The sequence below is a fragment of the Narcine bancroftii genome, chromosome 7 (assembly GCF_036971445.1).
Source record: "Narcine bancroftii isolate sNarBan1 chromosome 7, sNarBan1.hap1, whole genome shotgun sequence".
Taxonomy (NCBI): Eukaryota; Metazoa; Chordata; class Chondrichthyes; order Torpediniformes; family Narcinidae; genus Narcine; species Narcine bancroftii.
The window spans coordinates 190,173,413-190,245,501 of record NC_091475.1 but is presented as its reverse complement, the minus strand read 5'-3'; the positions used below and the strand labels follow the sequence as shown (position 1 = coordinate 190,245,501).

The window sequence follows — 72,089 nt, the reverse complement described above, 5'->3', positions numbered from 1 at the left end:
ATTGATTATTGGCTCAGTTCTAACGGCCTCCTGTTGTCATGACTAAGTGATTGAAAGAAAAGCAAATTGCTGCACAGGTTGCAAATGTGCTGACGGACAACAAACACGGTGAACCTGCTCAGTCTGATAAGACTAATGTCGTAAACCTTGTATGTTAACTCTGCCCCTCTCGGCAGATGCTGCCTGTGATGTTGAGAACATCAGAGAAATGTGCTGAGTTGTTTAAACATCCTGGATGATAATACAAGCAGAGTTTCAATGTTTCCAATACATGGCGCATGATGAGTGAAGCAATATGTTTTCTTTGGGCTCCTGGTAGAATGAACATCAAGGAGTAGATTACAGATCCACCTAATGGGGTTGAGCACCATTCTCCTTGGCTTTGAGACTTGCAATTTCTTCCATACTGCTGGATAAATGACATTTTTTTTGTATCCAGTTAATTGTACAAACCACGTAGTATCCTCAGGGGGAAGATTCTCCTGCATGGAAATTACAAGGATGGATGGTCTATAATTGAGAAAATGTGGCCAAAGTTTTCTTTTTTTTTGTTTGCCTCTTCATCAAAGGATCAGAAAAAGAAATTGTGTTTCAAAAGAATTAGGTTGAATCATTTACTCCACTGTTGGACTATTCATAGACATTAGCCTTTCTTTGAAACAAACAGGTTATTTTTAATTATATAAGTGGGCAGTTGATTATTAGTTAATCAAAAACATGTTATTGGGATTCCATGTCTCATATTACATAAAGAAAAACAAATGTTAAAGTCTTCAGTCTCATGGTAAGAATTTAAAACCAAGAAATTAAAACAGAACACAATAATTTACAGAAACATTTTGGTTTAATAGATACGTCTACAGTGCAGGGATAGGTAGTTAAATCATTTTCATGCATTTTTACAAATCGATTAGTCAAAGAGCATATCATTTAATCATGGATTCTATTCGACAGCAGAAAACATAGACAATAAAGAAAATAATCTTCAAATTTTTCTTAACTGAAAGCAAATTGTGTCAATGATTTCTGCCGGTATGTTTTGGTCTTATTTCTGTTAGTTGATAAAGTTGGTTGATGAGAAAATATTCTGCATCAAAACTAGTGAATGTTCATGATACATAGAAATCTTAATATAAATATTAATATCTGCTTTCCCTGTTTCTATCCTTTGGAAAAAAACTTCAGTCTATAAACCAATACCCCAAGACAGTAAGTTAATCTTAGCTGTCTCAAAGGCAGTCGAGGAACCACTCTCTGCTTATTACATCAAGCACGGTTCATAAATGTAGCTCTGCAAATCTTCATACTCAGCTCTGCCAGAGTGCAAATGGCAGGACATTTTATTCTTTGCCCATTTCTCCCAGGGGACAGACATCCTGGTCATAATGCAGCATTGGCAAACAGAAAGATAGGCTAATTTCAGTGATTTTTGCCCTGAGACTTTCAAAATCAAGGGAAGATATCTGGTGGCATGGATAGACTGCATTTTGTAAATTAAATTCCACTGTCCCCCTTTTTTTGGATAGAATAGTAAACCTGAATCTGAAATTCATTACTTTTTTTCTAGTAAAAGTTAATAATGTTTTGCACACGGGTATGTGAAATCAGACGAGATTATTAGGCAAGGTTGAAATCCATGATGATTGATGGGAAATATAGAATATCAGACGTACAAAGGTGTAATCAAGGGAAAGATGTCCATCCCAGTCTCTTCCCTGGAACTGGTGGAGATATCTAGTTGGAATCTTCTTGGGTTCCCCTCAATCAGATGCAATACCTATGGCTTATCCAGAGTTTCAGGGAAGGAAAAGCCCCAGCTCCAAGAGAGTCATCAAATGTGCAGATGACACGATATAAATATGATCAGCAGCAATGATGAGTCGCACTTCAGATAAGAGGTGGAAAATCTTGTGAATGAGTCTCAATGTGGCCGATGAAGGAGACGATTGTAGACTTCAGAAGGACCAGGGATAACCACTACTCGTTAGTAGCTTGGCAGTGAGAGAGTGGAGAGCAGCAAGTTCCTCAGAGTCCACTTAAGAAGTGTCCTATCCTGAACACACAACATCTCCTCACTTGTCAGGAAGGTGCAACAGTGACTGCACTTCCTTAGAAAGCTGACGTTGACATGGTTATCAGCCACCATTCCGCTAACCTTCTGCAGGAGCTTTACTGAATATAACAATCTGGTGTGGATGCTGTAGAGCATCGGGTTGGAGGTCATAGGACATAAAAGCAGCAGATAGAATCACTGAGGGTCTCCATTCTTTCTGCCCCCCCCCACCACATCCCATTGATGTGATTCACCAGGATAATTGTAAAATCAGGGAGGAACCCTACCGTGCCAGATGCAGCATCTTCCAGCTACTCTTGTTGGGAAAGAGATATAGAAGTATTAGAGACATATCCACCAGGCTGAGGAACAGCTTCTTCCCACAGGTAGTTGGCTTGCCTAATGACTGTTGAATCAACTTTCTGAGACCCTAGTATTTTCAATAATATTTATTTTATGCATATATTTAGTGTGTATATCTGCATGTATATTATGTCTGTTTGTGTGTTTGCACCATGGACCAGAAACCGTTATTTTATCAGGTTGTACTAACTACAACCTATAGGGTTTGTCACTGGGCAAAGTTAGCAGAAGTGCTCAAGGGGATGCCTCACTGAAGTTATAGAGCTGAATTGTGGATTGTTTGCGGGGCCGGGACATCTCTGCGCTGGTGGGACATTCCTGAGGGGCCGCGTTGTGGGGGCTGGTGGTAATGTGGGGCACGGAGGTGCCTATTCTATAACTTCAGGCCCCAGAGAATGTGAACGGGGAGACTCCTTACTTAAGTTATCGAGGGCAGCTGCAGTCTTTCAACCCTTATGGAGCTAGTGTTGGTTTCTAGCCGAAGTATTGGTGGTACAGATTTTTTTTAATATAATTCTAACATTTAGTTTTGCTTGTAAGGTTTTGAGCCTAAAGTCTAAATTGTGTTTAGTTTAAAGTGTCTTGCGTTTTACCCTAATGATGCATCAGTCTCTAAGAGTGTTATTTCATTTTTTTTACTGCTGTTCATTATAGTGGCCGCAGTTTTAAGAAATGATGATAAGCTTTGAATTTGTATTGATTCCCCTGACCTCAGATAAAAATCTTGGCCTTGCTTTTGTCATGGTTGTCTTGGGAGCTGCAGCGCCCGCCCAGATTGTTTGGATTTGTAGAGCACAGGGCTGAGTTGGCCGTGACATTGTATTTAAGTAGCCTGTCTCCGCCCATGTGTTTCTCCAACCCATTACTCTCTTGTCCAATGTCTAGTCTTTTGTGCTTCTTGATTTTGTGCTTTGTGTATTTTTTGATTAATTAATGTGAAGCACTTTGGAGCAATATTCCGTTGTGTTTAAAATGTGTTATATAAATATTCAATTCAATTCAATTCAATGGGTTGACAGTAAACTTGAATTTGAACTTGATATCTTTAGCACTGTGGTTCTCAACCTTTTTCTTTCCACCCTATACCATTGGTAATACCTATGCCATTGGTGCTCTGTGAGCGCCTATGGCATAGGTATTACTTAAAGTTGTATGTAAATAGAAAGAGAAAGGTTGAGAACCACTGCTTTAGCACTAACCTAAACATCCACTGAAGATTTACAACAGCCCAAAAAATATTACTGGATGAAAATATTGCCAAAAAGTGGATTTTAATTTAAAAAAAATAGTCTATAAATGTCACAAGTGAACTTCCCTTGATTTTGGCAGCCCCAGGGTATCTTTACACAGAGAACTGCAGACATCTTTCCTTAATACTGAGTTTTAAAATTAATATGCTCTAATTTGACCCCCATTGCCCCTAACAGGAGGTGCATCCAATGTGGGTTGGACAAACAGAGAGGCATGAAAAGTAATAGACCTCATATCCCTCAAGCTTGCCCCACCATTTAACATGACTCTTCTCATCAGAAGTACTTCACTCTGTTGGACATGCTCCAATTTGAATTTCAGTGGAACAAAGAGAGAAAAAGCAGTCAGTTTCTATAAAGTTAATTTTGATTGACTTCATAATCTTATCTTTAATTCCAGTCTTTAAGAGCGTACCTGCCAATGAATGATTAGCCAAAGCCTTGAAAAGTTGAGAGTGGTCCAGAACTCTGAAGATATTACCAACCTTGGTACATTTATTCTTTCAAATACAGGCATACCCTGTATAACATGGTTAATACGTTCCAAACAAGTTCAGTGCTATGAAAAACCACACTGTTCAAAGTATTATTACAATGCACTTTAATGTAATATGCTCCAGTCCTATAAAAGAGATATATAAAACTGATCTTTATTGGCAATAGATCTTTATTGAAAATAAATGAACATCGTTTATTTAAGAAAATATTTGTCAATGTAGATTTGTGTCAAATCATTCAATGAGACTTTCACCCAAGTTAGATTGGTACCACCGCAGGATAGTGCAGGGAGCCTAATCACAGCGGGGACAGCAATAATTTTCAACACGGCCATTTAACTCTCTCTATTCCACAGCAAATTCCATGGGTTCCCCTCCTTACAAACTAGCATTGTTCGGTGGTTGGAAACTCACTGGTCTGCCACATCAGAACAGAGACGATAAAACCCCCGATTCCCATCAGTGTAAGGCAGAGTGCTGTGGGATAGTGCAGGGAGCCTGATCACAGCATGGACAGCAGTTACTTTCAACACAGCCACTTAACTCCCTCTATTCCACAACTCAGCATCTATAATTCAAATATTTTAAACTAGGGTCTAGACACTGGACAAGAGAGTAATGGGTTGGAGAAACACATTGGCGGAGACAGGCTACTTAAATACACTGGCACGGCCAACTCAGCCCAAACAATCTGGGCGGGCGCTGCAGCTCCCAAGACAATCAAATTCAAAGTATTATGAGGTGATTTAAAAAGCAACAAAAATAAAACTTTAATGTTGCAAATTTAAAACTGCGGGTCAGAAATTTCAACCACGTTGTATCAAAACCCACGCTTTTCCAAACCATATTATACAGAGTAGGCCTGTATGTGTTTGTGCCTTGGGATAATGACTGTGGAACTCATCTTATTTTTTTGGTTGAACTCCGACAATTTTCCTGACTACTGGACTCTGTATTCAGGACATTTGGCAGTTTTGACAAATGACTGAACCGGCAATAGTGGCTATTGATTTTTTTTTCAACCATTGTATTGCTTGTCCTGTTGCAACCTTGTCCCCCCCCAGTATGTTGTGAGGTTCTGTTGCCACATTGTACCCCACTTAATGGATACTGGATATGTTTGCTCAACAAGTTCTGGATAGGAATCATGTAAGTGTGAACCTGAATTGTGAGATGCTTTAAGTAACCATCTGGTGATATATAAATGTGAAATAGTGTTTTATCACCCAGGAGTCCCACCAGTATACTTTGGATCTACTCTTCTTCATTATTTTTGAATGTTTATCTTGCTTAACTATACTTTAAATCACAACAAGATACAGTGAAAAACTTTGTTTTGTGTGCTTCCTGGTTTTCTAATGTATTATCTGCCTGACCAATAAGTTTTTACAGCATTTTTTTATGTTGATTGTCAACCCAAATAATGTATATATGAACATGGAAATTTATGGAACATGATTTCCATGGAAAGATTATTACAATATTAGTTCTGTTACTACCTCAGATTTTGATTTGTTTGTCCCACATTTTTGCAAAGTCAAAATAATAATTATTTTTAAGAGTGAGACCCAAATAAAAATGGTACCATTACTATTGAAACTGTTGAGCTCTAAACACTCTCACTCTGCAATCTTTCATCTCTCATGTAACTATCCCATTCCCTTTTGAAAGAGTCCATTCACTATGTTTCCACCATCCATTCGTGCAGTACACTCCAGATCGCGAATGTAAAACTTTTTATATGATCACAGCTTTTTCCCACTCACTTTATTTCCTTGTTCCTTTATTCTTGACCCTTAGCTGATGGGAACACTTTATAGGCTTTGCTTAGATTAAGCTGTTATGATATTTGAACACCTTTCATCTAATTACCTCTTATCTGCTCTGCTTTAGAGAGATTAAAGCCAGCATCTCTATATTCCTGAAGACTCACTCCCAAGACTATGCTATCAAATCTTTTCCAAAACCCTTTTACAAACTGCATTTTATACATTCTTTTATGCAGTCTCTAAAAATGGGTGCATTAAATAATTAAATTATTGGCAATTTTGTGTAACTTGGAATCTTACTGCTGAGTGGCTTGCATGCTTTTTCACTGATGTTACAAGGAAATATTTTTATTCCTTCAGGGTCTACACTGTTAAAATGATTGTGTCATTTCCATCTAGAGTGTAAAATGGGAATGTGGATGATATTGTGAAATATAAGCACTTCCAAAAAAATTCTTAGAAAATATTTTTATTGAGTTTAACATATAAACGTACATAAAAAAATTTAAGGAAAACACAAAACAAGTCATCTCATATACATACAACTACAAAAGAATTGATGGAACCACATTAGACAGTTCCTTAATCCACATGAGAAATAAGTTATTGGAATTAATCTGTGATAACCATGTTGAAACCCATATTCATCAAATTAATCCAAATAAAAATTGATAAAAAGAAAAAAAGAAAACAAACAAAAAAAAACCCCTAAAAATCTAAATCTAATCTACCCCCTCCCTCTAATCAAAGTAACCTTTGTAAAAGAAAAGGGAAATTATGGATCGGATAGCAACCTCCAGACATCGGACAGAGAATCTCTGGAACATTCAAAATTCTTAATTCTTTCAATCATGATTGTATTCTATGAATTGGCCCCACATCTTTACAAATTGAAACTTTCTATCGTTAATCTTGTATCTAATTTTCTCCAAGCTTAAATAGGACATTACATCATACAACAAAAAAAAACATTTAATGGGCACTTCTGCAATGTAACTCTGTTAGATGTGTAGAAAATTCAAATAAGATAATTTTATTGTAGATGCACAATGAAGAATTTCATTTTATACTATCAATCTATAATTGAAATATTTGTTTAATCATTTAAGACTATTAACAATCTTTGTATATACTTGGCTCCACTACCTTCAAACCCACTATTAATATTTATCTAAAGGAATTAACCAAATCATTTCATTGAGAGCAAAAAAATGCTCTTTAAGGTTCAAGTGGGGTATTTTCTTTTTGCACAATGGTGTAAACCACAAACATAACACATTTGGTTCCAATTATGTGTCTGTAATGTTCTGTGCTGTAATGTTCTATTTGGTTCCAATTATGTGGCTGTCATTGATCTTGCTTGCATGTAACTGCACTCCCCTCATACCAGCTGTTATCACATTATTTTCTAATCTCATCAGTAACTTGTTTGAAGAAAGGGGACCATCTTCATAAAGAAATACTCCTCTGAGATTTCTGTAGAAAGATCTGATATACTATATGTGATGATAGAATACCTTTGAAGCTTGGTCACTAAATAAGTTGTGAATAGAGGTGGATGTTCACATTGAAAAATGTGAACACATTCACAGACAAACATAAGGGTTTTTGAAAAAGTTTAGTCTTCAGTTGGTGCTAAGAGATAATTGCTTAATACACTGCTCTCTGTCATTTAAAATAGTAGTCTTGAATTTCTTTCCAGAGACTCTTGCTTGCCTGCAACCCATTTATGGAGCTGAATAATTATTGTGTTTTGGGAATGTTTTACGAGCAGACATGATGAACCCAAGTTTTCCTTTGATTAATCCCTCTACCTGAATGCATTGCTGTCTGAAGGACCAGCCAAATCATAGAACTTCCTGCAGCTGAATTTGCACAAAACAATCTCTTAAAAATCAAATGAGATTTTAAGACACCAGGAAACAATCATTCCGCAGGTTCCTGGTTGGAATTTCTGTGCATTAAAAATAGTATCCTCACTGGAATCATCTCTGCACTTGTTATTTCTTTCAATTAAGTCTTTACTCAGGTTCATCGATGCGGATAAGATCATTCAAAAAGTCTCAAATGTGATTTCTGTATTTATGTTTAAATGCCTTCAGAAGTTCCTTAACTCACTTACATTATGTATTCATTTCCTTTCTGTTTGAAGAATAGTCTAACACTGGGTTTAGACAACAGTTAAAATCCCTGCCTAAAATTAGTGAATATTTAGATAAATCCAATAATAAAGCAAAAAGAATTTCAAAGAACACTGGTTCGTCCACATTCGGAGTGTAAATATTAGCTAATGCAACTAATTTACTCTGTAATGTCCCAGTCAGAATAACATAGTGCCTCATTTTATCTATGGTACTATTATGGAGTAGAAATGGGACATTTTGTTGGATTAGAATGGAGACCTGATTTTAGCTTCTGAAGATGAGTGAGAGCATTGTCCTCCCCATTTGAACATTGGTCTATATTTATCTGGCTTTTTCATGTGTATTTCTTGAAAGAAAGTAATATCTGTCTTTAAATGTTTGATGTGATCAAATACCCTTCTTCATTTTATGGGTCCATTAAGCACCTTCACATTCCATGATATGATTTTAATAAGTGGCATCAATCAAATAATTTCTAGCATAGAGCAAACGTAAATGGATGCATTTGGATATGTTTCATCTTTACTCTGGAGGCCACAGCTTTGAATCATTGCTGCAAAACAAACCATGAAGAAGTAAATTGTTAATAACAACCTTGTACCTTGCTATCTCCCTTCCCACCCTCCCCTACTTGAAGGAAACTAAAAGAAAATGTGACCAGCTCAAAATATCTGTTTCAACCCCCATTGTCTCCACTGTTGTTGTTACAGTTCTGAATTGAACATATAGTATATTTTATTTCTTCCTGTAATAAGACCAAACCAAATCATCAAAACACTAATAAGACCCTGCAAGTGCCTGAAAAATATTCCAAATCCTCTTCTATGCATATCCACTCACTTAACAACAGTTAGTCTGTAAATTATAAATTTTAGCTAAATGCTAAAATATATAAATATTTTAAGAAAACTTTTTAAGCAATTAGTCTATAGCTTTTAAGCAACTATTTCTCCTTACTTTAAAGAAGTATTGGGAGCATGCACTCAGAGAAATTAGTGATTGCTACAACCAACAGAGATAATAACATTTAAACCTCCAAAAGATATCCTCTACTGTTATTAGCGTATAATTGATTAAATATATAAATCGAAAACATTTCCCACATTTAGTGATTTCCATTATACAAACTTCAGAAGACCAAAGAATGAGACAAAAAAAATCCTCCCCTCTTTTAAATTTAAATCATCCAGTTTCAAATAGAAAAAAGTGAATTCCTCCTGAAATTGAGGGTGATGACACCACGACAGTCTCTCTTCCAAGCCTCTTCAGGTGACTGTAGAAATATCTTCTGATCTTTGTTGGTGATTCTCAATCTTGGTGGGTAGAGAAACGTAGGTTTGAAACCATTTTTATGCAACTCTGCTATTATCTCACTGTAGACTCTATGAAGAGTGAGTACTTCTGGGCAGTAATTAATCCTCCACAAGTCTGATACATAGACCTTGAAAAAGTAGACCTTTAATTGAATGAGCTGTTCTCAAAATTAACTCCTTTTTTGAAAGTGATAAAACTGAGTAGCTGATCTAGGCTATTGTGAAGTGTTCTTTGAAGATAAAGAGTGGCGTGCTCTCTTTAGCACCAAATCCTTTCCAACACCGAACAATTAGTTAAGTAATTCTGTAAAAAAATTTTATCGGAAACCACTGATACGTTTTTTTTTAAATGTATTCATTTTCATTATCGGTACATAGCCATTATATCTTCATCTATGCCTTTTGACCAAAACTCTGTCATGTTACTTTATTGGAGGTATTCTGCAGAAATTAAATGCAGGCTACCTCCAGCCTCTGATGCTTCTTTTATTGTAATGAAGAAACTTGGGTTCTTTTAAAACAACTTTCCTTTATTAACTATAGACTCTAGACCTAGTGGAACCATCCATCTTGAATCCTATCCGAAGTTGCCAACAAACTAGTCTCCGACTCCCTCTAGTGGTTAGGAGGATCACTAGCACTCGATCACTTCATCCCTTTTTCTTGAGATGTTTAATCTAACAACATGATACGCTAATACAATATTCATTTCAATTTAAAGTTCAACACAAATGTAAACACAACATCAGCAGCACAAACTTTTTAATCGTGCAGTTCTTTTTCTTTTAGAGATTCATTCTTTTAGGTGCTTTGATAACGTCTGTGGATCTTCTTAACACAGGTGCATGTGTTGGCTCTGCTGGTCCACGACTGTCCAGCATTGGTGGTGTTTCCTCTGTTGCTGTGCAGGCTGGATCTTCTGAATTTGTCTGTTCCTGCAGTGTCTCTTGCATTTTCAGCAGGCTCTTTCAATTCTTTCTCAGTATTTGACCCTCCTTTGTTCTGACAGTGTAAGATCCTGGATTTATTTCTTCCAGAACAATAGCCTTTTTGTCCCAAGTATTGGAATCTCTGAGTCTCACTGGGTCATCTTCTTGCTGACTTGTCAAAGTTTCCTTTTTGTCTCAGCTGCAGAAGCTTTTGTTCCTGTTCAACATCTTCGATATCTCTGTTCTTGTTTGGGTCTTCAGAGTTGGGAAGTGTGGTGCATAGTCTATGTCCCATCAGAAGCTCAGCAGGTAACATGTTATGTTCAGGTGGTGAAGCTCTGTAACTCAATTGAGCTAGATAAGGATCTGAGCCACTGTCTATGTGAACTTCTTTCTCTCCTTTTCCGTTTGAATGGGGATGCAGAGGACTTGAAGTCACACTTTGAAAATCATACTCTTCTGCAAAGTTCTGCAATTCTCTACAGCTGTAGCATGGTCCATTGTCACTGTAGACAATTTGAGAAAGTCCATGTCTTGCAAAGATTGATTTCATATATTTGATCACACAAGCAGCAGACATTATTAGGAAGCAGTTCAAATTCCGGATAGTTTGATAGATAATCAATAACCAGCAAGTAATTACTTCCATCCATGTAAAACAGATCAGTCCCAACTTTCTGCCATGGTTCTGCTTGTAAGTCAGTTATTATCATGGGTTCCTTTGCTTGCTTTGCATGATGTTTCAAACAAGTCTCACAGCTGGAAACCATCCTGTCAATGTCAGAGTTTATCCCTGGCCAATAAACAGCCGTTCTGGCCCTCTCTTGCATTTTTCCATTCCAAGGTACCCCTCAAGTGCCTTTTTTAGCATCTCTTGTCGCAATGACTGAGGAATGATAATTCTGCTGTCTGAGTAATAATCCATTGACATTGACCTGGATGAAGAGGTGGATGGATGGGTCAGTAAGTTTATGGATGACACAAAGGTTGATGGAGCTGAAGGATGTCGAAAGTTACAAGAGGATATAGCCAGGATACAGAGTTGGGCAGAAAAGTGGCAGATGGATTTCAATCCAGATAAGTGTGAGGTGATGCATTTTGGAAGGACTAACTAGAAGGCTGAGTACAGGGTTAATGGTTGGTTACTTAAGAGTGTGGATGAACAGACCTTGAGGTTGATAGGATAGTTAAGAAGGCCTATGGGATGCAGAGATTAATTAATAGGGGGATTGAATTCAGGCGTAGAGGTTATCATACAACCCTACAAATCTTTGGTAAGTCCGCATTTAGAGTATTGTGTTCAGTTCTGGTCACCTCATTTATAAGAAGGATGCAGAAGCAAAGGAGATTTACCAGGATGTTTCCTGGACTGGGAAACAAGTCATAGGAGGCAAGATTAGCAGAGCTGGGACTTTTCACTTTGGAATGTAGAAGGATGAGAGGAGACGTGATAGAGGTCTACAAGATTATGAGAGGCACAGAGAGGGTGGACAGCCAGCACCTTTTTCCCAGGGCAAGATCAGCAAACACCAGAGGACATATGTACAAAGTTAAGGGTGGAAGGTTTAGGGGAGACATCAGGGGTAAGTTTTTTGCACAGAGAGTTGTGAGTGCCTGGAATGCCTTGCCAGGAATGGTGATGAAAGCTGAAACACTAGGGGCATTAAAGAGACTCTTGGACAGACACATGGATGAAATTAAAATAGAGGGTTATGGGGTAGGGAGGGTTTAGTACTTTTTTTTAGGTTGGCACAACATCGAGGGCCGAAGGGCCTGTATTGTGCTGTACTGTTCTATGTTCTATGACAACACACAGCCCAGCTTTGATGTTGTTGTATGGCTGACATTCACGTCTAGGCCATCCTTCATTCAGATTCTAGATGACTTTCTATAGAACTGTGACCTCTTCTGTTTCAGCTGTGATCTGCTTGGTTTTCATGTCAGAAACGGGAAGAGATTCAGTGATCAGATTCACATGGAGATTCACATCTGTCACTGTGGAACTCTCATTGTGTGGTTCACTCTGTGCCATTGCCTCGAGAATACATCAGCTTACACAGTAGAATTCCTCGGTATGTAAACTATCTTCACTCGGCTTAAATTTTCACAGGCTTTGTTACCCAACAGTACTTTATGTCCATCTTGGACTACTGTGAACTTGAGGTGGTGCTCTTTATTTTTAACTTTCACCTTGAGGTTACCTGTACCTTTCATGTCAATGATCTGTACATTGTAGGCATGGAGCTCTACAGGATTTGCATGGATGTGTGGCTTCATCTTCATTGCCCTGATGTCGCACTTTGCCCCTGTGTCCAGCTTGAAAGGAATATTTGTTTGATTTATATTCAATGACACTGTCCACTTATCCTGTTCGACTCTGTTCACATTTGGCTGTTCAGTGTCTGTTGATTTAGAATCTTTTTGCATTACCACTGAGAGCAATTTCTTTTATAGTATATACATTGTGCATGCTTTCACTGTTTTGTTTCCCTTTGGGAAAACATTGCTTGTGTAGGGATTCTGCCCCTTGCACTTATTACAGACTTTTCTATAGGCTGGGCATTGTTTTGATGAATGTTGAGTGCCATATTGTTTACAATTGAATGTCTCTCAACCTTTTTGTTGTTTCCTATGTTTCATTTTTTGTTTATATATGTACACACACACACTGTGGTTAAGGATATGCCATCATTTCATTGGTTTTTGTACTCTCACTGAACTTTTTTGCATGCTGCAGAGCTAATTCACTGGCGAGGCATATCTTCACAGCTCCAGCTAAGAGAAGCTCTCTCTCTCACAGCAACCTCTTTCTCACTTTCTTATCAATAATCCTGAACACAATTTGATCACAAATCATTGAATCTTGCAGTGATCCAAAATTGCATGTTCTTGCTTTTAATTTCAAGTCCAGTAAAAAAAAAGTATCAGTGCTCTCTCCCTGCAGCTATGTGCATCAGCGAAATATGTACCTCTCAAACGTTTCATTTTTCTTTGGTGAACAGTGTTCATCAAACATCTCGATAACCTTGTCAAACTTGCCCTGGTCTCCTTCAAAAACAAATGTATTGAGAACCTCTAGTGCTTGAGGTCCTGCCACAGTAAGTAGCAGTGCAATCTTCCATGCATCAGGTTTGATATAAACTCCAATGGCTTGCAGGTACAGTGTGAATCTTTGTTTGAACAGCCTCCACTTGTGGTCAACATTTCCAATCCCATTTCTATAGTGTGTACACTATAGAAGACACTGTAAACAATATTGAAGAAACTGATGTCAGTGACACACTTTTCATGGGCATGGTAGTACAGAAAGATTCTAAACCAACAAACACTAAACAGCCAAGCATGCACATAGTCGAGCAGGACAAGTGGACTGTGTCATTGCATACAAATGGAACAAAGCTGGACACAGGGGCAAAGATCAATTTGATCTGTGAGCATGTCATCAGGGTAGTGAAGATAAAGCTATACATCCATGCAAATCCTGTACAGCGCAAAGCCTACAATGGACAGGGCATTGAGACAAAAGGTACATGTAAACTCAAGGTGAAAATTAAAGATAAAGAGCACAACCTCAAGTTCACAGCAATCCCAGATTGACAGAAATAACTGCTGGGTGAAAAAGCATGTGAAAAAGTAGAGCTAGTGAAGAGGATGTAAACACCAAGGAAACCTATTGTGTTAGATGATGCATTATCCAGGGCAATGACACAGAGTGAAGCACACAATGGGAGTTCCTCAGAGACAGATGTGAAGCTCCATATGAAGCTGATCAATAAATCTCTTCCTGTATCCAAGCTGATCACAGTTGAAACAGAAAAGGAGACAGTTCTACACAAGGTCATCAAAAATCTGAATGATGGATGGTCTAGAGGTGATTATCAGCCATACTACAGCATCAGAGCTGAGCTGAGTGTTGTCAATGGGCTTCTACTCAGACAGAGGAGAATTCTCATTCCTCAACCACTACGACAAGAGGAGCTGAAAAGGGTGCACGAGGGGCACCTTGGAATGGAAAAATATAAGAGGAGGGCCAGAACTGCTGTTTATTGGCCAGGGATAAATGCTGACATTAAGACAAGTCTGCCTTCATTTGATTTATAACGTCACTGCTTTGACCATTTGACAGGAGCATTAGTAAAATCTTAGTGAACCATCAAGTCTATTCCAACTCATCAGGTCAGTGATTCTGATTCCCCTGCCCAGTTTCTGTTATCGACTCCTGTTTTCAGCACCCCCTTCAAATGTACCTAATTGATTAGATACTGCGTAGCATCTAACAAAATTGAATTAAAAGTGTCTCCATTTTGTTGTCACTAAGTTGCATTTCTGAAAAAAAAGTCCAAATCAGGCATGGGTTAGTTTATTTCATTTGGCAGTATTTTCTCGCATGAATTGGAAAACCGCAAGTTCAAATGTTGTTAGCATTCCCTATTCCAACAAATATATGGCTATTTTGACAGGTTAATGCACAGCAATCCCATGGAGTAATAAAAAGCTTTTAATGACCTCTAGCAAGTTTATATGAGCCTCCTCATCATATGGCCTCTGTCCAAGTTAAATAGTTTGATTTCTTCTAACTCGATCACTCTCATTCTTTTCTCTCATTGATCCCATCTCCCTTGATTGCCTTCAAAATCATGCAAACAATTGAGTTTATTTAATTACAAGGGTCTTTTTAAGAAAACATAGCAATGTTCTGTTTCAAAATGCTTTTGGAAATATGAATCTAGAAATAAATTGGATGAGAAAAGAAGAGCTTGCTGGTCTAGATCCTGGAGAATTGTCCTGGAGGGGCTTTGCAGTTCTTTTAGCTTAGCATGTTGCTGTCTGTAATCATGGTATGATCTCCTTTACACTGAAAAGACCAAGCATGGAATGGTTCTGCACTTCTAATCAGTTCAAAACTTTAACGGGTGGCACGGTTAATGTAGTGGTTAGCGCGACGCTATTATGAACTGGGTTCACATCCACCGCTGTTTGTAAGAGGTTTGTACATCCCCCCCTCCCTACCCCCTGACCTGCATGGGCTTCCTCTGGCTGCTCCAATTTCCTCCACCCTCCAAAATGTATGGGGTTGGTAGGTTAATGGAGTGCAATTGGGTGGCAAGAGTTTCATGGGCTAGAAGGGCTTTCTACCATGCTGTATTGTGTAAAAAAAAAATAATTAATCCTGTGTTTCCTACATCCTGTTACACTGACTCTGTATTCCACTCCCACTGCTCTACATTTAGCAGTTTCAGGACACCAGACAGTAGGAGAGAAAAATTATCTTTTGGAAATGAGTATTGCGGCTGCCTCTCATCTTCTGTGACTTGGGTTCAATCCTGATCTCTGGTGCTGTCCATGAGGACATTCCATGTTTTCCAGGTGACCACATGTTTCCTCATGAAAGACATGCTGGTTGGTAGGTTAATTGGTTACCTCTTGGGCAGGGGGATAGTAGGAGACTCAAGATCTTGCTTGATCAAACCTACTGATTTTTTAAAAATAAATTATTCAGTAGACAATGGTGATGTGGTGAATATGTATCTTTTAGACTTTCAAAAGGCCTGTGATAAATTATCTTCGATGGACCAATGAATAACCAACAGATTAACTTGACTTCCCTTTGTCCAATATCCCCTTAAATTTAAATGAATAGAATTTGTGCCCTTGATTCCAGGTTTTGCATGTGGCATGAGTTTGTTTTGGATGGTGTATTGGGTGATTGACACACTAAGAAGAACAGCTCAAAATCATATGGACAGTTTAAAAAAAATTATTTTTTACATTTTATTTAAGAATTTGAAAACAATATCCATACATACATATATATATACACACACACACACACACACACACACACACATATATATATATACATATATATATATACATATATATACACATATATATACACATATATATACATATATATACACATATATATATATATACATATATATGTCTTTGGCTTGGCTTCGCGGACGAAGATTTATGGAGGGGGTAAAAAGTCCACGTCAGCTGCAGGCTCGTTTGTGGCTGACCAGTCCGATGCGGGACAGGCAGACACGATTGCAGCGGTTGCAAGGGAAAATTGGTTGGTTGGGGTTGGGTGTTGGGTTTTTCCTCCTTTGCCTTTTGTCAGTGAGGTGATACATATATATACATATATATATATATATATATATATATATACATATACATATATATATACACACATATATATACATATATATACATATACATATATATATACATACATATAATATATACACATATATATACACACACATATATATATATATACATATATATATAAAAGAAAACAAAAATAACCCTCATCACCCTTCCCACCCCTCACCCATTAATAAAAGAAAAGGGGAGAAACAAGGATAATGCCAGTTACAATTATTAATTCAATACATATAATAATGGAGTGAAGGGTTACCAGCAGGATGTGTCCTCAAGAGTCTCTTACACCTTCAAACCAACATGTTATAAATATGGGCTCCATAGTTTCACAAAAAAATGATATTTATTGCATAGATTATGTTATTTTATCAAGTGGAATACAAGAACACAATTCAGTATGCCACCTCTCCATCCCTAAATCCATACCTGATTTCCAAGTAATGGCTATGCACTTCCTAGAAACAGCTAAAGCCAATTGTCAAAATTCAGTTTGATACATAGTTAATCATAATTTAATACTAACCACTTTAATATTACCCAACAAGAAAAACTTTGGATCCTGCAGGAGTTTAACTTGTAGTGTTTTGTCCAAAAAATCTTTAACCTGTAACCAGAAAGACTTTGCCCTAGTACACTCCCAAGAAGAGTGAAAACGATGCCAACTTCCTGGCCACATCTAAAACATAAATCAGACAATGTAAAATTCAATTTATTTAATTTTTGAGGGGATAAGTATAATTGATGTAAAAATTATATTGAACTAATCTATATCTGACTAATATTTTTGTCATCCTTCCTTTACATAATTGTTTCCAGTCATTTTCATCTATTCATCTATTTAAATCAACTTCCCATCTTAATCTTGATCTATGAATTCCTAACGTTGGAGCAAATTTTTGAAGTAATCTATACATCTCTGAAATAAACTTATTTATACCCCCTTTACTTATCAATATTTCTAATTTCTTCTGCCTAGATAATATTAAGTCATGATCTAACTTATTAACCAAGAAAGCCCTAACATTATAAATACAAAAAAGAGTATTATTAGAGACATTAAATTTCTCTTTCATTTGTTGAAAAGTAATAAATTTATTAACTTCAAAACAATCCTCTACTTTCTTAATTCCCATTTGGTTCCAAATTTTCAAAAATTGATTGTTCATAGAAAAGATAAGAAGTCTATTTTGATACAAAGGCATTTTGAGGTGAACACCTTGATAAGCTTGAAGAATGGGCTAATGATGGGCAGGTGACGTATTAGATTTATGGTTGGAAGACAAACAAGAAATACTGCTAATGTTGGTGTAGGGCACTATCAGTAACCACCAGACTAGGCTGAGGGATCGGATGGCTTTAATATACAGAAGAACCTTGCTGGCCCAGATCCAGGTATAGGAATGGAGGGAAGGGAGAGGTGGCTTGACCTGTATGGCCCAAGACCACGGGGGAGGGGTCATAAGGTATGAATCATTAGTGGGCGGGCCAGCTCCATATATAGAGTAGCCAACAATAACTATATACAATGAAGGAAACGTATCACCATAGCTGGAAAACTGGAATGACACATAAAATGCTGGAAAAACTCAGTAGGTCAGGCAGCAGCCATGGAAGGCAATGGACAGTCAATGTTTCAACTGTATATTGCCTTCTACTAAGTGAAACGCAAACTTCTGTAGACACTGTGATTGCAGTAAAAACACAGAGATGCTGGAGGAACACACCCAGTCTTGCAGTGTCCTTAGCAGGTAAAGGAATATTACCGACATTTCGGGCCTGAGATCTTCCTCAAGGTAAGTGGCTCAGGCTCGAAATGCTAGTGATATATCTTTACCTCCTATAGACATTGTGAGACCAGTTGAGTTCCTCCAGCATTTTGTGTATTGCTTTGGTTGGAAGAACAACCTTTGGCTTGAAAAGTGCATATCTAGGTGGGATAACAGAATAAAATAATCTTGAAGTAGAAATATACTAATTATTAAATGTTAGCCTGCCATAGAGAAAGAAAATTAAGCTCGCAAGTTTATTTCTGGAGGGATTGAATTGAAAATTCGACATTTTGTTCAGTCTAAGATTTTGGATTTTCTGCGAATTTCCAACACTAATATTCTTGATCTCTTTTTTTAATTTACGGTTTTATTTTCATGGTGGATTTTCATCATATATTTATAATAATTTATTGAATTTAAATTTAGTTCCCATTGGCTGGGATCAAGAGCGATTGGGAACGAGATTTGAACAACATTTTTAGATGAAGATTGGCTCTCTACTCTCACCTTGATTAATGATTCCTCATTTTGTGCAAGCCACTGCTTATTACAATTTAAGGAGGTGCACAGAACTCATATGCCCAAACTTAAAATACCTCATTTTTATGCAGAGATTGATATTGATGTGAAAAATGTAAAATTTTTGAAGCTTAATTGATCCATATGTTTTGGGAGTGCCCAAATTTAGAGAGATTCTGGAAAGAGATTTTCCAAACTTTGTCAACAATGCTTAAGATTATTTTGGAAACTTGCCTGTTATTAGTTTTTTTGTCATTCAGCTAAACTTACATTGGCATCTCAGGAAAATGTTTTAGCTTTTATCATGCTAATAGCCAGATGAGCAATCTTACTGAAATGGAAAGATGATTAATCCCCACAGTGGTTTATATGATGTAATGTTCTATTTAAGTTTGGCTAAAATTAGATGTAATGTTAAAGATAGAAAGTTTCAAATTCTTAGAATTTTTTTGTAATTGGAAGAATGAACAATTATTGTATGTTTTGGTGGTTCAGTGCCTGCTTCCGGGGGGGTCACAAGTGGTGATTAAAAAAAATAATTTTAAAGTAGCCTTGATTAGCGGAAGGGGTTAGATTAGAGTTAGCTTTAGTTTTTTAGCTTTTTTTTGTTTTTTTTCCTCCTTTCTCTTATTCAAGTTATTTCAATAAATGATCGCATAGATCATTTCAATCAAATGTTTTTGAGGAATTATAATCAATTACTGATGTAGTTTTATCTTTTTTTCTCATTAGCTTTTTGTTTGTGCATGCTCACCTGTATGCAAATGAATTATTATGAAATTGTCAATTCTGTATTTTATGCTTAGATGTTAAACTCAGTAATAAAAATATTTTAAAAGGAAAGAAAATTAGGGATGTTACACCAAACTAAAATCAAAAAACTACTTCATCATGGATTTTCACTTTATTATTTCCATTCCCTCCCCCTTCTCTGTAATTTAAAACTCATTTGATTTCCAACCTTCCTCAGTCCTGGAAAATTAATAACTTCTTTCTCCACGATTGCTACCTGACCTGATGAATATGACCAGCATTACTCTAAATCGATATTGAACTCTGATTAGTCTGCACTTGGTGTACTCCAAACAAATTTTGTCACCATATTCTTAAATGTTTATAATTAGAGGTATTTCTGATTGTGACTGAGGAATCCAATATGGATTTCGGAAGAAAAGTCCTTTCTGAGAATATTGAATTTGCTACTATATGATGTGGTGGAAATTAATACCATTTAAAGAAATGTTAGACAAAAGAATAAAGGAATAGAAGGTTATCCTAATAGATGAAAAAAGGGAGGAGGCTTAAGCAGAGCATACTTGCTTGTATACATTCATAGGATATATATAGAGTCACAAGACACAGAAGCATTAACTAACTATCTCATGTTCTTTTATTCACTAGCACTTGGTCTTGATCGACAATGAGATAGACAACAGACTCGCCAAGGCAAATAGCGCCTTTGGAAGACTACACAAAAGAGTCTGGAAAAACAACCAACTGAAAAACCTCACAAAGATAAGCGTATACAGAGCCGTTGTCATACCCACACTCCTGTTCGGCTCCGAATCATGGGTCCTCTACCGGCACCACCTACGGCTCCTAGAACGCTTCCACCAGCGTTGTCTCCGCTCCATCCTCAACATCCATTGGAGCGCTTACACCCCTAACGTCGAAGTACTCGAGATGGCAGAGGTCGACAGCATCGAGTCCACGCTGCTGAAGATCTAGCTGCGCTGGATGGGTCACGTCTCCAGAATGGAGGACCATCGCCTTCCCAAGATCGTGTTATATGGCGAGCTCTCCACTGGCCACCGTGACAGAGGTGCACCAAAGAAAAGGTACAAGGACTGCCTAAAGAAATCTCTTGGTGCCTGCCACATTGACCACCGCCAGTGGGCTGATAACGCCTCAAACCGTGCATCTTGGCGCCTCACAGTTTGGCGGGCAGCAACCTCCTTTGAAGAAGACCGCAGAGCCCACCTCACTGACAAAAGGCAAAGGAGGAAAAACCCAACACCCAACCCCAACCAACCAATTTTCCCTTGCAACCGCTGCAATCGTGTCTGCCTGTCCCGCATCGGACTTGTCAGCCACAAACGAGCCTGCAGCTGACGTGGACTTTTTACCCCCTCCATAAATCTTCGTCCGCGAAGCCAAGCCAAAGAAAAAAACTTGGTCTGTAGGAATAAAGATGGCAGTGCTGCCACTGTTGTGCACCCGTAGAAAGCAGAGGCAATGAACCCCCGTGGGTCCAACCACCCAGTTCGACTGCCGACAGCTCCACCCAGGCTTTAAATGGCCTGCTGAAGGAGCAAACAGTGGTTTATTTTAAAATCTTGCGACCATGGGGTCTGGACCAAGATAGTGGCACCTATGTTTGACGGGTGCCTCGGGGATGGAGGACTGATGCAGAGCCACCAGAAAACAGAGAGACCATCCCCCTGCCCAGCTTCCCATTTGAGAAGAAACAGAGGAGACAACCCATGGGACAGTGACCACGGTGATAGACCAGCGAGGGGCTCTGAGGAACACACAGGCAGCAATCTGTTAGTGATTTGAGACGAGGAACCCATGCAGGCTGCTGCCAACTTGCAGTAAAAGGACTGGCACTAGACCACAATATTTGTTTGAAGGGATTATGTCTTGCATCAGGTGCAATTGGGTTTCTGTTGCCTATTCCATCTGTAGGATTCTACAGTGCACCCAATTAGTGATTCTCAATTTTCATTCCAACTTCCTCAGCATGAAGTGTCACCTCCTGAAGACTGAATCTCAGAAACTTTTGTGAAACGTTGACACACAGATAGATTTTCTCCACATTCCTGGCAGTATTATGTGTATTGCGTGTATGTACATGGGTTGAATAGGAAATGTAATTATTAGCAGTATTACTTGAGCTTGAACAAAATTCCTGTTTCCTCATCTCCTGTCACTAATTTTGCATCATACTTGAATATTTCTCCCATGGAATTCACCGTCTCAGTATGCTAAAGATCCAATTTTCCACAGCAGCGGTTGGAAAATACCTTCAGTACAAAATTTGAGCTTGTGTTTTTGGGAGGTGAGGAGGACATTGTTTCAATAGGATTTTTTTTAGAAAATTGTTACTTTCATTTCTCAACAGGATATTAACAACGTTTCCACATGAAATGAGGTGCGGAATTATACATAAAAAAAAATTGAAAGATCAGTGGATTGATTTTGGTGTGACTACCCAGTTTCATCTGAGTGGAAAATTGCATCAATAAAACCAGTTACACTTTAGATGTATTTCAATGCATGCACACACTAAAGTAAAACAGTAATAACACTTCAAAAGTAAAGCAGCTCTTTGGAATGCCTTTGGAGATGAAGGGTGCAATAAAAATATTCTCCAACATCAACCACAAATTATTAAATGTTGCTCCGTTAAATTCATAAATAGTAAGGATAATTCTGTTCCAAATTAAAATTCCTCAGAAGAATAATGCTATATACGTGGTAGAGATTGTATAGTGAGCATATAAAATTGACTTAAATTGAAGTTGAGTTATTTAGCTTATGATGGATTACTATTCTATCTTTTGACAAGCTGGGCTCTGCAGGGGGTTATTGAATGGCTGTCTCCAGCAAGTATAGGTCATCTGGTCAGTTGGGTTTCAGTTTTACACTTTTTAAAACTCTAACAGGCCTTAAAAATCACATAAAAGGATTTTGTAAGGCACATGTTTTATGTAGGGAGCCTCCTATTGCTTCCTTTGTGTAAATGTTCAATTTTTTCTTTGATCAAGGAGATTTTGGGATCTTAACATTCAAGTAGATTTCTGTAAATTGAGTCAAAAAGTGTTGCAAAAATCATGAACACTTAAAAACATCTACTTTGCATTATGCTTCCCTATTTTAGACATGAATAAAATGTAATAGCATCATATTTTGATACAAATTTATATCGGACTCTGTTCAGTAATCAAGATTTCACCAATATCTTGCAAGATTCTTTTAACATTCATTTTATTTTAATCTAAACAGTAGTACAAATAAAATTTAATGACTGTAATAAAGAGCCAGTTAACAATATTTTTTACAGAATTAAAATTTTATGCTGTAGGTTCTTTCTGTGCTACTTGTCTTGCTGTTAAGCTTCTTATTTCATTTACCTATCAAGTTCACATTGTGTTAGTATGAGGTTGGTTTTGTTCACATGCATTCCTTGGGCAAACAGTCAAAAGGATTTTACACATGCTCCAGCCAATGGTGTTTGAGCCTTAAACTGTAGCTTCTCCACCCCCACCCCCCCCCCCATGAAAACTTTCCTTTGGGTCAGATCATTTGTGCGCAGTTGGAGTCTCACCACTCTGCAAGACTCCCTCAGGACAAAAACAAGAAAATCTGCAGATGCCAGGGGATCAAATGCATAAACGTGTGGAAGAAACTCGGCAGGTCATGTGGCATCCATAAGAAGTAAAGGGTAAACCGGTGTTTTGGGACTGGGGAGATAAAGAGAAGGAGATATCGGGGATATTGGGAAAATATTCCATTTGGCATCTTCAGTCTCTTCACTGTAAGAGCAAGAACCTTCCAGTGGCCAACCACTTTAATTCCACACACCAATCCCACACCAGCTTGTATGCCCATGGCCTCATACTACTGAATTGAGGCCTCTCGCAAATCGGAGGAACAACGCATTCTATTCTTTCTCTGCATTCTCCAACCAGATGTCATTAACATCCAAATCTCCAATTTCCATGAACCACCTGCCTCCAGTCTATCTCTTTCCGCATCCCTCTGTCGTCTTTCGTCCAGTTCCCCACCCCTTCCTTCTCTCAGTGGAATGTGATTACTTCTCAGCTTTTTTCTCTTCTACCCTCTCACCTGTACAGGCTATTGGTAACTCAAGGCTAGGTACCCACGTAGGACTTGGACTGCTAATTACTACAGACAAAGGACTCGCATCAGGCTGCAGACTGCCAGAGACTGGCTCGAGACTGGCTGAAGAGATACTCGGTACCGGAACCGGTATGTGAGAGGGTGCTGGAGGCTTTCTGATCATGTCAGAGATGTGCATCTGGAGGTCTAGTTGCTGATGGTTTAGACTGTGTGACTGTGGAGGCCCTGGAGGTGAAGCCATGGACATTCACTGACCCTGGAGGGACTGTCTTTTGCATTTCTTTCTCTGGCAAGTACTGGGCAATTTCTGCTGATAGTGAATCTTTGTCTCCTGTAGACCAAAAGAAATTTCATGTGATGTCGCTTTGCATTTCTGAAGCCTCAATACACACCTGGGAGGATGTTTCGTGGTGTGTTAAATGAAGTGAGTGAACATCAACTCCTGCAAGTATTTTATCAGTCATGACAAGTGATGACATTCTTCAGTGATTATCAGAGATAAAACAATTTTTTCCTTTGGAGTTTTGGACAATAAGATCATTCTTGAAATCCTGGGCCCTACTAAGATCAAAAAGCACTCTCAACTCATTCAGCTATAATTCTTCAATATTTCTTGCCACCTGACATACTGGTTCTTTTATTTATACATTTACTGCACAGAAGCATTCCTATCAAGGCAGCAACTTTCTGCTTCAATATTAACACTCCATGATACCTTGCCTTATTCTATCTTCCTTCCAATTTATACTTCTCTCCTTCATTTATTTATCCTTTTTCCATGAAGTGAATCTCAACTCAACCATTGCCTATAATTGTTCTTCTTTCTAAAAAGAGCTCCACAAATTCAAGTTTATTTGTTGCCAATGAATGCAAGTTTAAACAGCATAATTTAATAAAATATTTAGTCTCCGTGTCCAATGTATTTTGGCAGTTATAGAATTTTTCAACAAATAAAACATCAAATTTCTTCAGCTAATAAAGGCAATCCAATGCAGGCAGCTAAACTTCCTGTTTAGTTTTGGAAAGCGAGGGCCAGTGACAAAAAAAAAGAAATTTGGATCACTGAATATACGTAGATCCAAAATGTGTGGTCTTCATTATGGTTACATATCACCTTTTGAAATACACAGAGGATTGCTAATGTCCCATCATTCCACACTCAAAGGGCAATTTCCATGGCAATAGTTCCCATGCAGATGCAGCGACGATTAAATGTTTTCAAAGAATGTGACTGAAAATAAAGTAAAATCCTTTAAGGTTTATATATTCATGCAAGTGAATTTTATTCAATGCAAGTACAGTGTAATATTTTTGTCTTTTGTTTTTTAAACAGTTTATTCTTGATGCAGGTGAATTAGTTAGACATTACAAGAGTAAGTCACTTATCCAGCATCTACCAATCCCCATAGATTTTGGATACCAGGGGTTTTACTGTAGTCTCCGTGATAAGTATGCAGATCTCAAAGCATTATCTATCATTAAACTGGAGGTTGGACAATTCACCTCGAAGCCTAACAAAGTAGAGCTTCAGATTTTTAAGCTTTGCTGAGGAATAGGAGGTTATCTTTTGGGTTCTCATTAAAATCTAAATCACTCCTGCGGTTTCCCAACCTACATCCTGCAGGGATCACAACTGTTTCCTAGACAGAGAAGGAGAGAGGACAAAATTTAATGGCCATTGTAATGTCAAACCTTCCAGTTTGACAGGGAAAGTGTAACATTCTATTAAGGACCATGAGATCACACTACCTGAATCTGCTAGTTCTGTTCCCAGATGTACTTGCTGTTCATTTTGCCACCCTTACTGTGTTACTATGCATGCATAATAAAGAACTACATTGCCCAATAAGCAATGCTCGCGGTTGGCGTGGGAACAAAAAGTAGACCACGACAAAAGTCAAGTGCACTGTTAGTTCAAGCAGCTCAAAAAAATAAAGTTATTTAAGCATTAATCCCATGCAAGGTTGTTCTTCAAGGGACATATGTCAGAAGTGGGAGGGTAAGTAAGAAAAGGCAATAGTTCCCGTTGTGGATAAGTTTAGTCCTCCCACACCGATGCAGTTTACCGGCAATACAACCAATAATTGGAAACGCTTCAAACAGTGATTTGACATTTATTTAGGGATGGTAGAACAGGAGAGATCAAAGAAAAATGGAAAGTGTCTATATTTATGCGTGATGGGTGAAGTTGCCTTGGACATCTATAAGAGTTTTCAAACTGATGAGACAGCTTTCATGTTGGACTGTCCTGCCTGTGGAAAGTTCTGCAATAAATATGGGAAGAAGCATCATTTTGCAAAATGCTGCAAAGCAGATGCTACCAAAAGGTACACACAGTGGATGAAGAAATGGAAGAATTCTTCATGGATTCACTACAGCTGGTAAAATGGAATGGACCGTTCCAGTGACTATGAATGAGACAGTAATTCCATTTAAGCTCGATGCCAGAGCCCAGGTGAAGCTGTTATCTATGGAAGATTACAAGACCCTCACCGTAAAGGGCAAGATTTATTCAGTGAAATTAAAAGTGACAGGCTACACTGGAGAGAACATTCCAGTAAAAGGGAGGCTACCGATTGCAGAAAAGAGAGTACAGCCAATATTAGGTCTGAGTGCATGTGAATAGCTCATCCTGGTGAAAAGAGTTTTCATAGTGGCTTCACAGACCAAAGAATAACACATCACACTCATAGGAGATGTGTTTGAGGGGCTTGGATAAGATCCATGTAGATGAGACAGTGGCTCTTATTGTCCATGCATGCTGGAAGATTCAATTTCCACTTAGAGACTAACTCAAATAAGAGCATCACACATGGAATGGATGAGAGTCAACCAGAAAATTGAAGAACCTACAGATTGGATCAGTTCACTGGTCATCGTGCAAAAGAAAAATAGAGCATTGCGTATATGTCTGGACCCAAGAGATCTCAATAAAGCCATCAAGAGAGGGCATTTTAAATTGCCGACAGATGAGAAAATCATGTCACAGTGTTTAGGTGCCAAGTGGTTTAGCAAGCTCAACACGTTATGAGGGTTTTGGTAGATGAAGCTTGATGAGGCAAGTTTGAGAATATGCGCTTTCAATACTCCACAAGGAAGATGCCACTTTCTTTGACTACCATGTGTGATCTTGTCCGTGCCAGAAGTCCACCATAAAAAAATCCACATGATGTTTGAAATAATACCTGGAGCTGACACCATGATGGATGACATCATTTAATGGGGGTTTCACCGAGAATGAACATGATACGCGATTAAGGCAAGTGCTTGACATGACACGAAATGTCAATTTGAAAATAAATAAAGAGAAATGTGAGTTTGGCATAAAGAGCCTGACCTTCGTATGAGATGTCATATCTGAACAGGGAGTGAAGCCTGATCCAAGAAAGACATCAGCCATTGAGAATTTTGTGAGGCCCCAAAACAAAGAGGAGGTGAAACATTTCTTGGAGATGGTGACTTACCCGGCTAAGTTCAACCCTTGTCTGTCGACTGTGTCAGCACCACTTAGGTCACTCCTTGAGCAGAAAAATGAGTGGATCTTGTCACACGAGCAAGAAGAAGGTTTCCAGGCATTCAAAAAAGTCCCACAGAAGAGCCGGGACTAAAATTTTATCATCTGGATAGGTGCACCAGGTACTCGGCTGATGCATCCTGACATGGCCTTGGAGCAGTACGACTGCAGTAGCATGAGGACGCATGGCAACCTGTGGACTATGCATCAAGGACTTTAACAAGTGCAGAATCCAACTATGCACAGATAGAGAAAGAGCTTCTTGCCAGCACGTATGCATGTGAAAGGTTCCATCAATACATTTATGGACAAGCTCTTGAAGTGGAGACAGACCATAAATCACTGGTTTCAATTATGTTCAAACCATGAGAGTACAGCCCATGTTGATAAGGCTGCAGAAATACAAGGCGAAAATGATCTATACACCAGGAAAATACATATTGGCAGCAAATGCACTGTCTCGAGCAGTTGACAAGAAAGAAAAGAGCGACCAAGAGGTTATTGCGCAGGTACAGTCCTTTGTTGGCATAGTTATTACCTCATTTCTGGAATCTCGGGATAGAACAGAGCAGATCAGGAAAGCAACAGAGACAGATGAAACAATGAAAGAGCTCAAAAATACAACAGAGAAAGTATGGCCAGCAGCTAAGAATGACTGTCCAATGGATATTTGGCACTATAGGACATGTAGAGGTGAATTGTCAGTTGTGAAAGATATAACCTTCAAAGGGAACAGGTTTGTGATTCCAATGTTGCTACATAAGGAAATGCTTCAGAAGATACATGAAGGACATCTTGGTGAGGAAAAATGCAAACATAGAGCTCGACAGGTGATGTAATGGCCAAGAATGAACCATGCCAGACCACTGCTTTATGTGAAATATGCTTTACCTATAGACCAAAGCAGCAAGCAGAACTGCTTACACCACATCCTATACCAGATAGGCCGTACTTCAAAGTTAAAGTTGGAGTAGATTTGTTTGACTGTAATGGGAAGAGTCATAGAGTAGAACAGACTATTTTTACAACTACCCAGAGGTAGCAACACTGAAGTCAACATCCAGCAAAGTAGTTTTCACTTTCATGAAAAATGTGTTTGCGAGGCATGAAGTTCCTTGTGATGTAATATCAGACCATGGTCCACAATGTTCGAGCAGTGAATTGGAGTCCTTTTTCAATACTTGAGGGTTTTGACATATAACTTCAAGCCCACATCACCCAAAGTTCAATGGCCTAGCAGAGAGTTCTGTCAAGGTGGTGAAGACCCTCATGATGAAAGCGCATGATGGACGAGAGGATTTTCACAGAAGTCTAATGATTCACAGAAGTGGGCCTCTACAGAATGGCCTTTCTCCTGTCCAAATGCTGATGGGTCGACACATACGTACGAAGCTTCCAATGCATGAAAATCTGTTGATACCTAAAGAAGCACACAAGGTCAAGCAGGTTAAAGCAGAAGAGCAAGTAAAACAGAAACAGTATCATGATAAGACAGCGAAAAGCCGACCAGTCCTGAAGCCTGGAGTTCAAGTGTGAATCCAAGATCACAATTCCGGCACATGGTCCATGTGCAAGAGGAAATAGATCCACATTCCTACCAGATCCAGACAGAGGGAGGGGCACCTCTGAGAAGGAACCACGTCGATCTACGTCATCTGTCAGTTGACAAAAGGGGCTGGCAGATGTAGAAAAGCAACACGTTGTTCAGAGAACGCAGGAAGACACAAATAACAAATGCAGCAAATGCAAGCAATACACTGGTGGAAATACATACCCGTCCACAAAGGACTGTTAAACCACCTCAGAGACTGATGGAAAGCTGCAGAGTGGAAAGAGACTGGTCACAGTATGTAGATACCCTTGTTATGTAGACATAATATTGTGTTTGGTTTTTTTAATTCTTTTTTTCAAAGGGGAAAGATGTGTTATTATGCATTTATAATAAAGAACTACATTGACCAATAGGCAATGACTACGGATGGCCCGGGAACAAAATGTTGGTCACAACAGAAGTTGAGTGCGTGGTTGGTTCAAGCAGCTCGAAAAATAAAGTTATTTAAATGTTAAACCTACGCAAGATTGTTCCTCTTCAAGGAGCAAACATAACACTTCCAACCAAAAGTTAAAATCAAACAAATAAAAACCCAGAAATGCTAGAGGAACTTAGCCGATCTCAGAGGACGTAAAGACATTGTACCAATATTTTGGGCTTCTGCACTTCCTCAAGGTGTGAGCAAAAACCTGCTAAGTGGCTTATATTTAGAAGCTGGTGAAAAAAAGGGAAGAATGGGAGGGGGAGGAGTACAGATCAACAGACAAAAGGTGTTAATTAGCTATGATAAGTGGTCAGCAGAGGAAAGAAGCTTACAATTGTCCCTTGCAATTTCTCTCATGAGCTTGCATGTAAAAAAAGGTACAGCAGTTTGTTTCCTGTGAAATGAAGGGGTTTCACAGTTACTTACAATTTGGTCTTTTTTTTTGAGTCAAAACGGTCAACCAGTTTACCTATCTCGGCTGCACCATTTCATCAGATGCAAGGATCGACAATGAGATAGACAACAGACTCGCCAAGGCAAATAGCGCCTTTGGAAGACTACACAAAAGAGTCTGGAAAAACAACCAACTGAAAAACCTCACAAAGATAAGCGTATACAGAGCCGTTGTCATACCCACACTCCTGTTCGGCTCCGAATCATGGGTCCTCTACCGGCACCACCTACGGCTCCTAGAACGCTTCCACCAGCGTTGTCTCCGCTCCATCCTCAACATCCATTGGAGCGCTCACACCCCTAACGTCGAGGTACTCGAGATGGCAGAGGTCGACAGCATCGAGTCCACGCTGCTGAAGATCCAGCTGCGCTGGATGGGTCACGTCTCCAGAATGGAGGACCATCGCCTTCCCAAGATCGTATTATATGGCGAGCTCTCCACTGGCCACCGTGACAGAGGTGCACCAAAGAAGAGGTACAAGGACTGCCTAAAGAAATCTCTTGGTGCCTGCCACATTGACCACCGCCAGTGGGCTGATATCGCCTCAAACCGTGCATCTTGGCGCCTCACAGTTTGGCGGGCAGCAACCTCCTTTGAAGAAGACCGCAGAGCCCACCTCACTGACAAAAGGCAAAGGAGGAAAAACCCAACACCCAACCCCAACCAACCAATTTTCCCTTGCAACCGCTGCAACCGTGTCTGCCTGTCCCGCATCGGACTGGTCAGCCACAAACGAGCCTGCAGCTGACGTGGACTTTTTACCCCCTCCATAAATCTTTGTCCGCGAAGCCAAGCCAAAGAACAATTTGGTCACAATGGCAATGCTTTTGTCCAAACTAGGTGGCCATTCTAAAGGAAAACAAGATCATAGGTTACCAGATATTACACACACACACACACACACACACACACACAGAGTGTGTTTCCATTTGTTGTTTTTGCAATACCATTTAATGTTCTCCTCTGGAATGGCCATGTTAACTATACTCCATGGTACAATTCTATTGCTGCTGGAGTCCATATAAACAATTTGCACACAATGAAACTGAAAACATTGTTTACATGCATGTATCATGCTTGAAACAAAGTTACTGATCATCAGGAACAGATGGCTGAAGGAAATGTAGCATCAAATAAGATTTTAAATGTGCCCTTTTAAGGGTTTTGTCGTAATCATGTCCTGTTGAGCAAGGAAGAGAATGCATTTGTGATTACTGCATACCATCTGGTTGACAAACCTCAGTATGAAAGGCAATTCCACATTTTCATTATCTGCATTCCATATCTGTGGACAGGTGAATTTGTTACTTTTTTTTGGCTGTGCTTTATGAAATCCAAATCCCCCTCTCTCATTAACTCATTGAAATCCTTGCAACCTCAAAGTCCACATCAAGCTGTTGACTTTGCAAATAATGACTATAATTATCAATTCCATGCTTGAGCTGATAATGACCTGCCCATGTAGAAATTTGCCTCATCTATTTGCTATTTGTCAGGTTCTCAGTTTATCTCTTTCCTTTCCCCTGGCATTTTTCTTCCTTTGACAAGAACCTGACAGGTTTTCTATTTTTCATATGAGATTTGAACTATCAATTGTGGGTTAAAGATGAACATGACCCCCTGCTGTGCCTTTGTGCATGCTCTTACAAGGAAATAAGTTGTCCAGCGTTAAATGTAATGAAATAGAAATGTTGATTGAACTGTATTTCTCTCATTTGACTTTACACAATAGCCCTTAGTGCTTTGTTCTGGAGTTAGATATCCTTTTATTAACTCAAAATCTAACATTTCCCATATTTTGTTCCTTCCTGGGTGAACCACATTTTGATTCAGTTGTGTTACTTTCATAGATTCCATTTCATGTTCATTATTCATTCTTTTCACTTCATACAAAAGCAGCAAAATGTCTTTGTGGCCAATAACAAAAAAACAATAGAATTTTTATGTAGCTTTTAGAATTTAGTTACATCAGTTAGAAATGAAATTTCCATTCATATCTTGCTTTCCTGATTTAGTAAACCAGGACATTTGTTGAAGCTAAAACTAAATCAAATGTAGAAAAGGGATGGTTTCAAATGATTTACCGAGTCTTCAATATTTATTTTAAAAGTTTTTTATTTTTCACACTATGAACCATATCGACCAAAATACACACAAACATTTCCCTCTTGAATTTACACAGTGTCATTTTCTCCCCTTTCCCCCTCCCTCCTTCCTACCCACTAAACGTTCAACATATACGATACAATAAACCCATTAAACAATGTCATCACACAATGAGAATAAACAAGAAAACTGTGTCATCTACTCTTACACACTGGGTCAGTTCATTTCGTCGTCTTCTCATTCTATAATTTTCTCATTTTAGGGGGTGGAGGTCCGAGGCAAGCCCTCTCTGTTGTGTTCCATGTACAGTTCCCAAATTTGTTTGAATAATGTGGCTTTATTTTTTAAATTATATGTTATTATTGTCCGCAAACCTTAACATTCTTTCAATGACCAGAGATCTTGGTTTGATTCCTCTTATCATTCAGAATAGCATAGATACTGTTCAGGCACATTCATGAAACAATAAATTACAGGAACTGTATCTTTGGCCCACGATATAAAGTTAAACTAAACCTCAGCTACATGCTCATAATACATACATCTCTATCCTCTGCACATCCAAATGACTATCTAGAAGCCTCTTAAACAATACTATTGTAATTACTTCCATGACTACCCCTGTCAGCTCATTCCTACCTGGCACCTACCACTCTGTGTAAAAAAAAATACCTGCCTGCTCATGTCCTTTGAACTCTGCCTACCGTATTTACACCTTTCTTAATTTTATAAGCTGCTCTCAGATCTCCTCTCAGCCTCCATTGCTCCAGAGTGAACAACCCAAGTTTGCCTGACCTCTCTTTGTATCTCATACCCTCCAACCCAGGCAGCATCCTGGTAAATTTCTTCTGCACCCTTTCCAAAACCTCCACATCCATCCTGTAATGAGGTGACCAGAATTGCTCACAGCACTCCAAGTACAGCATAACAAAGTTTTATACAGCTGCAACATGACTTCTTTATCCTTACACCTACCAATGAATTCCACGACCATGCCATTTATGTTCTTCACCACACCATCTACTTGCATGACCATTTTCAAGAAGCAATGGACCTGGACTTCCTGATCCCTCTGCACATCTGCCCTGCTCAGAATCCAGCTGTGAACAGTGTATTTTCTCTGTAGTGATATGTATGGAGGCTGACCCGGCCACTAGTGACTCATCTCCTAAGTCTCCGCCCCTTATGACCTGCCATAAAGGCCGACCTCCCTCCTCCCTTCCGGCATTCCTGAACCTGGATCCGGGCCAGCCAAAGTCCTGTGTTTATTAAATTGATAGAGCCTATCATTCTCCTTACATTTGACCTCCCCAACCGCAATATCTCACACTTGTCTGGATTAAACTTTATCATTTCTCTGTCCATATCTGCAACAGATAAGACCCTTGTAACGGTTCATAACTCCATCAATCTTTGTATCATCTGCAACCTTACAGACCCACTCACCGACTTTTCCATCCCATATGCATACTTATGTATACATACACACATCACAAACACCAGAAGTCCCAACACCAATCCCAGCCAACACCATGGTCACATGCCTCCAGCGAGACCATACTCTGTGTTTTCTAATAGCAAACCAATTCTGACTCCAAATGATCAATTCACTGTGGATCGCCTGCATCTTTGCTTTGGTATCAAATGGCAACTAACGTTTGTACTCACAGAGAAAAAAAAAATCAATGATTTTAAACATTAACCAAATCCCAATGTGAAAAGGAGAATCCACATTAATAGTTTCCTGCCATGCCAGGCATGAGCGAGATATTTTGTGGTGAACAATTCACCTTCACCAGAACTACTGTACCATTTGAAGATAATAATCACCACCAATTTGTCTAATTAAGAATGGGAAATAATGCTCACATCACCACATTCTTAACAATGTTGGAAGTAGTGAAATATAGGTCAGAAGATAAAATCCCTCAGTTTTATTTTTTTTTTCATGTGTGCCTCTTTTCATAGATTCCTCATTAAAAAACAAAACTGAAAAAAAAAACACACAAATACAATATTTTCTGAAACGAGGTTTAGGGTTCCTTCAGTCATAAATGCTGTGTACAAATTGCTTACTCTTTTCATTCATCACTCACAATGCCTTCTTCCTTCCCAAACCACTTCAGTTTAAATCTTCTGCTGAAGATGAGCAGCACGGCACTATTACAGCGACGGCAACCCAGGTTCGGTAAGGAATTTGTACGTTCTTCCCGTGTCTGCGTGAGTTTCCTCTGGGTGTTCCTGTTTCCTCCCACCCTTCAAAATGCATGGAGGTTGTAGGTTAATTTGGGGTATTTGGGCAACACAGATTGATGGGGCAGAAGGGCCTGTTACCGTGCTGCATGCTTGAATTTAAATCTAATTTAATTTATCAACTCTCCCCAAATTATTTTCAACTCTAGTTTCAAGTGTTAGTTGTCCTATTATCTTTTGCATCTTCTTTTCTTCATTAAAAATAATGTTACCAGCCCAGAGGACCCCAAAATCCAGCAGCAATAGAAATTCACCAAAACAAGTGGTTACTTAAACAAAAGTTGCTTTTAATTATCTTTAAGCATGAAAACAGGATTAAACTTTAACTTATCACTATTAACTTAACTTAACCCCCTTCTAATTCGAAGTGCACATGTATGTAATGTGTGTATAAGTTCAGAAAAGTTATTTAATTCACAGTCCAATCTAATTTCTCACTCCTCCAAGTTCACTGGTATCAGGTCATTCTTATACTGTGCACAGAATTGAATATTTATGAATCTCCACCAGGCTTTGGTGTTTTTCCAGAGAGAGATTTGTTGCTCATTGGGCACTCACAACTGATTCCTTCTGAACAGCCACTTCAGTGTCTTGCTGAAGAAACGTGCCCCAGCAGGGTTTTCCAGATGATAACCTCTTTCTCTCATGTCACCACAGAACTCCTTTGGTCGTGACATAGCACTAAGTCTGACGCAAACCCCACTGTCTCATTTGGCGCATCACAACATATCTGCGTGATCTGCCACTTTCCACGGGTCAGAGAAATCCTTGTTTGCAAGTAGGAAGTGATATCCTCTGGCATTTGCTCTAAAAAGAGCTGTTCAAAGAATAGGCACAGTTTATGGCCATCTGCTAGTGCTAGCATGTCACACATTAGGGTCAACGAGGCCCGGTCGCCTAGGCTGCCCATCCATAACAGCCACATGGCCCGTTTGCAGCATGAGAGGCCGAAATTGCCAATTAACAAGGTCTTGAGTGCCTTGTACCTGCCAGTCTCCGGAGGCTGCTGTAGAAAGTCTGTTACACAGCCTGCCATTTCCTGGTCGAGCGCAGCCACTACATAGTAATATCGGATCTCATCTGAGACAATGTTTCTGACCTGGAACTGGGCCTCTGCCTGCTGGCACCAGACGAGGGCTGAGCGGTCCAGAAAATTTCAGCAAAACTGCGTTTTGAAATGTTGAGTCATGCACATTGTCCATGCTGTTGGAATTGCTTGCATTGTTGTGTCTGGGTCACCAACGTGGGTGGTAAGCCGCTAAACTGAAAGAAACACACCGAGACTTGCAGATTTCTAGAGTGACAGTTTTACTGGTTTGAAATCGCACGCTTAAAAGGCCCGCCCAGTCTCGGAGTCCTTCGAGTCCCAGTGGGGCGGAAGTGATGTAAACTCCGGGCTGAGGCTTTGCCCTGCTCTGAGCATCTCCGTAGACGCTGCAGGCTGTGGACTTACCCGCAGCTGCTGGCATCAGTTCACTAGTCATGCGGATGAGCCACTACACATCAAAACAAACTGACATAGTGAATGGAGATTTGAATTTGCACTGGAATGCAAAACCAAATCTTTTTGTTTGCTCGAATGCAGTGTCCAAGTTTAATTCTGCCTCTATTATACTCTGCAAAACAAACAATGTCTGCAATATGAAGGCAAATAATGCTCAAAATATTGTTCATGTGAACATTTAGAACACAATGTTTCATCATCAACTTCAAACGAAAATATTAAATGTTATGAATAAAATATTATATATATGATGGTATTTGAAGCCAGAAAGTTACACAGGCATGAAGTTTCTGGTGAAATATTTACTAATGCCAATATTTATTAAAACATCTATCTGTTCCTGTTAAACTGTACCTATTTCAACAAGCAATTTGAAAATATCCCACAGCACAACATCTTTCACTTAGCAAAGCTTTTAAATTGCTATTTAATTATTGTCAGAAAGTGTATTTGAATATAATTATTAACACAGATGACTAGAAACTGAAAATCAATGATGATCATCTCAGTAATGATTATCTAAGCAAAGGCCCGGACCCACTGCAATTTGCCTATTGTCACAAGCGCTCCACAGCAGATGCAATATTCCTGGCTCTCCACTCAGCCCTGGATCACCTCAAAAACAGCAATTCATACTTATGGCTGCTCTTCATCGACTACAGCTTAGCCTTCAATACCATTATTCCCTCAGTGCTGGTCAAGAAGCTACAAACTCTAGGCCTCTGCACCCCCTACAACTGGATTCTTGACTTTCTCACTGGAAGATCACAGTCAGTATGAATTGGAAACAATGTCTTCTCCTCACTGATCATTAACAAAGGCGCACCCCAAGGATGCGTGCTTCGCCCACTGCTCTACTCTCGTTAAACACCCACAACGGTGGGGATATCTACAATGACACCTCAGTTGTCGGCGGTATCACAAATGGCAATGAAGAAGCATACAGGAGGGAAATAGATCAACTCGTTGAATGGTGTAATGACAGCAATATTGCGCTCAATGTCAGCAAAACCAAGGAGATGATTGTGGACTTCAGGAGGAAGTTGGGGAACATGACCCAGTCCTCATCGAGGGCTCAGTAGTAGAGAAGGTCAAGAACTTGGTGTCAACATCTCCAAGGATCTATCCTGGAGCCTCCAAAATATCTACGGGTGTACCATGGAGAGCATTCTGCTGGTGCATCTGTGACAGAGTATTTAGAGGTGGTTTGGGATGAATTGCTAGAATAGCTTGCACACAAACACATTTTAAAACACAGAATTTTTACAGGACTTTTGCAGAATGCTTTTTGCAAAGAGAGCAACAAAGTTGCAGAATACAGCTTGTCTGGGAGAGCATATGATTTTTGCAGGCAGGCAGAGAACAGTTTTGCTCTCAGAGAGGGAGGGTGTGAAACAGAGAGGAGAGACACGTAAATCAGCTCCAGAAGGACAAAGCTGCCCAACGTTTGGAAGGCTGTCTGGTCAAAGGAGAAGATTGGCGGTCTGAAAGGTGACCTGAAATAAAGAGGATCATCTGGAAAACCCTGAAGGGGGCAAGATTGAGAAGGAATCAGTTGCGGATGTCCTGGAAAAGGAATCTCTCTCTGAAAACCAGCAAGAACCTTCCTGAGTGGTAACCATTTACCTGTTAAACACCAAAGCCTGGTGAACTTTGTTAATGCTAACTTCTGTGCACAGTACAAAAATTGCCTGCAACCAGTGAGATTGGACTGTGATTCAAAGAACTTTTCTAATCTTAAATATACATTACACACACCTACGCTTAGTATTAGAGGGGGGATTAAGTAGGTTAGGTAGGTTAAGTAAGTAGGTTAAATAATAAGTTTAAGTTTAATTCTGTTTTCTTGTTCAATTATAATTAAAAACTACTTTTGTTGAAGTAACCCTGTGTTGTGGTGCATATCTATTGCTACTGGTTTTTGGGGTCCTTTGGGTCCATAACAAATCACAGCCTGGTATGGAGGTGCCAACTCTCAGGACAAGAAAAAACTCCAGAGAGTTGTTAATTCGGCCTGCGACCTCACAGGCACCAGATTTCACTCCATCGAGGACATCTACATGGGGCGGTGTCTTAAAAAAGCAGCCTCTATCCTCAAGGAACCCAACCACTCAGGCCAGGCCCTCTTCACTCTGCTACAATCCCGGAAAAGGGCACAGGAGCCTAAAGACGAGCACTCAGCGGCACAAGGACAGCATTTTCCCCGCTGCCATCAGATCCCTTACTTTTCATGCACTAATTATTGTTATTATTATTTAAATTTTTATAGTAATGTCGTAAGATGGTTATAAATATGAACGTTTTCACTATGATGCTTCAGCTAAAACACCAAACTTCATGACGTGTTCATAACAATAAATCCTGATTCTGATTCTGAATACTGAAAATAAATAGAGGAAAGGAGGTATAGGTAGAACTGCACAAATAATTAAATACCACATCAATAACAGGCAAATATTTGTGGGAATCTTGTTAAAAATGGTCTCAGCAATGAACTCAAGAGATTGAACATAATCGTGATTAAAAAGAAATAAAGATGTGTATTGCAGTTTAGCAAAACATTAAAGGAAATACTTCAAACATTTTCTTCCTGTCTTTCATTCTTGTATCACCTCCAGATGACAGAAATAGTTTAGATTTATTATGTCCAGTTGTTCTTAGAATAAACTAATTTATTCTGAATACTTGCTCCTTGGAACATGCAACATTAATGCCTGGTTGTTCACGTTTTCCAAATCACAATACCTTAATTGTTGGCAATGAACAATAAGATCTTGTGAACGACTTTACTTACTTATTACAGTATATAAGGAGCCCATTGAGATCACTTTGGCTCCACACAGAGTTAATCCATCAATCCTTTTAGGCCTGTAATTTATTCACTCATAATTCAGTTCCTCCCTCGATTAATCACCTGCTCTCAGGGTTAGTTTATCCAGCTAATTACCCCACTAATCCATCCCTGGGCTGTAGGGTGAAATCAGAGCTCCCAGAAAACTATGTGGTCAAGGAGTAAATGAGTAGATTCTTCACAGCATCGAATCCCGATCCCTCACACTGTGAGATCGCAGTCCAGGTGGTTGTACCAGTGACTCCTCTGGCTAAATATAATACCGTATTTCATCATATTCAATGCATCCGCACACTTGGCATAATGATTAGCCCCCAATACTATTATAGCACCACCAAGTTGGACTGGACCTGGTGTTCGAATCCCGTGCTCTTTGTAAGGAGTTTGTACATTCTCCCTCTGTCTACGTAGGTTTTCTCCGGGTCTCCAGTTTCCTCCCCACCAATCAAAAACGTACTGGGGTGTAGGTTAATGGGGTGTAAATTGGGCGGCATGGACTTGTCGGGCTGAATTGGCCTGCTGCATTGCTGTATGCCTAAATTTAAAAAATGATAAAAAAGCATTTCATCGTATTAAATTCAGGAATCACTCAAAAAAATGTGAAATTTAAAATTGAAATAACAACTTCTCCAAAAAAAGCCACAATAATAAGCAATATTTTTCTAAAGTAAAACACAAAAGTCTGTAGACTCCGTGGTTGAAGTAAAAACACAATGCTGGAGAAACTCAGCAGGTAAAACAATGTCCTTTATAATAGCAAAGATAAAATTTGGGCTTGAGCCCTTCACCAAGGTATGGAAAAATGTCGGCAAGCGTATAAATAAAATAGTAAGGAGGGAGGTATGGTGGCAAAGGCAGGAGGTAATAGGTGGAGAAGAGAGGGAGGGCACAGCAGCGAGCAAGAGGAGGAGGGATGGGTGAATAGAGAGGGAAGAGGGAGGAGAGCTGACAGGGGAAGGGAGGTTAGCAGAAACTAGAAAAGCTGATGGTAATGCCATCTGGCAGGAGAGTGCCCAAACGGAAAATCAGGTGGTGCTCCTCCAATTGACAGGTGATCTTGGTGGGATAGTACATGAGTCCATGAATAGACATCTGAGTATGGAGTGTGACGAAGAACTGAAATGGTTGGCCACTAGGAGATCCCTGTGACTGGTGCAGACAGAGCAAAGGTGCTCAGTGAAGCGACCTCCCAGTCTCTCTGATTTAGAGAAGGCCACAAAGGGAGCACCAGATGCAGTAAATCAATCCTGCGGATACACAAATGAAGTGTTGCTTCACTTGAAAGGCCTGTTTTGGCCCCTTGACTGTAGTAAGGGAAGAGGTGTGGGGCCAACTGTGGCGCCTCCTGTGGCCACAGGGGAAGGTGCCGGGGGAGGGTGGGGGGGGATTGGTGGGAGCGATGAGTGCACGAGGGAGTCACAGAGGGAGTGGCCCCTACAGAAGGCAGAGAGGGGAGGAGAGGAGAATATCTGCCTGGTTATGGGATCCTGTTGTAAGTGTTGGAAATTCCAGTGGATAATGTGTTTGGGGTGGGGTGGTAGGTGAGGACAACAGGATTCCTGTATTTGTTGAGTCTGGTGGAGAGGGGGCCAGGGCAGATGAGCGGGAAATGGAGGAGATGTAGGTGAGGGCTGAGTTGATAGTGATGGAGGTAAAGCTATGTTTGTGGAAGAAGGCAGATATTTCAGAAGATCAGGACTGGAAGACCTCATCTTGAGAAAAGATGTGGAAGGGACGGAGAAATTGCAAGAAGGGAATAGATCCTTGTAGGGGACATTGTGTGAGGAAGTGTAGTCAAGGTAGTTGTGCGAGTTAGTTGGAATTTCAGTGGAAAACCTGTCTCCCAAGATGGAAACAAAGAGATCCAGAAAGGGGAGAGTGTTGTCAGAGATGGACCAGGTGAGGTTGAGATTGGGGTAGAAATTGACCACGAAGTGAATGAAGTTGACAAGCTCATCATGGGTGGATAAGGCAGCCCCGATGTAGTCATCAATATAATGGAGGAAGAATTGAAGGGCCTTGCTTGTGTGGGATTGCAGCATGGATTGCACTGCAATGCAATATAATGGAGGAAGAATTGAAGGGCCTTGCTTGTGTGGGATTGCAGCATGGATTGCACCACAATGCCCACAAACAGGCAGACGTAGCTAGAATCCATAGCTACCTCTTTGATTTGGAGGATGTGAGATGAGTTAAAGGAAAAGTTGTTTAAAGTGAGGACAAATTCTGCCAGGCAGATGTGAGTGGTGGTAGAGGGTGACTGGTCGGGCCTCTGATCCAGAAAGAAGCAAAGTGCTTTAAGACCCTAATGGGGATGGAGGTATAAAGGGATAAAGGGATTAGACATCCATCGTAAAAATGAGGCATCCAGTTCATGGAATCTGAAGTCATTGAAGGGATGGAGGGTATGTGATGTATCATGGATGTAGGTGGGGAGGATTCACCCAGTGACCAACCATTTCAGCTCTGTGTAACATTCCGAAACTCATATTCTCTGTCCATAACCTCATATACTATCCCACCTAGACCATCCGTAAATTTGAGAAGAAACACCTGATTTTCCATTTGGGCACTCTCCAGCTGGATGGCAATGATATTGACTTTTCCATTTTCTGATAACCTGCTCCCTTCTTCCTCTCCCCCTCCCCCTATCACCTCTCCACCCTTTCACTCTCTATTTACCTAGCCATCCTTCCTCCCCTTTCTTGCTGTTGTGCCTGTAAAGGTTAAAACCTTGTGTTTTTTAACTCTTAGATAATTTTGTGCCTGTCTCTTTAAGATACTATTGTTTGTAGTGTCACCATGGTAACTATAATGTAATGCATTGTAATATCCGCCCAGACTAATGACTTGCCCATTATTCTTCAGGATGTAGAGAAGGAGTGAGCATGAGAAATTTTTCTTTGAATTGTGTTTCTCTTTAAATATTTTCTGTGTATCTCTTTGAATACCGTTATATAACTCTTTAAAGTTTGAGCTTCTTTATATATGTTTTATATCTCTATAATACAGTAAATGCTTTGTTATTCATTGTTATGAAGTCTTTTTTGGAATATTTTATTTAATTTTTTTGAAACCATATTAACATCATTTATAATAAATTGATATACAGAAAACATATAGGCAACTTCCCCTCCCCAACCTCCCTCTCCCTCCCCACTAAAACCCACCATCCTCCCCCTACATCTATCCACTAAGAAAGAAAGAAGAAAGGAGACCAGCATATGCAAATATTCAACTATTCAGCTGTGAAAACCAAAAACATCGCACCGGAACAGATTGAGAGATCAAATCTTCAAACCAAGAATTTTTAAGTGTGGGCTCCATACTTTTATAAAAAAATGATATTTATCCCTCAAATTATATGTTATCTTTTCAAGAGGGATACAAGATTTCATTTCAGTATCCCTCCTTTGCATTCCCAAAACTAATAACCAAACATTTCTTAGATATAGCCAAAGCTAAACGTAAAAATTCAATTTGATACATAGTCAAACTTAATCTTAAAACAATCGTCTTAATGTCTCCTAATAAAAACATCATTGGATCAAACAGAAGTTCAACTTTTAATACTTATTCCAAAAATAATTTGACTTGTATCCAAAAGATCTTAACTTTAGAACAAGTCCAAGTTGAATGAAAAAAAGTATCTATCTCTTCACCACATCTAAAACATAAATCTGAATAAATTAAATCTCTTTAACTTTTGAGGGGTTAAATATAATGGGTGCAAAGAATTACGTTGTACTAATCTATATCTTACACTTATAACCTTAGTCATATTATCACTACATAAATTTCTCCAAACATTTTTATCTATCTTCCTATTCTAATCAATTTCCCATTTTAATCTTGATTTATGAATATTAGACATTTTATTTTGTAATAACTTACACATTTTGGAAATAAATTTATTTGTTTCTCATTTAGTAAGCAATAACTCCAAAGCAGATTGTCCAGGTGATTTTAAACTATGGTCTAACTTTTCCATTAAAAAAGTTTTTACCTGATTAAAACAAAAAAAGTATGACTAGCATTATGAAGTCTTAATACAAAGTTATGCAGAATATTTATTTGTTTTATCAATAAATTAAAGCTACATAAAGCAGCAGTCACAGAATTGGATTTATTGGTTTAAAGAGATTGAAATTCGGAATATCATAGTTCTCGCTTTTGGAAGATGATACTTTGACATTAGGATATATTAGAATAAGAAAAGTGTCGTCTATAGTGCCCTCCCTCCCTTCTCCACCTATTACCTCTTGCCTTTGTGACCACACCTTCCACCACCCCCTCATCCTTTTATTTCAATGCCTGTCGACATTTTTCCATACCTTGATGAAGGGTTCAAGCCTGAAACGTTGGTTATGTAATTTTATTTTTGTTATATATTTTTGTTTACATCCGGTAATGCACGGATGGCAGTCTCTTCAATCTGAGGCGCCTGCAAGCTCACACCAAGACATAAGAGAAACTTGTCCGTGAACTACTCTTTGCAGATGATGCCGCTTTAGTTGCCCATTCAGAGCCAGCTCTTCAGCCCTTGACGTCCTGTTTTGCGGAAATTGCCAAAATGTTTGGCCTGGAAGTCAGCCTGAAGAAAACTGTGGTCCTCCATCAGCCAGCTCCCCACCATGACTACCAGCCCCCCCACATCTCCATCGGGCACACAAAACTCAAAACGGTCAACCAGTTTACCTATCTCGGCTGCACCATTTCATCAGATGCAAGGATCGACAATGAGATAGGCAACAGACTCGCCAAGGCAAATAGCGCCTTTGGAAGACTACACAAAAGAGTCTGGAAAAACAACCAACTGAAAAACCTCACAAAGATAAGCGTATACAGAGCCGTTGTCATACCCACACTCCTGTTCGGCTCCGAATCATGGGTCCTCTACCGGCATCACCTACGGCTCCTAGAACGCTTCCACCAGCGTTGTCTCCGCTCCATCCTCAACATTCATTGGAGCGCTTTCATCCCTAACGTCGAAGTACTCGAGATGGCAGAGGTCGACAGCATCGAGTCCACGCTGCTGAAGATCCAGCTGCGCTGGGTGGGTCACGTCTCCAGAATGGAGGACCATCGCCTTCCCAAGATCGTGTTATTTGGCGAGCTCTCCACTGGCCACCGTGACAGAGGTGCACCAAAGAAGAGGTACAAGGACTGCCTAAAGAAATCTCTTGGTGCCTGCCACATTGACCACCGCCAGTGGGCTGATATCGCCTCAAACCGTGCATCTTGGCGCCTCACAGTTTGGCGGGCAGCAACCTCCTTTGAAGAAGACCGCAGAGCCCACCTCACTGACAAAAGGCAAAGGAGGAAAAACCCAACACCCAACCCCAACCAACCAATTTTCCCCTGCAACTGCTGCAACCGTGTCTGCCTGTCCCGCATCGGACTTGTCAGCCACAAACGAGCCTGCAGTTGACGTGGACATTTACCCCCTCCATAAATCTTCGTCCGCGAAGCCAAGCCAAAGAAGAAGATATAAAGGACACTGTTTGACCTGCTGAATTTCTCCAACATTGTGTTTTTACTAACATTTTTCAAAATTATGCAACTGAAAGTGAATTAGCAATTGAGAAGAAGCACGTAAACAATAGTAGAGTGAACAGTAATTTTTTTCCAAAAATGAGCTTTATGCGCAATAAATTATGTTCAATAGAAGACCAAAAGCTGTTCCACACTTTACATTCATATTTCAATCCTATTGAGTAGGATATTTACAAACTTTTACATAGTGCATATAGTGTCAGTTATCTCATATCGAGGAAGTTATTTACAGCACAGGAGAAGCTGTTCAGAAACTTTTTTACATTTTGTCAGTCATCTCATCAATGTACCTTCCTTATTTCACATGTTGCCTTAATACTCAATCACCACCCCTGTGGCTCCTTGTTGTTTCTTCCCCCTTTCTGCAGGTTTGAGGAGGTTCCCCTCAGTGTCATCCCCTCAGAGCCCGGTAATTGGGGGAGGGGGTGCTCTAAACTGCACTCAAAGGAATGGATGGAATCCGTCAGCTCCCCCAGAGTCATTGGCTGACCTAGACGTTCCCTGGTGTTGTCCTCCAAAACCTCCATGATGCAGGACAGGAAGTTTTGGGAGGTGTTCTATCTGTAGCCTTAGTGTTGTACAGGCTGGCGAAGAAGGATCTGCTAGCCCTCTGGATGCCCTTCTGTGAGGATGTGACAAGCCATCTCTTCCTTAAGGCCGTGGATCAAAAACTCCCTCTGTGTACCTTTTGGAAGAATAAACACAAGCACATCTCATCCTGCTCCACTGTGTGGACTCTGGATCTGAAAATTATCTTGGAGGACTCTGAGCTGAATAGCAAGGCTTGCTGGCTCTTCACCTCTAGGAGTGAGTGAACAGTAATTAGTCTATTATGTGATTGGGTTGGCTTAGCAGCTTGTGATTTAATTTTGTCGATATATATAAAATTAGGGTTAGGGTTAGGGTTTTTTTATTCATTATTTTTTACCTCCAAATTGGTGCAATGAGATTTGTTCTTCAATTAAACCTTAATGGTTTCATAATTTTTAGGATTTTAGGTACTTTGATATGTACATTGCCCACCTATTCAAATCTGACTTGTCACGAAGTAGAATGGGAAATGTGTGATTAATTCACCATTGCAAGACTTTAGGTTATATACAACAGAATGGTAAACAAGTTCCCACTCATTAGAAAAATATGGGATGGGATGGCATGGGACAAAAGAAGAATGCTCCCACAGTTCTTGTGTAATCTGTAGCTCATAAAGACACTTATCAATGACTTGTGTCACAAACTGGAACATAGCTAGTGTTCACCTCCAAGACAGACAGTACTTTTAAATTAAAAATCATCTTCACTGCTATCAGGCATCTTTGTAACATTAACCACAGATGCCAGTATCAATTTGCTATATTTGAGAAAATTTATGGTTGATCTTAATATGTGAACAAAAAGCCAGGCTATGATACCATTGGCAATTTTCTGATCAAAGATTTTAGAACTGATCAGGAAAGCGTTGACTGCCCATTGAGGTGCCACTTACTGGTGAGCTGTAGGGCTTGGAAAGGTTTAGGTTTAGTGGAGAGTGACAGGTGAGGTGAACTCTGGGATGGGGAAGACCTTCATAGGACCTCCTCTTTGAATAACCCATTTGCAAAAAAAGGTCATTGGAGTCAAAATTGATTCTTTTTTTATTCTACAACTTAAAAAGAGGGAAATAACCAAATACAAATATATGAATCTGACATTCGATGGTAAAACATGAATTGCGCTGAAATGAATTTTACCCAGACTGATGGCATTATAGTTCCATCTTTTTGACAGTTATAATAAAGAGACGTCAAATAGTACTGGACTGTCTCAACCCAATATACAGAGGCCAAGAGCCTACAGTGTAAAATTGTCCATAATCTGACACTAATTGGGCACTCTCAGTCAGAGAGTTCATAAGCAAGGCTGGTGTAGGAAATTGAAATGTTCTGCTGATGGAGCAGGAGGTGTTCGTTGCAGGTCAAGGTTAAGACATGTTGTTGGAGCACTGTGATAATGGAACCACTAATTTGCTCTACCCTGCATTGAATCTGACGTGGGAGTAAAAGATTCTGACACTAGATACACAGGCACAGAATATTCTAAGGCTGATTAAAGTGTTCAGGGTTGAGCAACATTTGGAAGAGCCAAGTATTCTAAAGAAATGCTGCTGTCATGATGTTTAGGAAGAATTCTCCTTAATAATGTGGTGTCAAAGCAAAATATGTGCAATGCAATCTGGTGTCTGAATGCCCAATCTACTGCACATATTATCAGGTTATTATGTGCAACGTGATTTTTGAATATATGACCAATAAATAATAGAAACTGCATGTATTATAGTCATGGATAGAAATTATAATTTGAAAATTGGTCATGCTTTGGTTATAATATATGAATTATACTACTTTTGAATAACAAGTGTTAATTTTAGAACCATAGAACATTACAGCACAGAAACAGGCCTCTTCAGCCCTTCTAGTCTGTGCCAAACCATTTTTCTGTCTAGTCCATAGCCCTCCATACCTCTCCCATCCATCTTCCTCTTAAATGTTAAAATTGAGTCCGCATTCACCACTTAAGCTGGAAGTTTATTCCACACCCCCATCACTCTCTGTGTGAAGATGTTCCCCCTCATGTTCTCTCTAAACTTTTCCCCTTTATTTTATGAATGTAAATTGCAGAAGAGTTCTGTGAAGACTCACTCAGCTTGGAGTCAGCATTCCTGCTGTTCGACTCTTTAATTCACTGAGTGTTTATCGCTGCCCTTCCCTCCACCTTAATTTCTCTGTAGCTAGGTTCTGAATCATAAATTTGAACAGAACTGTAGGCATGACAGCTGCTGAGTGGGAGAAGGGAGTCATAACCTGGAGAAGGTCACCAATTTCCCCAGCTCATAGATGAAGGGGTGAGGCTGCCTTGCCAAGTGGGACTGTGGATGCCAACCAGCTAAGTGATTCCAAACTTGAATGTTTGAGGGAAAGTGAGACCGGAAAGGAAAAGGCCATCAGTGTCCACTTCAAAGATACAGTCTTTTTCTTACTGTGTTTTTTTTAATCAGGCAAATTCCCTTTGTTCTGGATTAGATTAGTGGGTTAAAGTCAATGAGAGGGGATTCAACAGTCCACAGATCCTGGGGGATGTTTATAAACAAAAAGCAATCTCAGGGGCTTGGTATCAATAGACACTTTGCACATTGGCTCAGTTATTACAAAGGCTCTCTACAATATAAATGGAAATGTGGAAGCAATGTTTATTTGACGAGGTAATGAGTGCAGTGGATAGGGGTATAGGTAGATGCTGAGTACTTAGATTTTCAGAAGGAGCTGCGTAAAAGACATCCATATGATGAGAATGCATGGAGTTGGGTAATGAATTAGCATGGATAGGGAGCACTTATTTTCCAATAGATGGCAGAGAGTTCTGATAAATGGGTGTTTCTCTGGGTGGCAATCGGCAATGAGCCGAATGCGCAGTTGTCGATGATGGACCCGCAATTACTAGAACATAGAACATCGAACATTAGAATAGTACAGGCCCTTTGGCCCATGATGCTGTACCAACCTAAATAAACCTATTAAAAAAACTAAACCTTCCCTACCTTATAACCCTTTAGTTTTCTTTCATTCATGTACCTACCTTTTAAATGTCCCAATCATAACTGCCTCCACATTACCCCTGGCAACACATTCCTGGTGCCCACTACTTTCTGTTTAAATTAAAACTTACCCCTGATGTCTCCTCTAAACTTTATACCTCTCACCTTATATAGATGTCCTCTGGTGTTTGCTACTCTTGTCCAGGGAGAAAAGTGCTGGCTGTCCACCTTATCTATGCCTCTTATAGTTTTGTAGACCTTTATTTAGTCATCACTCATGCTTCTTCGCTCCAAAGATAGAAGCCCTAGCTCTGCTAACCTTGCCTCATAGAACTTGTTCTCCAAGCAACAGGCAACCATCTTGGTAAATCTCTTTTGCACCCTCTCCTTAGCTTGTACATCCTTCTTCTAATAAGGCAACCAGAACTGGTTGTGTATCTCACCAAAGCTTTATAAAACTCCAACACTACCTCACAACTTTTCAACTCAATCCCCGATTAATGAAACCAAACATACCATAAGTCTTCATAATTACCATACTAACATGTAGGGAAAACTTGAGATATCTATGGATTTGGACCCCAAGATCCCTCTGAGAATGGCGAATCTGTAGAATTCTGTTCAAGGAAGCAGTAGAGGCCACCTCATTAAATTTAGTTTAAGCACAGTTCGATAAATTTTTGCATTATTGAAACATTAAGTGTTAGGTTGGTGGAGCTGAGTCCTCAGCCAGATCAGCTGCAATCTTATTGGTGAAGCAGGCTCAACAGGGCAGATGTTCTACTTTTCCTCCTATTACTTATGTTTTAAACAGTGTCTTTGAAACTAATACAGAGCAACAACTTTGCATTCTGATAAAATGTAGGTTAGAAAATAAGAGATTCACACCACAATCTTTTAATCCTTCTTGCCTGTGTAAAATATGTTGCTGAACTGAATGGTGGCCAGTGTAATGCATCTGACTCAGAACCAAAGAGATAAGCTGGATAATTTTAGATGAATCTGTAGTAGGTAAAGGTCTAGGGGACTTGATAAGAGTTAAAATATTTTTAAAAACATTTCTGAGAAACTTTAAATTCTTTCAGTGTATGGTTTAAACTTTCTAAGTGATTTTTGAGGCATGAAAAGGGACTGTCAAAACCCAATGGCCAGCAAAGTAAATATGAGGCAGGAAACAGATCTTCAGATAAGTGACAGAGCATCTTAACCACTTGTCTAGTGAGATGAAGGCACCAGTCAATGAGATCACTGTTCAGAGGGCTCTCCAGTTTGACAAATGTTATGTGAGTTCAAATCAAGGTTTAGACAAGTAGTAGTGGATAAACACTAAAGCAGAAATTGTAAAGTAATCCTTAAAAAAAGTTTATCCATATTAGGCAATAGCCACATTATATCACCAAATACGGTGCATGTTAGCATAGAGGCTAGTGCAACTCTATTTCAGTGCCAGTGATCTGGGTTTGAATCCTGCACTGTCTGTAAGGAATTTGAACATTCTCTCTTTGAGCAATTCTTCTGGGTGCTCCAGTGTCCTCCCACCCTCCAAAAAGGTATGGGATTTGTAGGTTAATTGGTGTGTTTGGTTGACACTGGCTCATGAACCAAAAGGGCCAGTTATTGTGCTGTACATCTAAATGTATGTCCAAGATGACATTGACAGATCCAGACTTGAAATGAAATTGGCGTCGCGGACCTGCCTGCACCGGCTACCCCTGACCACAGTTGCTGCAAGAAATTAGATGTTTTAATCGGAGGAAAGGGGACATTGGACTGCAGGGAGTCGCGTGTTGCCTGTGAAACACGTCGAAGGGGAATGGATCCGAGTGGCTACTGCAAGATCTGTGGAATTTATCTGACAGAGGAATGGAGCTTCAGATTTGGCCGAGTGGAGGAATCCAAGCCACTGCGGTGCTGGAGGCGGCAGTTCTTTGGCTCTCTGGAAGCATTGTCGGAAGTGTCTACTGCCAGCTTGAGTGGAAAGGCGAGCGGCGGAGTCAGGGTCGGCGACCAGCGCAAACAAGGGTTGGCAGCTATGCCAGGGTCCGGAGGCCGAGAGAGACGTGCCTAGGCCCCATGGACAACATGGAGGACCTGAGGGTGTGATGTCTGGGCCTCACGGGAAGGACAGCAGGATGCGGGAACTTATGTCTGGGCGGTAATTGGTTTCCTGGCCGCTGGTGAGGGTGTCAGAAACCTGACCTGTCGAAGGCTGCATGAACAGAGGCCACAGAGACCCCTCAGGTTCGGGGAATGTTCTTCTTCTCCCATAACTGGTGGGTTTTTATAACATCTAGATGTAACCTGTCTCCTTGCACCATTGTCTGGTTTCTGAAAATTGATTGCATGTTGCATAGTATTGCTAGGTAGTTTTTGTACCGGGTCAGGGGGGAATGTTATCTTGTTTTTAATGTTGTCATGGTGACAAATAAATTGATATCTCATACCTGATACCTGAAATATAACTATCGCTTTAGATCCATTAGATAAGATGCACCTTCCTGCAGAGGAGCATTACTTTATTCAATATGTATTGCAGATGAGTTGCTGGATAAACACAGAAGAGTAACACATTATAAGGACTTGAGAACAAAAAAAAGACAAATTGTAAAGTTTTACCAGAAACTATTATAAACCTATTACAAGAACCAATTCCCTGATCATTGTTACATTTTTAATAACATCTATTTCATTGAGAGGCAGTCGTAGAAGCCTGTATATTTTCTCATGTTCACAATTTAACCGTCTGGTTTGTATTACCTAGATGTAAAATTCAATCACAATTAAAGATGAACTCATTACAAGTAATTGTATCTGGATGGAGTCATTTGGTGGTACAGCAGGGATGCTGTGCAAGGACTGTGCCATCTGGACTTTAAATTGTTCTAGTGAGTTCAGGTTGGCAAAGCATGGAAATTGGACTGAAATGAGAACAGAAAGGGACCATTTATATCATCCTGAGAGGCAGTTACACAGCCATTTCCTAGGTCATGAGCTCACTTTAAATAGGGGGAGCATTGAAATTCATCCTTGTTGGTTGATCTATTTGTGTGAGTTTTTTGAATAGTTCAAGTCTCCTTTTTTTTTAAAAAAAACATTTTCAGCTTGAGAAATGTCTGGTTAATTGTGTCGCACTGAACAAGAATGCTGGCTAGCATTGATGCCATGATAAATGTAAGTGTCGAAATGCATTTTATTAATATCTATTTGAAAAACTGCTGAGTAAGCACATTGATGGCCTGATTTACAAGCTTGCCGAGGAAAGACTATTCTGCTCCTTGAGCTTGTTGTGCGCTAACTTGGTTTTCTTTAAATTCTTGCAAGTGTAAGCATGTGTAAATAGAAAAGGACCAATAATAATGCCTTTTAACAAAGTTGTTGCAGCCTGTTCTTTAAGGCCAGGCACAGAGTGGACTTCAGGCATCAACGCGCTTTCCTTGATTGTAACTCTTCCAACATCAGCTGGAATCCTCACTGCTATACGGATTTGTAATTTCCAGTTTTAAAGTAGTTTATCCTTGAATGTGCCCTCTGAGCTGATTTGCTGACAAATTGTTGACATTGCAACATTTAAGTTTTTTTTTATTGTGCCCTTCTGATTACAGTGTCTTGAACTTGTCCAAATTTAAATAAATTAGGACTCTGGAAGCCATCAGAGAGGAGATATTTTCCGTTTCAGCTGCTTGGGTTGAATTCAAATCCAGTTTCCAGATGCCGGGAACTCGTTGCAGTACCCATTCACCTGTTATCTGGCAGGTCACTTGGTCAAATATTAAGTCCGGTGAAATTAGTCTAATATGTCAACAACACCAGATACAGCTGGAGAAGCGATGACGGACAGAGCACAATCTGTTCCAATGTATAATTGCAATTTTCAGTCATTTTGGATTATGTAAATATAACAAATTGCTAAGCTATTGACTGCTCACAATGTTAATAATCTTACGGGGGGAATTCCACTGAATTTCTGAGTTCTCTGTAGGATCCTTTCAGTGCTTATTGATGTTAATTCTTCATTCTTACCAATATCCCAGGAAGATGGATACAGATCCCATCCCCCAGAACTGCACAGCAGTGGAATTAGTACTGTACAAGTAACATGCAAAGATGCACAGTGCCCTCCATAATGTTTGGGGCAAAGACACTTTTTTTCCTCTTTATGTCACTGTGCTCCACAGTTTTAAATTTTGTAATCTCAAAATTCACATGTGATTAAAGTGGATTTTTCCAGATTTTATTCCTGGTTATTTGTGTACATTTTGGCTTGACCATGTCAAAATTACAGCACTTTTTATACAGTTCCCCTATTTCAGGGCAAAATGTGAAGCGAAATTTCCCAAACGTTCTGGTGCCGTCAAGGGAGAGGACGATGTATAAACAGTGCTTTAATTTCAACATGGTCAAACTAAAATATATACAAATAAAATCTGGAATGTGCACTTTAATCACAAGTGAATTGTTTGATTACAAATTTAAAACTGTGGAGCACAGGGGCAAATAAAGGAACAAAAGTGCCTTTGTCCCAAACATTACGGAGGGGACTGTAACTTTACTCTTGTAAGATGTCAAAGGAACTAAAACTGAGAGAGATAAAATGCAAAAATATGAGTGGGTTGTTGCCCTGTTATTCAATAAGATTGATGCCCTTGGGCATCTCTTTTGCACACTTGCATTTATCATTTTCTTGTCCGTCCAGTAGCTCGATTTCTTGTGTGCATCCTGAGCTGTTGTAAATTTTGACAAGAGAATCAGAAAGTGTGTTTCAGTGCAACCAATTATTTAAATGCACACTCATATACCAATCTGCAAATGCTACTTGATCTCCTACGTCTGTCTGGCATTTTCTGTTTTTAACCACATAGCTTGGGATGTGGGAGGAAATGGAGCACTTAGGGCATCTCAAGCAATCACAGGAGGAAAGTGCAAATCCCTATGTATTCAGGATTGAAGCTGGATTCCTGGAGAATTGATACAGCAATACCTCTTGCATCACTGTTGTACTCAGATGCCATCACTCCTAAAATGTAACAGATAAGGACAGCCATCTAGGAGGCTACAGTGCACACCCTCTACATGCCAAAATCTCCTTAGACACAGCTGAGGAGCAGAGACACAGGGGTACTCTATATGGTTCAACCGTCTGGTCCTAATGTCGGCATTCTGTACAGGTGTGACTCTTTGGATAGTTCCCTCAGCAGCACATTGCAACAGGTGGGTCAGGGGAAATGGGAGACTGGAACATCAGTCTTTGGCGTACCTAGAAGAGCTACTGCCTTGTTGCACCAGTATGCCTGTTGCATACTGACCAAGGGTGTTGTCTGCAAGGAATACTCCCCCTGCTCCAGGTGCTCCAGTTTCCTCCCACATCCTAAAAATGGATAAAATTGCCACTGTAAACTACACCAAGTGTGTAGGTGAGTGGTAGAATCTGGGGGGAGTTGATGAGAATGGAATGAGAGTAAAATAATTGATTAAGGTAGGAACATAATGTGAATGGAGGATTAATGGCGCCGTGGATGGAATGAGTTGAAGGACCTGTTTCTGTATTGTATTGTCCCATGACATGGTTTGAAATCCTTAGTTCTTTTGAAACTGCAACACAAGACATTAGCTGTATCTCCAAGACTGTATCTCCTAGCCGATTTACAAAGTCAATACACTCAACATTCCTTGGATAAGCAGCTTTTTGCCAAGGCTAAAACTTGTGACTTTGCAGCATGTATGAACTGATTGACACTTCAGTGGCACTTGTAAATTTGAAGCCATCGTCCAATCGATAAAGGCCCTAGTGTATCATAATCATGGGAAGAATATTATGCAGGTCAACGCAAGCTGTCCAGGCAAGTACTATGATGCTTGTAAGATGAGATAATCTGCTATGCACTCAATATTTAATTCAATGTGCGGCAGCAGGAAGGACAACCTCTCGAGTAGCACAACACAAATGAAGCCAGGAATGTTTGCAGGAGGCTCCATTCCTGGAATGGTTAGGGTGGCTATGTGCATACGGCTTCTTACCCTTCCACATGCAGTGTCAGCCATATAACGATCCAGTCCGAGGTCATCCAGTTGTGGACCACAAAGTCATCATCAAAGCTAACCAGCAGGCAAACTAAAGCTTTGCTCCCATAAAGGTCCAAAGTGACTGCAGGCTTTGATGTCACAATCCTTCCCCGAGGTGCAACAGAGTCTGTCGGGGCCACCAGATTATCCAAAGTCATGGCCCACGCATGGACCCTGTGGTCTTTTAACAGCTGACAGAATCCAAAGGCTTTTTCCCTACTTCACTGATCAGAGACATTTGGATACAGTTGAAAATAAATAGTCTATTATAATGAAAATGCTTAAAAATTGGTGTTTGACGATACATAAAGATAATAATAAATATTTAAAACAGCGATAGAGTGAAATCAGGATTCCAGAGTTTGATCACTGTATATACACAAAATAAGTTTTCCTGTGTTTGCTGTAAAGGCTCTCAAAAAGGTACCCTCAATCAGGACAAGAGGAGGAAAAGAAAGTCTCTTCAGAGTCACTGAGTGCCTGTGGATTCCACGACCTCCTCTGTCACCAACTCCTATATCTTCATAACCTGAATAGCCAAACAGACTCAGGTCAGGCACCTGAGCTAGAGGTGTACAAGTCACCTACCTCATCCCCTGGGTGCGAACATTCAAGATGATCAGAAGCAGCCTGCGCCCTTTGGGAGCCCTGCTTGCTGTTACCACCCTTATGAATTCTTGTCTTAACGCCTGGTTCCCACAAGCCAGCAGGCAGCCTGGTATGAGATCTTCGGCCATTGAGCCCCGTGCTGGTCCACTGCTGTAGTCTCCTATCCTGCAGGGTCATCTGTCGGGTCTTCTCCCAGATCATCTTTGTAAGGTGTGTTCTCTTGCTCTGGTGCCCTGCACTGTTTGACTATGTCCCCTCCCCCAGAGCCCACAACCCTTATGGCCTGGGCTACCAAGTATGGGCACCACCATCTTAGGCATTGAACTCCGTGCACATCGATGTTAAAAAAACAACACTACCCGCTCTGTTCTACGGGCAGTTTAAACCTGCATAGGGCCATCGGGTGGGATGGCTGGCAGTAGGACCCTACGGAGGAGCATGGATCTGCTGCCCAGTTTTCCTGGGTCCACACCAGCACCAGCTCTAGAATTACAGCAGCTGTAGCAGGTCCGCCCTCTTAGTAAATAAACGTAAAGAGTAATGAATTTTTCAATGAAGCTATGAAACATGCTTCTAAAGAATAAGGTTATCTAGATGTGCCGGCTACGATTGTCAGAAGGTTGAGGGATAGGATATGAAATATATCTGGCTCCTCAGCTCAGCAACCTTCCTGGACTCCATGAGTCCGAGGGTAGACGGAGAGGTTAAATGTGCACGCAACACTCAGGAGGTGTTGAATGCATTGCAGTGCACAGCAGTTTGCGGAGGACAGATCTGCCCACTCAACAAGTCATTCAGCGATATGGAGACTTGCCGACGTACAAGCGTCTTGTCATTCTGCTCATTTTCACTGTGACATCAAAAGGGGGGGGGGGGGGGTGACAGCTCACATCAAATCTATGCTAGTTCTCAGAGTCATCTCATCAACCCTGTCCTGCAGCTTATTTCCCAGTTACCTATTTTTCCCCCCCACACGCCTGCAGAACCCTTCTCGCTGTATGAGGAAGCTCGTGATAAATAAACCTAAACAGTCTGATTTTTCTAGGACTTCCTTGCATTAGGGTTAAATTGCAGAAGCCCATGAATTTATCAGGCAGCACATCTTGGGCACATGGGAGGGAACCAGAAGACCTGAGGGAAAGCCAGATGGTGTCAAGGTGAATGCTCAAATTCCACACATACAGCACCAGAGGTCGTACTTGAACCTGGGTCTCTCGAGTTGTGAGGCAGCTAGCTTGTTATACTGCATCACTGAACCACCCCCTCCAACTACGCTGACGTGAGTGCGCATGTCATATATATGTCACACATCTATTCCCTCCACACTGCTTTCCACATTCTGTGAAGGAAGGATGATTCACATACTCACTTCATATACAAATTTAGTATCTCCACAGGCTTCTGAATCTCTTTGATCTTTTCGAAGGAACCTGCTGTCAGTGTTGTTTTCACTTCCTGATTGAAGTGAGTGTCACACCTTGACATGGTTCAGCAGAATCTTGTGTCAGTCTCCACTGGTTCAACTTTTAGAATGTATTCAGTAATCCCTTGACCCTTTGATTTTTTTTGCACATTCTTTTTGCACTAATATATCGATGCACCATCAATCACAAAAGACTGAAGTTGGGAAACTGACCGGCTTTTATTAACTCTAGACTGGAACAGCCATCAACCTCATTGACAGATCAAGGCAGAGTAGGATGGGGAGCATGGAAAGGCCTATGGGTAGGATCAGTTTTGGGAGGTGTGTCTAGCCGGCAGAAGCCAATCATAACATAACAGTGGTTTACCACATTTATACACGGGCATCTTATTCCATCTTCTGTTTTGAAAAGGTATCTCCTTTCATCACAAACTTCAAATATCGCTCTACGATCTTATTTCTGAATGTCAGATTTGTGAGACGGTTTTGACAAAAAAAACCTATTGTAATCTTCAAAATGGTTCTCTCCAAGGCTTGAATGATCATTTTTGTTTCAACTGCTTCCCTGCCATTTTGCAGTTGGATTTGGCTGCACTAAGGTCAAACGTGTTGAGACTTTCCCTCACTCCTAACGCACCAGGAGCGTTCCAACATTCATTGCCAAATGTTGATTTGGCCTATAGCTTAGCAAAATATTGGGTAATCAGTTTGCCTTTGTTAACACTTAGCAACAGTGGGCATTTCTTTGGGGCCGTCATGATAATTCTCACTGGTCTCCCTAGGATTTTGGATGTTATGGTGAAATAAGCATGTGCTCAATTTATTTCAAGAAGTGCTTAAAGATAAATGAGGATGGGTATCATGGAATCACCTGAATGGTAATGGTGGTGGAGGAGGCCATTTGGCCATTCGAACATCTACTGGCTCCACTGAAGCTAGTCCTGTTCTCTCGTCCTCTTACCCTGGACCTTTTGGTTACTTATCTAGCTCCTTTTTGAACACTACAGTTGAATCTTCCTCTTCTGACGGTGTCTTCCAGATTCTAATCATTCATTGTTTTTTTTTTAAAATTAAACAGACAGCATGGTAACAGGCCCATCCAGGGCCCGTTCCCCCTAAATACACCAATTAACCCTACAATCTCTGTACATTTTGGAAGGGTGGGAGGAAACCAGAGCACCTGAAGGAAACCCATGCAGTCATGGGGAGAATGGACTTAAAGAGAGTGCTGAATTCGTACCTGGAACTGTAATAGCACTGTGTTAACTGCTGTGCAAACTGTGTCTCCTCAAGGTACATTTGGTTCTTTCATTAATCACCCTCCTCCTGATGCTTTACTCTTTGGTCAGTCGGAACTATTTCTTTTCATTCACTCTGGGCTGTGGCCTTCATGATCTTAAATACTTCCATCAGATTTCCTCACAACCACATCTGTTACAAGAAGACCCAAGCTTCTCAGTCTATTCAAATAGCGAAAGACACAATCCCCAGAATCGTTTCAGTGAATTTCTTCGGCAACCTATTCAAACATTTTACATCTTTCCAGCTCAGGTTATATACAATCATCTGCTGCTGTTCACTTGTCGAGCAATTCCGTTGGCCCAGTTCTCCTTCATACATGATTGTCCCTCAAATATCTATCCAATTCCCTGTCAAAGGGTCTGTATTGACTCTGTTTCTTCCACCATACTAAATGTTAATAGAACTATAACCAGAATATGCTGGATGTACACACCAGGCCAATCAGCATGTGTGAAGGTAAAAAGCAAGTTAATGTTTATGCTTCATCAGAATTCTTCTCCCTCATCTAATTACATTAATCTTTCAGAACGCCTAAAGGTTTGCTTGGCAAAGGACGTACAGGTTGGATTAAAGCAATAGCTATTCTTGTCTTCCCTTTCAGACTCAGATTCAGATTTAGATTTATTGTTGGAGTACATACATGACATCACATACAACCCTGAGATTCTTTTTACAACCTAAGATGTGGTGCCCAGAATTGGATGCATTATAACAGCCAAGGTTATGTTTTATTGGTTCCTCATGATTTCCTTGATTTTCCCCTCTGTATCTTTAAAGCTCAGCATCCTGTATTCTTTTTTTAATCACCTTTCCATTGTGCTTTGATTCTTTCGACAGAGTCCCTACCTCTTACTTTCCTTGTATCCTTTAAAGAAATCTGCCTCTCTAAAATATATAGAAAAATGTTGGTGGAAATCAGCAGGTCACACAGCCTCCACATTTTGGGCCTAAGCTCTTCATTTTGATTGCCAACATCCGGCATATGCTCCAATAAGATTGTGGGAGGGGAGGGAAAGGGGAAGGAGCACAGACTGACAGGTGAATGGGTGTGGGATGAGGAAGGAAGGAAAGGAACTGGGAGGTGCTAGGGAGAGAAGGCAGAGGGCCGAGAAAGACATCCGATGATTTTTCAGCATCTTGCAGAGGTTTGGCATGACATCGGAAAACCTGAGAAATTTCTATAAATGAGTGGTGGTAAGTGTCCTGCCCTGCTGCATTATGGTCTGGTATGGGGACACCAACAGCCCTGAGCATAAAGCTCTGCAAAAGTTAGTGGACTGGACACGGCCCAGGACATCACCTCTCCACCTTTGAGAACATCTACAGGGAACACTGCCATTGGAGAGCAGCAGCAATCATCAAGGATCCACACCACCCAGTACACGCTCTGTTCTTGCTGCTACCATTAAGTAAAAGGTATAGGTGCCACAAGACTTCCTCACGAGGTCCAGGAACAGCTGCTACCCCTCCGCCATCAGGCTCTTCAACAACAAACTCAATCAGGGACTCATTTAAGGGCTCTTACTCATGCACTTTATGGATTTTATTTTTTATTCTCTCTGTATCGCAGTCAATTTGTTTATGTTCCTATATTTGTTTGCATGTGTACGTTGTGTATGGTTTCTTTTGCACTCCCAGTAAATGGTGATTCTGCCTCAAATGCAGGAAAAAAGAATCTCAGGGTTGTATGTGATATCATGTATGTACTCTGACAATAAATCTAAATCTGAACCTGAGTCTGAAAGGGAAGACAAGAATAGCATTTGCTTTAATCCAAACTGTACGTCCTTTGCCAAGCAAACCTTTAGGTGTTCTGAAGGATTAATGTAATTGGATGAGGGAGAAGAATTCTGATGAAGCATAAACATTAACTTGCTTTTTACCTTCACACATGCTGATTGGCCTGGTGTGTACATCCAGCATATTCTGGTTATAGTTCTATTAACATTTAGTATGGTGGAAGAAACAGAGTCAATACAGACCCTTTGACAGGGAATTAGACAGATATTTGAGGGACAATCATGTATGAAGGAGAACTGGGCCGACGGAATTGCTCGACAAGTGAACAGCAGCAGATGATTGTGTATAACCTGAGCTGGCAGAACTTTATAAGATTTAATGAGGAAACTATTTTGAATTTTTTAAATCTAAATTTGTATCTAAAATACCATGTTTTTCAAGCCAATCAATTCTTCTTAATGTCTCTGGTTTTTGTTTATTTATTAGAGACTCACTGAACTGAACAGTTCCTTCTGTGCTACACTGATACGATGCCTTTGTCCAAATGTGGAAGAAGAGATTTGTATTTCAAATGCTGAACAAAAATGATATTTTGGTCAAATTCTTTACTGGATTTGAATATTTTCATTGTCAAACATTTTGGGAAGTACTCTAAGTGATTTGAAATGTATTTCTGCATCTATGATTGGTCAGTGGGAATCAACCACAACTCTGTCATGGAGTGCACCTAGTTCCTTGGAGTTCACTTAATTAGTGACCTATTGTGGATGCACAACTTCTCCTCACTTGTCAGGAAGGCACAACAGTGACTGAACTTCCTGAGAAGACAGAAGGGGGCAATACTACCGACCACCATCATGTCAACCTTCTATAGGAGCTCTATCAAGAGCACCCTGGCCGGCTGCAGAGTGGTACAGTTGCTGCAGAGAAATGGATGGGAGGTCAATTCACAGGACCATAAGAGCAGCAGAAAGCATCACGGGAGGCTCCCACTACCCCCTCTCCACACATTGATAATCGTTGAGGACCCCTTTCACTCCACACATGGCATCTTTCAGCTGTTCCCGTTGGGAAAAAGATACAGGAGTATCAGTGCCAATACCACCCTGGGCAATGAGAATACTGAACAGAAATGTTCACATTAACCATCTCATATTTACAAAACAATATTTATTTATTTGTATATATGAATACTGCATATGTAATGTTTGTCTCTATGTCTGGTTGTGTGTCTGTATGTTTTGCACTGACGACCGGAGAATACTGTTTCGACAGGTTGTACTTGTGCGATCTGATGACAATAAATTTGACTTGACTTGAAGAAAATGCTGGAATGAATCTGGCGACATCAGAAGAGGATATTGGCCATATAAATGCTGTGTGTTCAGGAGGTCTTCCTAAATAAAGATATCCTGTGGCAGAAATGTTTCTGAGGAACCTGTTGAATCTAGCAATGTTTTGGGCCTGAGACCTTCTTCAGGTGAAGAAGAGCTCAGGGTCAAAATATCGACTGCCTTTTGCTTTTCATGGATGCTCTGTGATCTGCTGAGTTTTGTGTTCTGCACTAGACCCCAGTATCCGCTGATTTCTTGTTTACCTGCTGAATCTCAAATGTTTCAATATTAAATTGAATAAAGTAATTCGACTGATATACAAGGAAGGCAAGAACTGAATAACCTGTTCAGAATATTGAATCTATTTCATTAATTTTTGGATACCACAGTAGCAGAACAAGTTAGCTGTACTCCCACGTGGAAGTTCAAAGCCACAGTAATTCATTTGTAAATATACCCACACGGTTCAGTGGATGTCTGGTGGTGCAGTAATAGGGACAACCAGGTAAGTTGGAGGAAGGGGCTTGGGGGGTGGAGGGGGAGGTGGTGATGGCGGGGAGATGGGGGAAGGAGGGGGAGGGGTGTAACAACAGGAAAAAAAGGGCAATTGTAGCAACAATTCACATTGCTGGACCCAGAGCAGCATCACTGCTTACACTGTTCAAAGTATTGGTTAGCAAATATTTGCAACACTTTTTATGCATTGATTGTATAAGGCATATGTTTCATGCAGTTCTGTTCTAAAATGTTACTATGTTTTTATTGGCATTTTGTCCAAAAGTTCTGATCAGATCCTAAAGGTGAATTACATTCATTATCTGTTTACAGTTCTTTATTTGTTTATATGTATACGCTGTGGGGTTTTTTTTGCATGACCAATAAGAGATAATTCTGCCTCGCCTGAAGAAAACAAATCTCGGGGTGTTATGTGATGTCATGTCTGTACTCTGACAATAAATCTGAAATCTGAAAAACCTGAAGAACTGAGAAGTCACAAGTTCCCATCAAAGTAATGAATTGGCCGGATGGTAATCCCATTTAACAATAACTTATATTCTGTAAAATTCCTTGAAAAGGTCACCCAGACTTTCATACTGAGCTTTCCCAACTACCTTGTCCCCAACCTCTGAGGTTCTGCTGTGCCCATGTCACTTGAAGACCTTCAATCTTCATTCTGGAAGGTAATCTGGGCCTTAGTTTAAAAAAATGGTGTGAACCGGTGGCTCCGTACACGCTTTAAACAGCTTGTTAAAAGAGCCGACAGTGGTTTATTTTAAAATCTGTGACCATAGGGTCTGGGTCTAAGATGGCGTTGCATTTAGCAGCAGTTTGAGGGGTTGCAGACTCAGAGGACTGGTAAAGCGCACTAGAAAACAAGGAGACCAATCCCCGATTGAGAAGGAGTAGCAGAGGAGACGACCCAGTGGATGGTGACCACGGCGGCAGACCAGTGAGGGGCTTTGCAGCTGAAGAACACACTGGTGACAGACTGTTGGCAACTCGAGATTGTTGTGTTGAGAAAGGGTATCAGGTTCGGTGCGTTGACAGAGAGACGAGTCTGGACACAAGGGTTTGCAATCACATGTAACTTTTATTAACACACAATAATTTATAGAAGAGGGTGGGAAAATCGTAACGGGAATAAAACACACGTACAATTTATAAAAGAGTGTGGGGAAAATGTTAAACAGTGCACAATTGCTAATTCGCACAGACGGGGCTGACATTTGCACAGTATAAGCAGGGGTTCTACACACCCTCTCAGACCCCTAATCATTGGGAGGTGGCTCTAGTTCGCACTGTATAAGCAGGGTTATACATACACTCCCATACTACTGATTGTCAGGAGGTGAGGCTCTACTGCAAATATTGATCTATAGCAATACTAAGGATCAGGTTCAGTGCAGTGAACACCTTACCCACGACTCTTCTAAGCGATGTCCACAGTTGCGACCTGGCATGAAGAGGTGTCTGGGGCTTGGACCACAAGGCTGAGAGGTGGTGGTGATAAATACGATGCTAATCTGTATGTCTAGCAATTAGTGATGCTGACTGATTTGAATTTGCCAACGGCAAGGTGTGCACTAATTAGTGGTCGGACTTTAACCTTGACTGACAGGTAATGTGACTTCTGAATAAATTCCAGTCGGGGAGGACATGTGACCACCCGCAATACATACATTCCAGACAGGGAGGGAGGCCACATTTTCTCCATTCACAACAGAAGTGAGGAACATACCCAGGTTGTTGGTGACTGACAACTGCAATCAAAAGACTCACACCAGGCTGCGGACTGCTGGAGACTGACTCGAAACTAGCTGAAAGGGTGTCAGGTATCGGAACTAGGATGCAAGAGGGTGCGGAGGGAACTAAAGGCTTCCTAATTGTGTTTCCGATGGTTTGGACTGATTGTAGCTGCGGTGGTTGTGGGAGTTGCTGGAGGTGAATTCAGAGACAGTAACTCTGGGGGACTCTCTTTGGCTTCTCTTTCTCTGACTGTAAGTGGCACTGGGTAATTTCTGTTGATGGTGAATCTGTCTATCTTACAGCAAACTAAAGCAAATTTCATGTAATATTGCACCTATTTAAGCAAATGACAATAAAGGGATCTTAAATTTCAAGTTTACTTTCCCCTCTTCTCAAGTTCTTTTCTACTCCAATATCCTACGCTAAACTTTGCCTAATACCTGTATTCCATTTTCCTGTGCGTGTTTTCAAACTTCTGCCTGAAGGGAAAGGGGCGAAGAGACAGTAGCCATAGTGGGATATCTCTTTTAATATGTTCTTTGCTGTCACAAGAGATTGTAAGGTGAAGATTTCTGTCCCGTTAATAGTCCTTTTCATATTGGCTAACGGTAAGTTGGTGGTTCAACAAACTAGTTCAAAATAGCATTTTTGCCGTTCACGCTGAACCAGTGTTAACTGGTTCCCTGCGCCCTTTCACACTCACCACCTGGCATCTCAGAGCAAAGGAGTGCCTATCCTCTAGTGGTGACGTCCTGCGTACCTCCTGTTCCTTTCGGAACACCCTCCCTAGGCAGTTCATCCCCAGGGCAATCTGACGCCTGCGTGCTAGTTCATGAGCATTCATCCTGGTATATTAACTGGTAGATCGGTGGTTAATTACTAGATTAAAGTGCCAATGTGAATGGGGCTTATAGGCCCCTCTTCCCTCCTTAGAGATCTCCTTGGTCTTGTGATATTTAGAGCAAGAATGTTGTTCTGAGAAAAACCAACCAGATTCTCAAACTCCATTTTATAATCCTGACTCATTATTTCCCTTTATTTAGTCAAGATTGGTGCACAAAAGTTGGGGCTGGGGAGGGGGAGGAGGTGGGGGTTGTGCACATGCACACATTTCCACAAGGGAAAACAAATACTTGCTGCAATCAAATGGAGTAGGTACAGAGCCTAAATACGAGCACTTTTAGGTTCAAGTACAGCTTGAACCTAAAAGTGGCTCGACTTTGTGAGGTGTCTGAGGAGATTTGGTATGTCACCGAAGACTCTCATAAATGTCTACAAGTGAACCTGGCTGGCTGCATCACTGCATGGTATGGAGGCACCAACTCTCAGGACAAGAATAAACTCCAGAGGGCTGTTAACTCAGCCTGTGACATCACAGGCACCAGACTTCACTCCATCTACCTGAGGCGGTGTCTTAAAAGAGCAGCCTCTATCTTCAAAGACTCATGCCCTCTTCACTCCGCCACCATTGGGAGAAAGGTACAGGAGCCTAAAGACGGGCACACAACGGCACAAGGACACCTTCTTCCCTCTGCCATCGGATTCCTTAGACACTGCCTGACTTTTGTGCTCTATTTTTAATTTTTTAAATATTTACTGTCATAAGATGGTTATAATATGAGCTCTTTAACGCTGCTGCAACCACGCCAAATTTCATGACTTGTTCCTGATTCTGAGATTTTTTCAACAGCTGTCAGAGTCTTGAATCCCCCCCCCCTTATTATCTTGGCACCACGAAAAGGCCGATCCGCACAATTATAATGACACTTTTTCTTTTTCCTTGCTCTATGGAAACTGTGAATACTTATGATCCCTATTCAGCTACAAAATAATTTCTGCTTACCTTCCATTTTTATTTTATAGTGATGTTTGATAGGGCATAAATTTGTCAGATAATATTATGAAAAGTTTGAAAATTTAAAAAAAATTTGTTTAATTTCACATCTGCATTAAAACCTATACATAAATTTCATTTTCAAATATCTATTAAAAAATACATAGTGAATTTTGAAAAAGGTTCCCCCCATCCTCCCCCTCCCCAAACAGCCCGATAGAAAAGAAGGTAAAAAAAAAGGAAGAAAAAGAGAACATCTGGATATTATTTGTAAAAACTTACTGAAACGATCAAATAAAATCTAATGTATCAAAGTTTTTAGGAGTTGGAAGATGCAGGTTGGGCAATTGCAACTGAACTCCTACAGTTTGAAAATATGATTTCCAAATCTTTTGAAAAATTTCAAATTTATTGCATAAATTATATGTAATCTTTTTTAAGTGGTGTACAACTACCTATTTCGGTCTGGCCATCTACTCATTCTTAAATACGCATCTGACTTCCAAGGTACTGCCACACATTTTCTAGCTACCACTAGGGTTAGTTTAAAAATTTCTTTTGGATATTAATTTAATTTGAATTTCACTTCTATGTCAAAAATATTTCCAAGTAAAAAAAATATTTGTTTTCTTGATTGATCCTGTATGGAACTTCATACTTCATGGTGGTGAGTGACACATATCGCGATATTTACAGCGGAATGAAGATAACTGACACAGCAATCAATAATGCACTCCCATCAGGGTGTGAAGTATCCTGTAACTGATGCTTGAGAAGCTTACAGATTGTGAGGGTGTCCAAAACCGAAGAATATTCTCCTTGCTCGAGTAGAAGGACTGGAATTTGCTCAATGATATTTCCCCTACCCTCACTCCAAAGTTAGGCAGCGAAACACTTAAAGAAACTTTGGTCGAAGGGTTAAGTGCTGCTTCAAACTGTGTAACTGCAAAAAAAAAAGATCAGTTACAGCCAGATAATTCATTCCTCTAATCTGGTTATTTGGTTCATAATTAGATAAACTCATTCTCAATGTAGGGTGCTGGAGTGGCCTGTCAAAGTGCGCAGACCACCCAAATCTGTCTGCTATGAGCATTTTAGCAGTAGTTTGCATTCAACATAGATAACAAGTCAGAAGTCTTGCCTAGGGTTATCGAGGAGCTTTGAAGCAGATGATTATTTATTCATATCGGGCTAATCATTATTGAATTTTCATTTGCTTTTTCCCAATATACCTATTTTCTTTGTTTTAATGAAGAGATTTAAGTTGTGAATTGCATTTGATCTCTTGATTTTTCAGTATGCAATTAGATTTATGAAAAGTAAGCTGGTTGCTTCTTCCTCTAGTCAAAGCAAAGGGGCTGTCTTTGGGCAATGCATATTATTCTTCCTGGAATTTTCTAGGAACTCATAGGATTATAATCTTCTCAAAAGATTTTATTTTCTCCACAAACCTAGCAGGAGTGGGGAGTAGTGGTCCAAATGAATATGAGTTTAATATAAATAGGCAAACTGGATATTGTTGAATAAGAAGCCATTTTGCATGGTGAAATAATTTTTCATTTTATTGTTCACAGATTTTAACCAAAAAGGAGCCAGTGGACTTGGAAATTATATTGTGAGACACAATTCTGTAAGAAATTCCTTTCCTTGACACTGTGATTAAAATTTTGTTAATATTTTTTAAATTTCGAGATACAGCATGGTAATAGGCCCTTCCAGCCCACGAATCCACACCACCCAAATACATCAACCTAACTCTGTACGTCTTTGGAACGTTGGAGAAAACCAGAGCATTCAGAAAGAACACCCACACGGACATGGGGAGAATGTACAAACCCCTTACAGACAGCGCAGGATTCGGACCAAGTTTGTTGGTACTACAATAGCGTTGTGTTAACCACTACACCCATCATGCCACAAAATAATTGGTTTAATATTTCCTCTTGTTAAAATAACAGCCACAGAACCATATAAGCTCAGCCACATGTTTAGAATGCAATTTCAAAATGTCACTGTTTCTGTTCATAGCCATTATATCTGCCTCCATTTAGAACATTTCCAATGAGAAGTAGAATATTGTGAGCTTTGAAGTGCATGTGATATTTTGTATGATGGTCCAATTGTACTCATTGGTTGGAAACTGCATTTTCTTTATCCCACAGGGCATTGCACTCTATAGTGATAGATCACAGGCGGCATGGTTAGCGCAACGCTGTTATAGCGCCAGCGACTGGGATCGAAGTTAGAATCTGGCGCTATCTGTACGGAGTTTGTACATCTTCTCGTTTCTGTGTAGGTTTCCTCTGGGAGCTCCACTTTCCTCCCACCATTCAACATGTAATGGGGATGTAGGCCAATTGGATCTAATTGAGCTGCATGGGCTCCTGGGCTGATAGAGCCTGTTATGTCTAAATTTTTCAAAATTAAATTTAAAAAAAAATCACTGCATAGAAAACTATATCAAATGTAGTCACTGTATCAAAAGAATTTCTGAATTGCTTATTTTTGTCCTGTCTGTTGCCTTCACAGAGCTAAGATTAGTCAAAGCAAAGAACAAATGAAGCTCTCTACCTCATAGGGATGCCTCGATTTGTCAGTTTTCTTTTTATTATCATAAAATTTGTCATGTTTGACATTCAAAATCCTTAATGTGTGTTAATTGTTTCTTCATTTTGTTCTTCATTATTCACAGAGCTGGATAAGTTACTGCTCACACACCACAGAAAGCCTGCTGCGTTAAGTTTACTCAAAGCTGTAAACATTTCCCAGAATATTGCAGTGATTGAATGCTTGTAATGGGAGTTTTATGTTCAATGAAACTATATTTTAAAATTTACCTGAATTTTGGCTTTATGTACCTTTTGTATACATTTTTCCTGCTTGTTAAAATCCATGACATCCTCAATAATAATCTCTGAGTTAAGGGGGTCTATGTTTAGTCTTCCATGAAATGAAAAATTGTAGCCAGTGCTTTTGTGGTCTATAGAATCAGTATAATTTGAAAAATGTTTTGTGGATTATGTAAAAGCTTTTTGTATGAATGTCCATTGTCATGACTCTGGAAACTTGTCTTTTCAAAGAGGTTATTATTCTCTGTTTGAACTAGGATTACTTTAAATTGCTTATTGCTGCAAAAGTCTGCTTTGAAGTGTGCCTCAACCTTGTATCTAAAATTGGCCTGATTATCTCCATGTATGATCTGCTGGTTCCAGGCAATCTCCCTGCTTATGTGCTTATGGATTATGTATTTTATCATATCTGTACTCAGAATATGTACAAATAAATTAGTGATGTTTTAATTTCTCTGTTAAATCCAAGAAGAAAGTGGAGTACTGAGCAGAGAAGGGAAAGGGATTGATTAGTGCTATTCCTGCTTTGGGGAATAAAATGAATGAAAAGCACATCATTGCAACTTTCATTGCAGATCTTAACCCCACAACTAAATTAGTGAGTACCATTTACTGGACATCTTAGTTAGAAACTTGAATGGGATAATGAGGTGCTTAGCATTCACCAACTCTTCCAGGAATATTCCTCCAGTTCCATTGGTACTTCAATCATTATCTCTCATTCTGTCCCAATCTTTCTCCTGGGATTTATCTACTCCTGACAATGCTGAAGGCTGGTATATGGGATACATATCTGTCAAAGGCTCTTTGACCACAGTAACCAACTTCCTCTAAGGTAAATAATATTTTGATATGTCTTGATGTATGTTAATGCTGGTTAGACCTATTTTTATCCACTATTTACACATTGTTGAGCTGCTACAGAAGGAATTGTCAATGAACTGAATCATAATTGACTGTGGAGTTGTAATGATGGCATAATGTGCAAATACATTTAGTAGTATTTTTAACTTCTTAATTGAAAAACATTGTGCTATTTTTAAAAGTATTTTATTTATTAATTTTAAACCACAATATGATTTGCATTACATAAAATTCAAAAATTATAAAAATATAGAAAAGAAAATTGCATGGACGTGAGGGGATTGGAGGGTTATGGACAGGGAACAGGTGGGTGGGACGAGAGGAGCCGCGATTATCTTTTTCCGTACTGTAATTATTATTTGGTTATATGGTTAAAATAGCCATATTTTTTTAACCCCCCCTCCCTGGTGGAATATTAAGCTACTCCACTGTGGGACAGACTAGCGATGTTGCTGAATCAGGGCGAGACTCTGAGCAGGTAGACCAGTCCATGTGCAGCTTCAACCTGTGCTTTCACAGTAGCTGAATGTCAAGGTCTCCGTTGGCATATTCCTCGTTATCCTTTGCATTTGATGACAGACCTGATAATATGTTTGTAATCAGTCTTATTTTAAAGTAATCTGAATTACGGTCCCAATCTGAGGAGAGATAGCATGGGTGGAGATGGGGAGGGATGAGAGAGAGGGAGAGAATGAGCAATATCTTAAATAAATCTGTGTTCAGTTGTTACAACCTTCTGCACTATACTGTGCAGGTGCGGAAGTCTGCAATGTGTTGGTGCATGAACTGAAGATAGCATGGAACAGCCTGCGAGCTGACAGCTCAATCTGGCCCATTATTGTCTGAAAGCATTTGGAGTTTCTTTAAACTAGCATAAACAGCCACTTCAAACTGTGCTTTTGTTTGATCCTGATCTTGCAGAAAGGATATCAAAGAACAATAAATACAGCTGGCTAATGAGAATGGAGTGATGGGCAAAAACTCTCAGAAGCTGACTTCAACAAGGCAGGTACATGTTCAGAATTGTGCTGCCCTGTCTCTCAAACTTCTGAGCAAGGCAGCGCTAATGATTGGCTCATCCTCTCTACATTACACAAGATCTGGAAGTGTCTGCTGCCATGGAAAAGCTTTATCATTAATATGTTGGATAGAGCAAAGATGTGTTTTCTGTCTTGCTGCACCCTGTTGTATTTATCCAAATCACTGCAGAAGATCTGGTTCCCATTTGTTCTGTGTCCTCCATGAAAGAATGACTCATCTCCTTTTATCCTGTTTGCACCTGGTATCATTAACTTGAACTAAAAATGGTAGCACGTGGAACACAATCTGGACTGATGCCTGCTTCCTCGTTGTTTCTACTGGTTGAAATTACTTACAGAGCGATGTTTTAACACCAGGCCAGAGTTCAAAGCAGAATATACAGTAATGCATGTCTCCATTAACCGCTGTTTATCCTGTGAGAAAGTAGGTTTGCATAGGCATTTGGATAATTGTGCCCAGAGATAAAAATAAAATCTTCAAGCTTTGATCCAAATAGAAAATTAAATATCATACTTTTCAATCTCCGGTTCAATACAAAATCAATGGAAATATCTCTTCTGACTGTTATTGGACAAGGGGCATATTATCAACTTGTCAAGAGGGTGCATCTATTGATAATGCATTGTGACTTTCCATTATAGGAATTGCCTACTTATCGCCCCATTATCTTCAAGGGAAGTGCAATTAGGAAAACTTTTTATAACTGGAATTTGATCTGTGGCAGGTTTTTAGTCTGGGGGCTGGTTAAAAATCTAACCTATAATGCTCAATCCAACTGATCTGTTAAATGCAATATTGAATGTTGCACTGACTTTTGATTTTTTTTCTCAAAAGCAGATCTTTGTAAAGGAAGCAAATCAGAAAATACATTTTCTGCAAACATATTCCAAAATGGAACCAGTCAAAAACACACTTCAACAAAATGGGAAATGAGGATTATTTGCATTTATAGAGTGGCTTCATAACATTCGGATGTGCTGATCAATGACATCACTGTCAATTACACACTATTGAAGGAGAGTCTCTCCACTGATATTTATTACAAACATTCTAACTCCCACAACTACCTGGACTACTTGTCCTCACACACTGTCCCCTGCAAAGACTCCACCCCCTTCTCTCAATTTCTCCGTCTCCGCCACATCTGCTCCCAGAGCCTCTGAAGTGTCTGCCTTCTTCCACAAACGTGGCTTTCCCTCCACCACTATTAACTCACCCCTCAACTGCATCTCCTCCACTCCCTCCTCAACTGCCCTAGCCCCACCGCCCCTAGAAACAATAAACACAGAATCCCCCTCATCCTCACCTACCACCCTATCTGCTGGAATTTCCAGCATTTACTGCAAGACCCTACCACCAGACACATTTTTCCTTCTCCTCCCCTCTCGGCCTTCTGTAGGGACCACTCTCTCCGTGACTCCCTTGTGCACTCTTCCCTCCCCACCCATTTCCTCCCCCCTCCCCCGGTACCTTTCACCTTCATAGGAGGTGTAATACCTGCACCCACACCTCCTCCCTCATCACGGTATGAAATGGCAAGAATGATCTGTTTTCAATTTGTTCAAGATCTGTGGCCACAGTTCAATTCTCAGCCTGCACCCACATAATGATAATTTGCTTGTGTCTCTGTGAGCAATCCTTTAACAGGGTATTCCACTGCTCTAGTGAGGCTTGCAGGTGGAGGATTTTAACACCTTTTAAAAGATATCAGCTTGGTTAATGTTTTGTGCGATAAACAAATGGCAATATTACTCAGAGGAAAGATTATTACATAAACAAGACAAATCATGAACAGAATTGTTTGTCCAAAAACTTGGTAGATTTTGTGGCCTTGAATTTAACTGGTACTGGAAAGATGAGAAATAAGAACACTGCGTAATTACACAAGGTGTCAACCATGTAAAGCATAGCATCTGGAGAGCATAAGGGAATGTATGCTAAATATAGGCCTTGGTCTCTTAAAAGGCTGTAGAATGGGCTTGAGAGAAAAAGAATCCCTTGAGTAAGGGAGGGACTTCTTTAGGGAATCGGGATGGATCAGGACCTTGAATATTTGCATTAGATCATTGGGAAATACATCTGGATCTGGTGAAGTTGGCAGCAGATGGTACCAGCCTGGACCTGTTGTTGGAATGCCATGTACGTGATTGGTGGGGATGCCAAATGAGAGATCAGTGGAGAGGGGGGTATCTGGTCAGAGTTGCAATTGGAGTGGGAAGTCAGACATATCCAGAAAGATGGGATGGATCAAGTTGGAGCTCAACTGGTACTTTAAAAGGATTGCCTACGGTAAATTGTCAGGGTCCACTTAATGGACTGTGAAGACCTGCATGTTACTATGCAAGACAAAGTCTTACTTGCTTGCGCTCTCCACAGAATCACTGTCAAACATCTCTGGCTGTCACTGTGCATCTGCAGGCTCTTCTGTACCTTCACAGAGCTGATGTACCAGGTGGATCCTGGAGCAACAACACATACAGTGTGGAATTTGGAGTAAGTCCACAATTTCCTTTGTGATTGCAAGTTTGTAACAAAAATTCAATCATGTACCTGTCCAAACAATGTGGTACTATACAATCCAAAGACTAAGGATTTTAAATTGTTTTAAATGTTTCAGTATCACACTCAAGTGAATGGTGCAGTGAATTGAATCTCGCATTATTAAATAGACCCTATATTGATTTTACTGTATTCATCTTTTCATACCTTGTTCCTTGGAAAAAAAATGTTAACAAGATGGAATAATATTCTGACTATTAGCTTGACAATTCGCTTTGAACCGAACACCTGCTGAGAAGCTTTATCAGCTGTGTCTATTATATGCAATGGAGTTTACTCAGATTGATAATCGTCTAACTCTCAACTATAATTGAATCAATGAACTTAAGTACCAGTAGTTTTAATTTGAACTTATAAAATTGACAATGGCCATACATTGACTAAATTTGGTTCTATTCTCAATAATGATTCTTAAAATCAAATGGAAAATGTTAAAATAGAATTGTCTCATAATTAGGAATCATAGCTGGGGTTTTAAGCTTTATCTTCATTAATTTTTAGAGCACAGCTGTGATTTTTATCAAATCAATTACAGCTGGAGGAAAAATCTGAGGACAGACCACAGAAGATTGCTGTTGTACTTATACGATAATAGCTGAGATGTTGTGGGACATGTGTACAGTTCAATATGGAAGTGCAGGAATTTTCCTATATAAGTACTATCAGATCTGGGATTCCAGTGTATGAACATGGGCAGCACAGTTAGTGCAATGCAGTTACAGTACGAGCAACCAAG

The 72,089-nt window shown here is 40.0% G+C and overlaps 2 long non-coding RNA genes across 2 annotated transcripts; one reads left to right on the top strand and one right to left on the bottom strand.

Moving 5' to 3' along the window:
- Nucleotides 1-49,970: 49,970 nt before the first annotated feature.
- LOC138740142 (uncharacterized) lies at nt 49,971-53,629 on the bottom strand. Its single transcript, XR_011342698.1, has 2 exons — nt 53,507-53,629; nt 49,971-50,035 (listed from the first exon to the last, which is right to left on the bottom strand). It is a non-coding gene; the product is annotated as an uncharacterized lncRNA (long non-coding RNA).
- On the top strand, nt 50,593-67,339 carry LOC138740141 (uncharacterized). The gene is made up of 4 exons (XR_011342697.1): nt 50,593-50,662; nt 65,615-65,670; nt 66,570-66,632; nt 66,733-67,339. It is a non-coding gene; the product is annotated as an uncharacterized lncRNA (long non-coding RNA).
- Nucleotides 67,340-72,089: the final 4,750 nt, after the last annotated feature.